Source organism: Talpa europaea, assembly GCF_964194135.1.
Source record: "Talpa europaea genome assembly, chromosome: 4".
NCBI classification, from domain to species: Eukaryota; Metazoa; Chordata; class Mammalia; order Eulipotyphla; family Talpidae; genus Talpa; species Talpa europaea.
In genome coordinates this window covers 63,505,695-63,577,783 of record NC_140070.1, presented here as the reverse complement: position 1 = coordinate 63,577,783, position 72,089 = coordinate 63,505,695, and the positions used below count along the sequence as shown (strand labels likewise).

The 72,089-nt window shown below is 38.1% G+C and overlaps 1 protein-coding gene across 1 annotated transcript; it reads right to left on the bottom strand.

The window, feature by feature from the left end:
- Positions 1-17,982: 17,982 nt before the first annotated feature.
- On the bottom strand, positions 17,983-57,518 carry NMD3 (NMD3 ribosome export adaptor; the record flags this gene model as incomplete). Its single annotated transcript, XM_084231181.1, has 15 exons — positions 17,983-18,116; positions 18,483-18,553; positions 19,355-19,461; positions 20,945-21,017; positions 21,981-22,093; positions 30,024-30,169; positions 31,292-31,409; positions 32,945-33,041; positions 33,663-33,741; positions 46,751-46,841; positions 47,086-47,214; positions 47,696-47,776; positions 52,071-52,167; positions 54,073-54,207; positions 57,475-57,518. 15 exons carry the CDS (start codon positions 57,516-57,518, stop codon positions 17,983-17,985), a joined length of 1,515 nt encoding a protein of 504 aa, XP_084087307.1.
- Between the last annotated feature and the right edge of the window lie 14,571 nt (positions 57,519-72,089).

The following is a 72,089-nucleotide window of genomic DNA, read 5'->3' as shown; positions in this document are numbered from 1 at the left end:
CTGAGTGAAGCCTTCATTTACAGCTCTTCCAAAATGGATCTATTCTTGCTTTTCCCTACCTCAATGCATACATATTTTTTCTAAAAATTGATTCTTCAACTAATCCACATTCTCCCCAACAAGCTCCTATCAAAATCCCCCATCTCAGTCCTACTGATAAATGATCCCACCCAATTATGTAAGCCAAAAACCTTAGTCTTGATTGCTTTCATTTGACCTTATATTCTCCTCCAACTTGCCCAGAGTCCTACTATTTTAGTTTTGCCTCCAAGATACACCCTAGATCCATTCACTTTTCTCTCACCTTTGCTACCACTGTATTCTAGGTTATACCCTTCTTTCCTAGCCTGATTTCACTGCTAGTCTCCTTATTTTGGTTGCCTCTCTACTGTTCCACATCACACTTACAATATTTTTAAAATATATATAAGAAACTTGCAACTCCTCTATTTAAAACATCAACAGCCTCAATGCTTTTCCTTAGAACCACAGATTAGAGTCCCAGCTGTCACACTCTCCATCTAATCTGGGATTGGCGTTTCTATTCTACTGTTGGGGGTAATCGTCAACCCTCAGGATTTCTGTCTGCTGTCGCTCCAACATTCGGCCTTCATAGCCACCAATGCGACTCGCAGACCCCTGCACTCAGGCCACTGCACAAGCACATGGGTTGGGGATCCAAACTCTACATTTGGCTTGGGCTCCACCCCAAGCCACATTCCTCACCTGTCCCCCAAGGACGGGTTCCTCAGCTCCTCACCCTCACTCGACAATGAGCAGGGCATCACCCACAGGTGATTTTACGAGACTCACTGGCCTTCCTCAGCTTACTTAGTGCTTAGCAGCCACTCAGGGTTTCCCAAACTTAGCATCAGCACCAGCCTTTGCCTTCTCAGTTGGCTTTTCTCCTCTGCCCAGCTGCTGGGTGGCGCCCAACGTGGGGCCCCGACATTTCATTTCATTTCATTGAGTCTTCCACCCAAAGAAGAGGTGAGTAACTAAGAGATCGTGTTGGGTAAGCTATCTCCCTTCTTGTGTGTGAGTGTGAATGTGATTCCCTTAAAATACCCTCTTTTAAACAGTCAGGGATAGGATCCTCACTGGAGCGTCCGGAGCTCGCTGATAAAGGATGATCAGTTTGAGATAGTGAGAAGTTTTTCTAAGAGTGAATGCTCGTGGTGCTGTGTGTGTGTGAGAGTGTATGATTACGGCTCCACGGCCTCGTGTCTACGGAGTCTGAGTGGGCTGCACCCGCGATTCCCGAGGAGGAACGTCATATGGCATAATGGTCATCTGCTCTTCGGAGTAGCCTGGTCCGGGACTTATACGGACAGACCTTAGCTAAGATGCCTCCGCAAGTTCCCGCGAGGGACACGGGCCGGACAGCACAGTTGAAAGAAATCTTTGCTTGAGTGAACAAAAGCACCACGAGACCAAAAACAAAAATCTTTTTCTATCTATATTAAAAAATATGATTGAAACACGAGGTATTAAAGTAAATAAGAAAGCTCTACTGTAACTTTATAAATTTATATTACGGGTATGCCTGTGGTTTCCAGAAGAAGGTAGTTTGTCACTGGAAACTTGGAAGAAAGTAGTTAAAGAAGTGAAAGAGTTTTATGCCCTTCATGGACCATCTCAGGTTCCGAGACAGGCTCTGTCCTTGTAGGTACAAATTAGAGATTTGTTGGTTATGCCACTGAGGCAGAATTGTGGGAAGGCCAACAGGATGAAGTTCAGGATAATCCTAAAAACAATAATGATCTACTCAAGCCTCTGCTCCCGTATCAAAGGAATCCCTTTCCCAGTCAGAGGATGAGTTTAATGATCATGTATATACTGAAATGCTAGATAAATTAACTTTCAAAAATGATAAACCCTCCCGCCCACCCGCTAACCTTTTTCCAGTTGTTACCAAACCTAAAATTGCATTACATAATAATCCTAATCATATCAAAGCCCATCAAGGGCCCCTAGGTGACATTTTAAGATTAGCAAAAAAGGCCAGTAAGGAGATTTTTCATTTACTTTTCCCATTGCCGGACATCCGGCTTTGTCTAGCGCTGATTAAGGCCCTACATGGGCCTTAAAGTTAAATGCTCTGGAAGAAATTGTTATTGCTATTGGCAATGAGGTTCAACTTCTCAAACAACAACTGTCTACTTGTTGCCATGTTCAGTTTCGTTTCATTTGTGTTACGCCTTTACATTATAACTCTTCCTTACATTGGAATCTTACCAAACATCACCTATTGGGCATCTGGCAAGACAATGACCTTTCTCATGACCTTTCGTCTCTCCAAGCTGAAATTTCTGCTGTCAGTATGTCTCATCTGCACACTTCACTCTCTTCCTTTGCTCATTCTCTAGCTTCCACTCTCCAATCTTTGACTCCTACTCACTGTTATCATCTCATTCTCTCCTTTATTGTTCTTTCCCTACTTGTCCTACTCCTTTGTTTACTCCTTCCCCTCTGTGTCCACTTACTTCACAGGTCCATTCATCATCTTCAAGGAGATATGTACGCCTTCAAGCTCCATTCTAAAAACAAAGGGGGACCTGCTGCACCTCCCCCTGCAGTGACCTTTAGGGCTAACCGTCCCTAGGTCCGGCTGGGCAACCAGCGTGCAGGGGGAGAACAGCAAAACCCTACCTGCTGCACCTCCCCCCGCAGTGATCTTTAGGAATGGCTTTCGCCACGGTCCCTAGATCCGGCTGGGCAACCAGCGCACGGGGGGGGGGGGGGGGGGGTGGGGGGTGGGGAGAACAGCCTGAAGCAGAGGAAGTGCAGCAGAAGTTCCCTGAAAAGGCAGAAGCTTATCAAAAGATAAGACCACCAAGAACCACTACAAGAATGCTAAAAACCTTATCCCCTCTTTCTAGAACTACTAACTTTAACCCCTTATCTGTCTTTCTAAACTTCCTTCTTTCTTCTATAATGGTCATTGTTTGTTATGTAGATCACCTCCCTGATGGTGACAGACTGAGCCCATGGGCAAGCTAATTTCTTTGATATTCATTCCTGTGCTTTTGGAAAACATATATATACTGGTCACAAACTCAAAGAAAATTACACTCAGATTTTCACTCTTGAAGTGTGTCTGTTTGTCATTTCTTTCGCCGACGCCCTGACCACCCTGCACGCTTCTCTCAACCCTGAGGTGGCCTCATCGTCTATTGCTGTGCTGGTCCGCGGCAGCTGGGCATACACAGGCTGCTTTTGGCCATCAAGGCCCACTGGCCACCCCCAGATTCTCAAAAAAACATAACCTGCCAAGGTCTTCTGCCTTCTGGCAGGATTGTCAGTCTAAGTCCATTAGTCCAAGTCTGTTGGCCTCTCCCTGCATCAGCACTGGTGAGCTCCGAATCGTGGTTCTCTCTTCCAACGATTCTTGCTTCCTCAGGGTGGTTGGCTGGTCCTATCGGGCGTCTCCTACTCCTCCTCTGGGTGAGGTCTTATCCCGTAGCTCCCAGAACTTGTCCACATCTGTGCCACCATGACGCCTCCAGTGTGGTCACCAGGCTCAGTCTGCTACTCCTTAGTCCCTCGAGGTCTTTGGAGAGCTCCATACCCATCTGCATGATCATCCTGCCTACTACGCCAATTATAAGGAGCAGGAATGGACATTGAGCAGATTTTCTAGGATCCCATGCAGACCGGGTAAAGGAGGAGTTCTGGAGCCCTTAGGGGATTTGCAGGTCTTTTATTGGGGTTCACCAGGCATATGGCAGGCAGGCCTCCCAGCCCTCAGCAGGTCTTCACTCTGTGGGCTCTCCGGCTTTCTCTCAGCTTCTGCATCTCTTGCTTCTCGCTCGCCTTCTGCTCAGCTTCTATTGGCATCCCCGTGATGCTGCCCTTAAAAGCCCAGTCTTATCCCAGGTGAATCCCATCTACCTATGCCCACACCCTACTCCAGATGCCTGCCATCACGCACGCATTCAGGACCACAAGGATCCATCATCTATCCTGATGGCAGGAGGACAGAAAAGCCTGACATTTTTTCCTGACCCTACAAAAAGGCACCCACACCATAAGCTCTTCCCATCCTTTCTGAGTTCCACTCTTGGCACTTCTTTTCTTTTCAGCTCTTATTATTGTAATGGCAGTACATCTGTTTACTTTTTAATTATCGGATCCCTAACATACTTGTATAAGGTTCTTGGGAGCAAGGTCCCTATGTGCCCAACACCCAGAACAATATCTGACTGATAGATGATCAGAAAGCATGGAATGAAGAAATGAATAAATGATCAAATTGAAAATATTCTTTTTAAGAAGGATCATTTTTTTCAGATCTCAATTTCCGGCTGAGACTTATGAAAAAGGTGATATTTCAGAACTCCTTTCAGTCAAATGTCTAGGGTTCTTTCTGTAATTGCAAGTGTACTCTAAATTTGGTTCAGCAAGGGCATCTTTTCTCCACATATAGCCTAAAAGGCTATTTCCAACTTCCTCTAAAGTGTGATTAGTGTCTGCCAAGAAAGAGTAAATCTTCATTAGGTAAATAATCCAATTACCACTTGCCAATAAGGTAAGCAGGGCCAACTAAAATGTAAGTCTCTCTTTACAACAAGTAAAAAATAAATGGCCTCTCTATTTAAATCTAGCACTTAGCTTTCCTTTGGAATTTAGCTCTTTGAATTGGTGCCCAAATTTAAGTAAAGGCAAGAAAATAAAAGAATCAAGACTCTATTAAATGCAAGTGGTTGTGTCCCTCCCTGAGGCAATATTATTTATTATCAGCAGAACTTGATTTTCAATTTCAACTCATGTTTCATGTTCTTCCAGATTAAAACAAAACTATGAGGATGGAAGACATATTCTCTTATTTTTTTGCAGTGTTTCCTGGTATACTTCATCTGTTTGTGCTAATATTATCATCAACCTGGTTTGGAGCATACCAGACACTTCTTACATCAAGGTGTCTGTACTCACAGCTCCCTCTGCCTGTCACACTCTTTCCCTCATTATGCACAAGGTTCAATCATTACCCTCCTTCAAGTCTTCATTTTACATCACTTTCTATGAGTTTTTTCCAGATAATCTTTAAAACAAACATTTTCTCAATTTGCCACCCCCAAACTAGCAACTTACATCTTCTAGTCCAATTATTTTCTCCTTCTTGTGACTACTTTTCATGCTCAAATAGCAATTACTTCATTTGTTTTATCTTTCTCCACTAAATTAAGGTAGTTTTCTATTTTATACACCTCTCTATCCCTAATACCTAGAACAGATTACAACAGAGTGGACACCTAATAAATATATATTGAATGAATTAATCAGCACATCATTTTATATCCAATTCTAGGGTCTCTTTGAAATACCCATAATGCTATGTCAGTCAGTCACAAAGTAAACCTGTACATTCTCTGTACTTTTCAATACTCTAATAATAATTCAGAAAAGAGTGTGAAAGTGTTAAAAAAAAAGTTTGTAGTGACAAAGCAAATTACAATGAAATTTTAGATACTGTGTATTGTTTTATATTATTGAAATGAGTTTAGAATTAGTTATTAAGGGTCACTTTCAGCAGGGGCACAGTTAGAACAATCAAAATGCAAAACAAGAATAAACCATTACAGGAATCAAATCATCTCTCTGTCAGTTCTGAATGAATTCAGTCCCAATAAATCATTTTTTATCATCCAGTTTTTTCCTGGCAAAAAGACGGGAAAGCCAATTGTTGAAACATTATTTCATGTCTGGGAGAATCCCTAAACTTCATGCTTCCCAATACAAAATTAGAACTAAATATGCAGGACCTGTGGAGAAAGCCTAGGCCATGTGGTGCTTCCACTTGGCATTAAGAAGTTCATGACTATGCAGGCCTAAGTGGTGAATGGCTGTCTTTTCAACCAGTAAAAGGCAAACTAGCAGAACAGAAAACATGCCACAAAAACAGCCAGAGGCCAAATAAGGTGAGTCAGACTCCAGGTGGAGCTGGGAAATTCTGCCAGTCCCAAAAACAGATTGAATCAAGTCTGTACACGACTGTTTTGTAATACAAAAGTACTTGAGAACAAAAACATTCTTAGATACAGAGACTAGACTGTGGTTACCACAAGAGAAGGTGGAGAGGGATGGGGAATGGGGTCAATTGTATGGTGATGGATGAAAATTAGACCTTTGTTGGTGACCATATTTTAAATGTATACATATGTCAAAACATAAAGTTATAGATCTGAAATTTATGTAAGTTAATGTTACCTCAATAAAAATTTATCACGTGTCTTTCCCATGGCTGAAGTATAAGAGCCAGGAATATTTCCATGAGAAATGAAATTGAATTTACTAAGGCTGCTGTTGTTCTTACCACCTTTCATATAAATAATGGCTTTATGGAGTTTCCCAACATGGAAGAGAGTGGTGTGGCTTGGATTGATCTTGTACGTAAATGGGTTTCTGAAGTTTTGTGAGACCTTCTAGCAAATTAAATGAACTTGGAGAGGGGATTCTGGGAACCTCCAATGTATAGCCAGATGATCAAATTTGATCAGATCTTTTTTTCTTAACATAGGCATTAATCAATATAACCTTCCCACTTAGAACATTTAGAACTTCCCACTTAAGAGGTTTTTGTTGCATTTTATAGTTTTGGTATGTTGCATTACCATTGTCATTTATTTCAAGATTTTTTTTTTACTTCTTTTTGTCTCTTCTTTGACCAGTTCAGGAGTGTGTTGTTTAATTTCCACATATGTGAATTTTCAGCTTTTCTCCTATTACTGATTTATAGTTTCATATAATTTCAATCTTCTTAAATTCTCTAACACTTGTTTTGTGACCTATTAATATGACCTATACTGGAAAGTGTTTTGGGTGTGCTTCTGAAGAATGTGTACTCTTTGTTGTTGGATAGAATGTTCTACAAATGTTAGCCAGGGCCTCCCTGGTGGCACAGGTGGTTGAGCACTGCACTGTGAAGCTGTCCGTAGCCTCTGCAGTGCAGGTTCAATCCCAGCCGGCCTGCAAGAATCCCACATGGCATAGTAGACCTCTCCTGTCTCACCCGCTGCTCCCCTCAGCAGTGTATTTCATCAGTTTACCTGTTCTGTTCCCCACTCTGTCTCTGGTGAATCCTCTCACCCTCCCACGCATCTGGCCTGTACCCTGGTTCTTGTATAAATAAACAAATCTTTTTTAAAAAAAAGTTAAACATATGTAACATTTCGTTTGAAGTGCAGTTCAAATTTAACCTTTCTTACTCATTTTCTCTCTTGCACTAGCCATTGTTGAAAGTGGAATATTAGGACCTCCCCCAGTGTCGCAGCAGTTGAGCGCTGGGCTGTGAAGCTGCCTGCAGCCTCTGCAGCGCCCGTTGGATCACCTCCTGCCACCAAGGGTCCCACATTGCAAGACATACCTCTCCTGCCGTGCCCGCTGCTCCCCTGAGCAGTGTATTTCATTGGTCTGCCTGTTCTGTTCCCTGCTCTGGCTCTGGTGAATTCTCTCACCCTCCCAAACTTCTGACTGTACCCAGTGCTTGTATAAATAAATCTTAAAAAAAAAACAAGTGGAATATTAAAGTCCCTATTATTATTTCACTGATGTCTGTATTTCTCTTCAGTTATGTCAATATTTGCTTAATATCCTTAGGTGCTTCAATATTAGGTTCAGATCACTTTATCGACTGGATTAATTAACCCCCTTATCATTGACTATGTAATGACCTCCAGTTATGACTTAACATTTTTGGTTTAAAGACTATTTTGTCTGATATAAATTTAGTTCCTCTGCTCTCTCTTGATTTCCACTGCATGGAATATTTTTCCCCACTTCTTTGCTTTGACCCTATGAGTGTTGTTAAGACTATTTTGCAAGCAGCGTATAGTTGGGTTGTGTTGTTGTTTTTTTTAATGTAGTCATCCACTCTATGCATTTTGATTGGAGATTGCAATCCATTTACATTTAAAGTGATTATTGATGGGTAAAGATTTATTAATGTCAAGATTTATTAATGTCATTTTGTTTTCTAGCTGTTTTTTATTTCCCTTGTTCATTTCTTTTTCTCTTGCCTTCTTTTGTAAATTGGTCATTTTTCATAAATCGCTCTTATTTCTCTTTCTCAAGTCTACTTTGCTTTTTGCTTTGCATTGTGTTTACCAAACATCAACCATCAAATACAACACATATGTAATTATATTATATATGTGTGTATATATAGTCTATTTTATAGACAACTTTGATCTAATATGAAAATTTTTAAAGTCACAATGTACTCCTTTCTTGTATTGCATATTCATTAAAGTATTGTAGCCAAATTATTTTAATACTTTTGTCCTTTAACTTTTATGCCACATTAAATGGTTAACACTTCATATTACAGTATTAAAATATTCTGAATTTGACTTTATACTTACCTTTTCAACATACTGTATATTTTCATGCTACTAATTAACATTCTTTCATTTCAGTTTGAATTCATCTCAGCATTTTCAAATTGTTTATATTAACTGACATATAGGATTGTATTAGTCCAAGGAGTACATGAGCTGATATATATATATATTATATATTATATATATTATATATTATAATATATAATATATATAATATATATTATATTGTTATGTATTATATAATATATATTTTATATTATAAATCAGCTCATTATATATATATACACACACTGCAAAATGATTACAAGAAATGATTACAAAATGATTACAAGAAATTCAGCTAACATCAATCATCTTACATAGTTACAAATTTTTATTTTCTTAAGATGATGGGGTGTCTAGTGATGAATCTTGTGATTAGTTCCTTCAGCTGTTTTGTTAGGGGAGGCAGTCTTTACCTCTCTCATTTCTTAAGTATATAACGTTGATAAACTCTTCTTTGTAGGCAGTTTTTTTCTTTCAGCACTTTGAATGAAATGCTCTTTTCTGACGTATAAGGTTTCTCTGGAGAAACATTAATAGTCTTATGGGAGTCTCCTGTAAAATTCTTTTCTCTTTCTGACTTTAAAACTTGCTAGTCTTTCTGGAGCTCAATTAATTCAAAAATTCATTTTTTTCCTTTGCTCTCCTTTAAATGAATAATTTTAAGTTTCCTGTCTTCTGACTCACAGATATTTCTCTTCTACTTTTTCTATTGTTTGTTTTCTCTTGCATTTTTTTTTTCATTTGTTGTATTCTTCAGCTCCAAAATCACTTTTTTTTTTTTTTTTAAATTTGTTAAGCTTCTCATTCTGGTCTTGTTTTCCAAACTTATTTACATTGTCTGTGTGTTTTCTCATAGCTCATTGAGTTTCCCGAAATAGTTGTTTTATAAATTCATTTCCAGGAAAACTGCAGATCTCCATGTTTTAGGAATTAGTTACTGGAAGCTTATTGTGATCCTTTAGTTTCATGCTTCATTGAATTTTCATATTCCTTCAAGTCCTGTTTCTGTATTTGCATTTGAAGTAGTAGTTACCTCTTATAGTCTTTACAAACTTCCATCAGGAGAGAATTACCTTTCATCAGTTCTGCTAGAGGTTTTGACACTTTCTCAGATTACTGATGGATACAACTGCTCCATACTTCTTACTCCTTCTTGCGGAAGAATTAAGCTTCTCTCATTTCTCTAATGCATCAGACTAACTGTATCCCTTTTGTTTTTCCAAAGATGACACTAACTCAAGTTTATGGTGTCTCTCTGGTCTGTAGGTTCAGATTAGAATTGTGTGTGTGCTCACTTGCCAAAGTAAGAGTCACACAGGAGACACCATTGGCTTGGGGTGTGTTTAGGTGAGACATGCAAAGTGCTGAGGGTACACATGGAGCAATTGGGTGATATGCTAGGAGGGTGTCTCTAGCAACTGTGAATATGTTTATTGATTATCTGCATCCATTTAAAGCCCTCCAAGAATTCTGTATGCTGCATTCCCATCCTCTTCTTATCTCCCAGTCATGCTGCTCACAGTTCAGTACTCTGGATGAGGCAAGATAGAAATGAATCTCTTTTGGCAATGTATTACCTGTGCTTGCTCCCCTTTCTGTCTCCGGCAAATTCTTTCAGCCCCTCATCTCTGGCCTATGCTCCAGTTCTTCTATGCATAAATAAATCTTTAAAAAATGAAATGCTCCAAGAATTAACCGACTCCATGAAGAAATGCAATATAAGTAATGGGTATACCAGGGGGAAAGAGATAAAGGAACAAAAATTGTATTTAAAAAAATAGAGGACTACTTCCTAAACCAAGAGACTAAACACACAAATCAAGAAAGAACACAAGTTCCTAAACAAAACAGACCTACACTAAAACATATAGTAGTGAAATTTATAAGATTTCAAGACAAAGAATATTGAAGCTGACAAGGAAACATAATTTAGTCTGCACTCTTTGATCTCATCTCTCACTTCAGATGGCAGAGAAGAGGGTAGTTTCAAGAGGTTCTGGTTTTCTTTTTACAATGGAAGGCTATAATGCCTGGAATTCCTCAAAACTATTTGGGACAATAAATTTTTCTAGTCCACCTAGAGAAGAAAAAAGATCACCATTCACTAATTACACTTTGAAAAATACTGGTATTGATCGTTTCTGAGAAGTGGATTCAATAGTGTGAGCATACTTAATTACTGCAAGTGAGCAATGTTAACGGGAATAAAAGTTTCAATGATAGTTTATTAGATAAAGTGATGATCTGAATGCAGATGAGGCTTTGGGAAGGGGCCTCCCAGCCAGCTGCTTCTTCAGCCTTCCCCCAAATAGGATTTGGTTTTATAAAATGTTAAGATAGGCAGCATTTTCTCACAAAAAAAAGTAGTTTTATTTGAGACAAGCCAAGGCAAAGAATCCATTTTTGCGGCATTGTTTTCAAGGGCATACCTTAAACTTTATTATCTCTGATAGGCCATCTGCATGTGGGAAAGGCAGGAATTAAGGAGATGAAAGATCTCATCATGAGGAAATTCAGAGTTAGTTGGACATCTATGGATGGCTCCAGGGAGCAGGCTTACAGACTGGATTCCTGCTGACAGATGACTGATATTGATGACAGGGCTGATTGCAGGGGTTTTTATCACAGGTGTCTTTGATCTGTTGACTGCCTCTGCAGGTCTTTTTCTTGGTCCCAAACTTGATTTTCTTCCACACAGTAATTTAAGTTTCTGGAGATATTATTTCCAGGGATGGAATATCTAATGCTTGGCTGGCCCTCTCAATTTATAGAAAAGATATTGTTAGCATGTGACTGAGGGGTATCCACAAACCCCAAATTTTTAAGGGGTGTGCAGTCTAAAAGGGTGTGCACATGCACAAAAGGAAAGATCCTTAATGTGAAAGATCTTTCGTGTGCATAGAGATACAAGAAAAACTATTTAAAACTCAATCACCCATCCCTTGTGGGCAAATGCCCAAACAGGTTCAGCCTGAAACCGAGTGGATGATGCCCAAAAGCTTCTTCATAAATCTAATGTACTTCCTGGCAAGGAACCACAAGAAAAGTGTTAGGCAGGTCCCTGCGAGCTGGGACAGGAGAGACTCAAAATTTACAATGTACCACGTAATCCAAGATGAAGTCAAGATAATGACTTTCACTGTTTCTGCCAAGAAGCAGCAGTTACCCCTAATCTTTCACCTGCTTCTCTTCCACGAGTCTCTACATGCATCTCCTCCAAGTCCCCCTTTATGTGTTATCCCCCCCCTTTTATGTATCTACTTTGCTTCTTCCCAACTGACCCCCTCACATACACAGAAGTCCAGTTCATGGCACAATAATCCAAGGCGGCTACAAGTAAATGGGGCTACAGAAAACTGCACCAGTTCATTGCACTATAATGCTTCTCCTCTTTTATGGGCATGCATAGGCTGTTCCTAGGAAGTCACTTTTCTTTTTTTCTCTTTAAATATTTATTTATGCAAGCACTGGGTACAGTCAGAAGCACGGGAGGGTGAAAGAATTCACCAGAGCCAGAGCGGGGAACAGAACAGGCAGACTGACGAAATACACTGCTGAGGGGAGCAGCGGGCGAGGCAGGAGAGGTCTGTTGCGCCATGTGGGACCCTCGCTGGTGGCCAGGGATCAAACCGGCACCGCAGAGGCTACGGGCAGCTTCGCAGCCCAGCGCTCAACTGCTGCGCCACCAAGGGAAGTCACTTTTAAGATCCATGGCTATATTCATTTATAATCTTACTTTTCCAGTGCTGTGAATTTCTCTATGCCTATTTTCCAAAAGAAAGTAGAATGTGTAGAACTGGATGAGTAAATGAGGTGGATAATTTTATAAAATTAAAGCAATGAAATGTTCATTTCCATCATTTACCCAACTCTGCAGAGGCATTAGGTATGCTTAAATTCAAAAGCCTGTGTTTTAAATCTTACTTCTTCTGAACCTGGCTCCAACTGGTAACTTGACTATTACAGGAAAATAAATAAAAGCTCCAATGTCCAGGGTCCAACGAGGATAAAAAACATATTCCTGTATCTCAAGTGGAAGAAACAGACTGGTAAATAATTGTAGAGCAATCAGGTTGAATGCTGTTAGCTCCAGAACTAAAAAAGAAAGTTACCTCACCCAACATTGGAGTCTCAGAAAGGTTTTCTTGAAGACTAATTAGGAAGTATCTCTTTAACCCTTTGCACTCCGAACCATTTTACGATATTTTGTTTTAATTTCTTGTGCCATTTCAAGATAAAACTTCAGGGAAACATGCATGTCTCAAAAAGTTGCATCGAAACAACCTCAATTCCCCGTAATCACTAATAAATTGCAATGTCCCCTGAGAGGGGACAGCATGTTTAGTCAGTGGGTAGTGCCAAATCAGGTACCGATATTATCAGACCTAAACCTATGTTATTGTTTTTGAATTAAAAACCTCTTTTTAAGTAAAAGAAGTACTAAGTTAAGCCATATCACAACCTTAAAAATTCTCTTTTAAAAGATGTATTTCTAGTCTTGCTATAGAACAAAGAGGGGGGGGGGAAGTATAGGACATAGATGAGATGTTGGGTTAGGTTAGAATCTAAAGCTAGCTGTTAATATAGGATCCCCAAAACCAGTAAGCCTCCACCCAACTCGAGAGTTTCAGTTTATCCCCAAATATCGGAGCGCAAAGGACCACTGTTATTTGACTATTCATAGCTCTAAACAAAAATTCCCTTAATTCTGAAATAATTATAAATTCATAGGAAGTAACAAAAGCAAAACCAAAAATGTACAGAGAGGTCATACATATTCTTAGTCTTCTACAATGTCTTCCCTCTTATATAACTGCAGTAGTACAGGACGAAAATCAGAAAATGACACCAACTCAACCCACAGAATTTATTCATTTTATCAGTTTTACAAGCATTCGTTGTGGGCATGTGTATACAATCTTATTACCTACTCTTGTGCAATCTTTAGCATAATCAAGACACAGAACTGTCCCATCACCAAAAAACACCCTTGTTGCTACCTGATGGTTATACCATTCCCTAGCACATACCATCCCTAATTCTTAGCAATCATTGAGCTGTTCTCAATCTATAAATGTTTCAAGAATGTTATATAAAAATAGCATGTCTGTCTGTGTTTATGATGTAGCTTCATGATTCCCTAATTCACAGGATGACTCAACTAAGGATGCCCTATTTTTAAATAAATTAGTGTAATTTTCGGTAAATTGCTCCCTATCATGAAAATAAGCAAAGACAAGACTGAACAAGGTAAACTGAAAACTGCCAAAAGAGTTAAGTTCTAATCTTAGCATCACAAATAAGATCAAATACAGAGAAGCCTCTGTCCAAAAGGCACAGAAACCATAATTTGATGGGGTATCCACTGGCCAATTCTGGAACAAGGTGAGCTTCAGAATAAAAAGTTAGAGTCTCCTTAGTGGTACAAGGGGTTAAGCACAGCACTCTGAAGCTATCCACAGCCTCTGCAGCACGAGTTAGATCCTCTGCCAGGGAGGTGACTGACACAGGTGCAGCATACCTTTCCTGCCTCACCCACTGCTCCTCTCAGCAGTGTACTTCAGTCAGTCTGCCTGTTCTGTTGCCCACTTTGGTGAATTCTCTCTCTCTCTCTCTCTCACACACACACACACACACACACACACACACACACACACACCGCACTGCTGGTCTGTACCGCAGTTCTTGTATGCATAAATAAATCAGTCTTTAAAAAAAATAAAAAATTAACAACCTAATTTAAAAAAATAGACAAAAGATTTGAACAGTCATACCAATGAAGACACATGTATAACAAACATACAAAAAGATGTTCAACATAATTAGCCATTAGGGAAATGCAAAACTGCGTAAGATACCACTATTTCAATTTAAATTAAAAAAAAAAAAACTGACAGCAAGTTGCGGTGGTGATGCAAAATTAACAGAAATATTCATACCTCACTAGTGGTAGGAAAGCAAAATGGCACTTTATATATAAAGCATATAAAATTTACACTTGGTATAGGATCCAACAATCCCCTTCCTTTTCATTAGTTTTGCTCCTAATCATGAAATCCTAAAAATTCAAATATGCCTCAACAGGACAATGTATAAACCGTGGTATGTTTTTTCCCCTTTTATAAATAAGTCTATTAGTTTACAACACTGTATAGATTTCTTGAGTAAGGTTTCTTACCTCAGCAATTACACCCACCATCAAATTAAAAAGGAACAAACTCCTGATATTTATAGGACCTTGGATCCTTGGGTGAATCTCAAGTTCACCATGTTTAAAAAAAAAAGAAGACTCAAAGGTTTACAGATTATATGATTTCACTTACATTATAGAAAAAGCAAACTATAAGGTCAAAGAAGAAACGAGCAGTTGCCAGAGTTAAGGACTGGCAAAGGTTTGAAAACAACGAGGGGTAATATGAAGAATTTAGGGGTGAGAAGAGATTGTTCCGTATTTTGACTGCAATGATAACGTAACTCTATACATGTTAAAATTCATAGAATTGTGCATCAACAGTAAATTTCAATTGTCTATAAAAATGAAGAGTTTAGAAAGAAAAATCAAGTGAAAGTAACAATTACAAAGTAATGATTAAATCTTACTGAATTAAAATCTATGTGTCCACACTAACATGAAAAAACCAACAGGATACATAAATACATGAGGAAAAAGAGAAAGTACTTCCCTAAATCAGAAAACCAACTAGCAACCCAAGAAAGTTTGAGAACATCTGGACAAATCCACATGTCTCCTGATGCAATACATTGAATCTGGCATTATTTCTGGGGCAGTACTACAGAAAGAGCATAACTCAAATCTAACCATGACAAAACATCAGGAAAGTCCAAATGGAAATTATTCTACAAAATTACTGGCTTGGACTCTTAAAAAATGTCAGTTGTTGGCTCTGGTGAATTCTCTCACCCTCCCGCACTTCTGACTGTACCCAGTGCATGTATAAACAAAACAAACAAACAAATAAATAAATAAAACATGCCTCTATAAAAAAAAAAAAAAAAAATGTCAGTTGCATACAACAAAAATTCACAACTGGGCCAACTAAGAGTAAGATAAAGTAAGTGTAAAGAGATATGAGAATTCAATGTAACACATAATCTTAGAATTTTTTTCCTATAAAAAACTTTATTGGGATAACTGACAAAATCTCAACATGGTCCATGAATTAAGTAACAGTTTGTATCAAAGTTAATTTTCTAATTTTGATCATTACACTGATATTTTTTTTTTGGAGGGGGAACACTAAGAGTATAGTAGGGCATAACAAATAGTTCAGGAATAAATAATTGGAAAAAGAAAGCAAATGAGGTAAAAAGCTTACATTTGGCAAATCTGAGTGAAGGATTTTTTGTACTATTCATACAACTTTTACCTGAAAGTGTCAAAACTAAAAATAAATTACTAAGAAAATTAAATATTCCCTGGTCTAAATATAAGCGATTAGGTAGCTCTCCTGCCTACCTGTGACTATGCAGATGTCTCTTTTTCTTTTCCTAATAAACCTGTCCTTTAAAAATGTAAAATAAATTACAAAAACTAAGTAACAGGTGAAATAATCTAACAGGTGGAATCAACATAAGCACACTAACTAAAATTAAGAGTCTAGGGAAAACTTTGGCACTGACTCAGCACTGGCCAGAGAGGCATGTTGTAGCATATACTGTGGCAAGTAACTGGCCTGATAATGAAAACATCTGAAGTACATAAGCAACTCTCCCTCAATTGTTTGTCAAGTAACTTTTGCTATTAAGCAACAGCTTCAAGTACAAATCTGGCTACAAAAGAAAATTGATCATACTGTTACTTATGTTACAAATTCTTATTAATCTAATTAATACCAGCCTTTCTAAACCATGTCAACTCTAGAATAGTAACAACAATGTTCATTTTTGGACCACAGCCTGAAAACTACATTCCAAAACATCAGATTTATCATGGCTGTATACCATGCAAGCTCTTGGCTAATATCTTTTCCCTTAGCTACATTTGTTTGCCTGGTCTTCTGTCAACCAACAGGTTTCAATACTCAAAGACATAACGTCAAGAACAATAAGACTAATTTAAGCCTAGTGTGAAACTATTTTTCAGTAGGAAAATCAAGTACTTAAATAACATAATTACACTTTGGAAAACTGCACACAATATACCATCACTCAAATGATACTGACGCAATCACTTCAAGAACACATAAAAGGAAAAGAATGTTTTTATTTTCATGTTGTTTAAAGTCTTGACATAAAAGTTAAATACAATCATCAATGAAAACCCTAACCAAGTATGCAAACATAAAGGAGGCAATATAGAAAGTTCAGGTCTTTATTCATAACTTCAGAACTAGTGAGTCTAATCTTTAAAAAGTGAAAATGTTCCATTCACCATTTGCTCAATTTCTCTATCTACTGATATACTTAAAATTTATGAATTAACTCTTAGTTCTGGCATACTTAGTTAAGTTTGATCTTTCTTACAGAAACAGGACCTGAATCATTCTGAGAACACTTTAAAACCAGGTAAACAATGTTTGTTTTTCAAGAATGTGGAAGGCATGCATTCCTCTTTCACATTCAAAGCTGTTTCACGGCTTTATAAAGCATGAAGACCATTTTTATTATTTGATATATATGCTGAATTTAACATTTTTTTAAAGATGTATGCATGTATGTATGTATGTATGTATGTATGTATGTAAGTATGTATGTAAGCATGTATGTATTTATTTATACAAGCACTGGGTACAGTCAGAAGCGTGGGAGGGTGAGAGAATCCACCAGAGCCAGAGCGGAGCAGAGCAAGCAGAAGGACTGAAGTACATTGCTGAGGGGAGCAGCAGGCAGCAGGAGAGGTCTGCGCGCCATGCGGGACCCTCCTCCGGTGGCCGGAGAGCAGCCAGGCATCGAACTGGCGCTGCAGAGGCTGTGGGCATCTTCACAACCCAGCCCTCAACCGCTGTGCCACCGGGGAGGCCCAGAATTTAACATTCTTTTTGATGAGATTTTCAATAATAGAAACTGATAAAAGTCCTTCCTTCTTAATTTGTTAATGTTACGGACAAAAAAGAATGACTGTCCTTCAGAATGTCTACGAATACAATGAATGAAACCCACCTTCCCAACCCTAAGGACATAAAAAGTGATCTAAATGGATCAGTATATATATATAACCAAGTTTACATTAACAATGATTTGTCACATGCTCTTTTACTAGGAAATCAATATAAAAAGAAAGTAAAAGGGTGTTTTATGTCAGAAAATTTAGTTAACATCCCAGGAAATCATACATTTAAAGCTTTTAAATCTAGTGCTGATTGTGTGAAAATACTGGCATCTCATAAAAAAGTGAAACAAAAAAATTCCACACATAAAAAGCCCAACACTATCAGTAATAATTACATTCTTTGTTATCTTCTGCTATCTAAAATTTCAAATTCATCAATCTATTTCAAGACTTTGAGTGAGCAAACTCAATCGAAACTAAATTTTTCCACTCTCAAAATGGAAGCACAGATGGGCTAGACAGCGAAGGGTACTTTTTGTCCAACACCTATGCCTAAAGAAGTGGAAAGCTATCTAAAATGCAATCTCACTGTGTCATCATCGATGCACCTTCTTCACCAGTAGCATCTTGGGAAATGTGCAGGTCTTCAAGCATCTCAGCCAGACTAATTTGAGGTGTTCTTTCATCATCTGTGTCACTTTCCACAGGAATAGTTGAATCTATGAAAAAAATGAGGATTTCAAATAAATACAAATATGTAAATACCCATCATTTTACTATTATTTACAGACTGCATCTGCAGCTCTCATATATGTAGAACAAGAATTTAAATATAAGCTGACTGACTGAACTACATAAATGTATATATATCCATGCATCAATAACTTGAGGAATGATATCAAATGTGCTACAGCAAACAACTATTAGTATTACTGTTCTTTTATTTCTTTTTTTAATATTTTTCAAAAGTTTACCATAGTTCTTAAAAATTACAGTAAGTCATACATGGAATTAAAGTTTAAGATACTAACATTCACACTGGGAAAATATATCTACATACAAAACATATAACTTAAAACACCAACCTCTGTAAATGTTGACATTTTTCCTGATTGCCTCGTCTTCTTCAAGATCTTCAAGGAAATCTTGGTATTGCCTATAAGGATAAAGAAACATTTATGAATATTTCATTTTTCTTGGCAAAGTACGAAGTTGTTCCCTGCATTTTCAACATTGTAATTCCAAGTATTAAAATCTTAAAAAAAAAAAATCTGAAAGTCAAATATGGACTTTACACTGACAGTTTTTAAAAAATCTTTTTCTTTCAATATCACACACATAAAAAATATACAACTGAGTATATAAGATGATGTTAAATATGAAGAGACTCCTACTTTATCCTTACCCCAAACAGTCTGATGGCTAAGTTGAAATATATATACTTTTAAAATTATGGATGAAATAGTCAAATATGTACTCATCTAATTTGACATATATTTATATATTTTTAAATTACATTATGAGACTATATTTTAAAAACACAAAGTTTCTCACATTTCATGACACAATTTTATTTGGACTTTTCATACTTTTAGACACCAGTCTTGACCATTAAGACCACTTTTCAAGTCATCCAAAACATTTTTCCTAGAACACAATTACCTTCATTTCTCCTTAGGATGTTTGAAAAAATAGCAAATTTTGTAACAATTTTTTTTCTTTTTATCCTGAGTTTACTCATTGGCTATCTAAGATATTCACAAATAATTTTCAAATGAATTATTTTCAACACATAATTGTGAAGTCATAACCCAAGAAATAACTAAATCTGTTAAAAATACAAAATTAATATAGTGTAAGGATTGTGGGATACCAAATTCTTTACTTAAAAAATCAACAAATACTTATCATAAAGACTTTTTTGAGACAACATAAAAGATTTTTTAAAAATCGGAACCTTTCATCATCTTCATTCATGTTTTCTTTATCTCTTGCAAGTTCTTTCAGTTTCCAATTTCTACGACGCTGACGTTTGGTACGGTCATAACTCTTCTTGACTAATACCTAAAAGTAAGAGAAATATGTTCTAAGTTACACACACACACAAAATGTGAATTAGGTAACGTGGCTCAAAAAGCCAATGAAGTTTAAAAAATGAAAGGTATGGGAATGCCATGAAGTAACTATACTTTAGGGGAAAGAATTAAAAGTACTTTCAATATTTTTCTCCATGTATTTAATATTTTATGAGAATGTATTCAGCAATTATCTGAATAACTCAAAATTTCTTAACTGGAATTTTGCAGTGACTGAGGATGAAATTCTTTTTAATGCCCAAAACTTCAATTTTCTGGGATTTTTTGTTTTTATACCAAAGTTCAGTTTTCAGCTAACTATAAATAATTCTGAAACATTTTACAGTTTTTCTCCCTTTTACTCATATTAATAAACATTATATATATAATATATATCTTTTTTAAAGATTTATTTATTTTTAAAATACTTTTCTACATATTGTAGTTTTTTCCCCCAAGCTACTCACTAGTATTTATTTATTTATTTATAAATAATAAATTTTATTTTTATATTCCTCATACAACTGCAACCCCCCCATTCTGACCCCAATCCCTCCCCTCCCGCCCTCCACCCCCCAAAAAGTGTCTCTGGTTCATAGTTTTTTGTTGATTTTGATTTTCACTTTCTTATAGTTATTCATTTTCCTGGTCCTATAGGGTTATATATATATATATATCTTTCACAACTATATATATGTCTTAGAATAGCTTAAAATGAAAAAAATGATAAATCTTACATATAAAATCTTACAAGACTTATATATCCTCTTATGACCTTTTTGGAATAAACTTACACCTAAAACCATGGGTATATTTCCTAATTAATTAATTAAAGCACAACCGGCTAGTGAGGAGTGGAGTCCTTTTTAATACCATGAGTTTAGTTGTGCCCACAATTAAAATCTATGCTTATCAAGATATCTGTATATTTTAAAAGATTAAACATGCATGAGACCAGGTCTTTCACATTTTACATTCACTGTTCTTCATGAGTCTTTAGAAAACTCATCTAAGAATTTAACAGGTGTTTTTAGACTCTGAAGATTCAATACTGTGAAGATTATTTTCAACTGCAATTTTATTTAAATTTGAGTAACAATTTTAATTCTAAATGCCTTAAGGAAAAAGTACATAAGCTTAAAAGAATGAACCTGAATAAATATGAAGGCCATCATTTTTAGCTACAAATTTAATTTTGCTGTACAGCAGTACCAAGCATTTTCACAAGAATGAATCATTTCACAAGAATGATTATAAAAACAGTCAAAAAAACTCAATAAATATTTGGCTTTTCCTGCCATGAAAAATTATTTAAAATGAAAGCTTTAGTTACTATACGTTAACTGCAATTTCAAAAGAAACCACTAAAGTGGTTTGTTATTTTCAAAACTGTGAATGTGTACATCTTACCCACACAAGTTTCCATGAATTCTCTTTAAAACAGGAGTAAAGGGAAAAATCTAAAGCCTTACCACATCTGGGACTCTATCTGAGTTCATTTTGTTGACATACTCATCATTTAAGTTACAGTTGGCCAAATCAAACCTGAAATGATTAAACAATGAAACACTTGATGAAAAAACATTTACTCATTCCGTGTAACATTTTATATTCTGAATGATCACCTAAACATTCATCCAAGATCAAATCAAATATTTAATATGCTTCCTCACTATGTAAGTTCTGCAAATGTGAAGAGAGTTCTCTAGATCCTTGTAAAGATAATAAACTTTATCTTGGAGTTTCATATAACATCTATTGCTGTCCACCTTACCACATTATTTGTAAAAAAAAAAAACAAACCACAGAATTATATATCATCAGTCTGACATTAGAATTTGGTTAGATAGCTCCATTTAGTTGATTAAAAAAGGGGAAGAAACCTCATAATAAAAAAAACTGAGTAACTCTAAGAGCAAAAGTAATGTCTAAAGCAAACTGAAGCCTGGCAACAGAATGGACTATACCATGCCTGATAAAGAGTCCTTGCATATCCAGCTACCATATTTCAAAAGTATGCGTCATAAAAATTTACCCCTCCCCCAGAGATATTCACAAATAATTTTCAAATGAATTATTAACAACACATAATTGTGAAGTCATAACCCAAGAAATAACTAAATCTGTTAAAAATACAAAATTAATATAGTGTAAGGATTGTGAGATACCAAATTCTTTACTTAAAAAATCAACAAATAATTATCATAAAGATTTTTTATGAGAAACACATGCATCATAAAAATTTACCCCTCCCCCAGAGAAAATAATAAATATGATCTTAGCACACAAATTCAATATTCAATTACTCAGTCTTAGAACAAATGACTCTTTAAGAAGGGGGCAAAATGGAGTAACAAGGGGCTTCTGTCCATTGAGTTATAAGCCTCCTAAGAGTACTTAAAATTCTTTCTGTAATAAGCAATTTTAGTATTTTTGATTGTTTTGTTGGCTCCTAAAGAAAATTTCAATGCTAATGAGCAGCTCAAAGTACTATAAAGTAATACAAACCCCAATACCAGGTCTCCAGGATTTAGAAGATGTCCCAAATGAGTGCGACAAAAATACTGTTTATCTGTATTCATTTCAGATGTTTTCTGCACCCAGACTTCCCCGAGGTTATGCTTAACAGGAAAGAAAATACACTTGTCATTAATCTAAACATAATTCAAAAAGCATCTTATAGAAAAATTACAATATTGACTTTTTACTTTAATGACAGAAATGGTTTATTTTTCAGATCTACAAGGATGTCAAATTAACAAATTACTTGATTATGAGTATAGCTGAGAATCACAAGGAATAAAATATATTTTACTATTCTATTTAAGGCTGACATTAACAAAATCACCTGAAAAAAATGTGTAGAATTAAAAGAAGTTCTTTCACAGGGAGATGGACTAATATAGACTGAGCAAAAAATAACTGAAAATTAAAATAGTAAATCCAGAAAATATCTTAAGCAACCCTTCGTTATAACACAAACTTCAAAAAACCAGGGTTCAGACAAAACAATTTAGCAATCCCAGTGATCTATTTTTTTTTGGATGTCTACTATTTTAAGGTATAGCCCTCCCCCTTTTGTTACTATTTGTTGGGGGAAAAAAATCCCAAGTTTGAAACTTTAAATTAAAAAAAAAAAAAACTGCCTCTCTAATATTTTATAATCAATTGTAACTAACATTTCAAACTTCCAGGCTGAATTATAGTTGACACCTTTGAACTAACAAAAGCAGACATAAGAAAGGAATGAAGGGCCTCCCCTGGTGGCGCAGGTAGTTGAGCGCAGCTCTCTGAAGCTGTCTGCAGCTTCTGCATGGCTGGTTCGATCCTGGCCGGCCAGCAACGGTCCCACATGGCGCAGCAGACCTCTCCTATCGTGCCCGCTTGCTCCCCTCAGCAGTGTATTTCAGTCAGTCTGCCTGTTCTGTTACCGCTCTGTCTCTGGTGAATCCTCTCACCCTCCCACGCATCTGGCCTGTACCCCGGTTCTTATATAAATAAATAAATTAATTAAAAAGCAGATCAAAAACAAAATACTAGGAGCTATAGGTCGAATTAAGGAAACTCGAAGAGATGAAAAGACATGAAGAGATAGAAGAAAATACTAAATAAGGGTCCCAGACTTAGTGAACAACTGAAGGGCAAAAAAGAGAATTGCCAGCGAAGACTAAATTCTACGCAACAAAATTAAATTTCTAACTACTAAACTACCTCTATTTATAATAAGAGAAAATCTATTCTCGCTAAATGTAGTTTTCATTAACCAAGAAAATGCAATAATTGATTTTATGTATACACACACACACACACACACACACACATATATGAGGGTATGCGGTATTTTTCTACATGTATTATAAGTTTGCTCTTAAAGGCATTATTCTTATTTTTAAATAAAAATGTGGAAAGTAATCTGTCTTTCATTTCCATGGATTTCCTCAAATTAATCAAAAGGTATTTTTATCTCCAGACATATTTCCTCAATAATACAGCAACCTTAGTATACAGATTGGGGAGGGGTGTTTCTAAACACTATTTCACAGTAATACTATTTCAAATCCTTAAATGAAATACCTAATTTTGGACATAGAGTAAGAACTACACAGTGTGATTCTGGAACACAAGAATGTCATAGCAGTGCTTTTGCTTTCAACATCTTGAAAAGTCATGTCAACAGAACACATAATAGACATATCTATTAAAGAAACTGAATAATTAAAATCCTTGCAAAACAGAAAGCACCAGTCTATTCTGATTCACTGACAAATTCCACCAAACATTTAAGGAAAAAATGTTGCTAATTCTTTCCAGTCTCTTTCAGAAGATAAAAGCAGAAGGAATGCTTCCTAAAATTATTTGCAAGGTGAACATCACCCTACATTATAAGGTAATCAAACCACAGAACAAAAACCTCTCAAGAACATAGATGCAAAAATCCTTAACAAAGTATCAGCAAATTGAATCCAACAATATATAAAAAGAATTAGTACACTATAACCATATGGAATTTACCCCATGTATGCAAGATACTTTTTCCAACTAATGATGATGGAACAATGGGACACCTGCATGCAAAAAATAAATAAATAAAAATCAACCTAGAAATAACCCATACTATCTACTCAAAATTAACTTAAAATGGGCCACAGGTCTAGATAAAAAACAGGAAGCTATAAAGCTACTAGATGATAACAAGAAAATCTAAATGACTCTGGATCTGGCAATGGCTTTTTAGATACAACACCAAAGGCAAAATTTATGAAAAAAAAAGAATAAGCAAGATTTATGAAAATTAAAAACTTCTGAAAAAAGGCTTGAGACTTGTTGGCAGGGGTTCCAGAAATCTTTCCTCTCAGTCAGCTATATCATAGTTGAGGATTAGATCTGGGAAACAACAGCTTTAGAAAATGCATTTTCATAATAGGAGAAACAGAAATGAAGTAATAAAAATCAGAAAACATAAATGGTAACCATTACAGATATGCTCAGAGTGAACAAAACATAAGAGGCATTATCTGATGGAATCTTTTCAAGAAGATGGCATCGGAGTAAGTCCCCTGCTTTGCTCTGGGGAGAATAAAGTGAGAGGCCCAATTTAGCACCGAACTCAGAAATCACCACAACATGGAGTGAAACCCTAATACTTCACAATCATCAGGGACAGAACACTGACCATGCACCAGAGAAACATGGATGAAGTTCAACTCTCATGAGTAGGTGAAGAGGCAGACTCTGGGCAGAAACTGTGGATCATATCCCTGTCTGGAAAGGAGGGCAAAGCCAATTGCTATGGATCCGCCCAGAGGAGATACAGGTGACTGCTGAATGTGCCAGATAGGCAGTGCCCCTTCTGAAAGGCAGTCATGAACCTCCCCATCCATTCTCCCCAAGATCATCTGGGTACACTGACTGCATTGGACTTGTGGTCCAATGCAGGCTGGAAAGATACGATTCTGAAGCTCAGAGAGAAGAGTAGCAGTGCTGACCCAGAGAAGAGCATAGGCCATACATAGCACTTTCATGAGAAACAGAACCCTCCTGGGGTGTCCCCCATCATAGAAGATCCAGGGCCTCCACTGGTGGCGCAGCGGTTGAGTGCTGGGTTGCGAACCTGCCCACAGCCTCTGCAGTGCAGGTTCGATCCCCGGCCACTGGGCGAGGGTCCCACATGGTGAGCAGACCTCTCCTGCCGCACCCGCTGCTCCCCTCAGCAGTGTACTTCGTCAGTCTGCCTGTTCTGCTCCCCCGCTCTGGCTCTGGTGAATTCTCTCACCCTCCCTTGCTTCTGACTGTACCCAGTGCTTGTATAAATAAATAAATAAATCTTTAAAAAAAATCATAGAGGATCCAGCTACAGAATAGTTCTCCCTGATACAAGTGCCATCTACTGGAAAAGTAGAAGCTCTGCATGCACCCTTAGAATTCAGAAAGTAAGTAATAACAGGAAGACCAAAAAAATGACAAAGGAGAATGGGAATCCTCAGGAGAATACTACATCCCAAAAAGAAAACAAACCACAAACAAACCTCCACAAACCACTTGAAAGGCGTGGAAAAGCTTTTCTTCCTATCAGATACAAATGCAAAATTGGTATGAAAAAGAAATTCAAAGAAATAGAAGAAAATAGAGAAAACCTGATCAAAGATGTACAAAAAACTACAGAAAAAAAAAATCTTCAAAAATAAAATTAACACACATACCTCTAGCTAGTCTCACAAAGAGAATTAGGGCAAAAACTCAAATAAATAGGATCAGATATGAAAAAGAAGTTACAACAGACATCTCAGATATTCAGAGCATTATAAGCAATTACTCTGAACAACTGTATGCCAGTAAGTTAAGTAATTTAGACGGGATGGATGAAGACACAGAAATGTGCAAACATCTGAAACGGAATGGGGAATAAATAGAAAACCTGAACAGACCAATTATATGCAAGAAAATTGATATATTAACTAAAAGTCTCCTAAAAAAACAAAAGCCCAGAAATAGTTTCACATATGAGTTCCACCAAATCTTGAAAGAGTAACTATCCTACTCAAATCTTTCAAAAAAGGGGGGGGGGGGGGGGCGGGGGAATACTTCCAAACACATTACCCCATACCAAAGCAGATAGACAATATAGAAGAAAAAAAGACCAATTTCCTTAATGAACAAAGATGTAAAAAATCATAACAAAATCTTAGCAAACTAAATTAATGCAATAAAAGGATTATATACCATGACTAATCGGGCTTACACCAGAGACACCAGCAAAGTTAACTATCAAAAAATGAACCAACGTATTTCACCAAAAGCAGCAACAAAACATTAAAAATCAAATGATCATATGAACAGATGCTGAGAAAGTATTTGACACTATATAATAAAAACCTTCAGTAATCTGGAGACTGATGGGATATAGTTCAACATAATAAAGGCCATATAGGAAAAAACCATAATTAAAAATATTTTCAATGATGAAAAATAGAAAAAAATTGTTAGCTTTTTCCTAACATTTCATACTAAACAAGGATATCTATTTCTCTACTACTATTCAACACAGTATTAACCAATGGAATAGAATTCATAGCCCATAATGTGTCTGAAAGAATTCCATTTTGGATGTTTGCATATTTCTATGCAGTTAATATAGTTTAACAGTATGGACAGTTAATCTATGGCATAGGAGCCAAAAATATACACTGTACCAAGGAAAACCTCTTCCTTAAATGTTGCTGGGAAAACTGGAGAGCTGCATGCAAAAGAATCAAACTACACCACTATTTCATAACATACACAAAAATCCACTCAAAATGGATAAAAACTTGAAACGATAAAATACATACAAGAAAACATAGGCAAAACACTCCATGATACAAAACTCAGAGACATCTTTGTGGATTTGTTTCCAGCAGCAAGGAAAAAACGAGACTATATAAAACCAAAAGTTTCTGCACATCAAACAGAATTATCACTGAAACAAAAAAGACAACTTACTGAACGGGCAAAAATATTTGCGCGCCACATAACCAACAAGGGGTTAATATCCAAGATCTACAAAGAACGCATACAACTCAACACAAAGAAAATCATTTCTCAAAAATTGGGCACAGAAGCTAAATAGGCACTTCTCCAAAGATAACCTACAAATGGCCAAAGACACATGAAAACAATGGTGATCATCACTTATCATCAGGGAGATGCAAAACAAAACAATAATTATTGCCTCACACCAGTAAGAATCCCATAACAAAAACACCAGAAAGTAGTGCTGGTGAAGATGTGAAGAAAAAGGAACCCTCCTACATTACTGGTAGGAATGTAGACTGGTCTAGCCCCTATAGGAAATCATATAGAGGGTTCTTAAAATATCGAAAACGTATCTACCATATAACCCAGCAATTCACTACCGGGTATCTATACGAAAACTACAAAAACAGTAATTTAAAAGGCTATGTGCACTCCTGTGTTTATTGCAGCACTCCTTACAATATTACTTATAATAGCCATGCTATGGAAACATGCCAAGTGCCCAAATACAGATGACTGGATCAGGAAAACATGGTTTATACACACAATGGAATATAAATAACTAAGCTATCAAATAATAAAAATAAAAACTTGCCATCTATGACACCATGGATGGTACTGAAGGGGATTATGAGAAGTAAAGTCAGAAGGAGAAAGAAAAATACATGTGGAATACATGTCACTTACATGTGGAATACAGAAAACAAGAACAAAGCATCAAATAAAAGCTAAGCTAACAATAAACCTTAGAAATATGACTGCAGAACTGAAGCTACCAAATGAAGAGGGGAGTGGGAAGGGAGAATAAAGAGAAGAGAGCACAATGGACTATGGAGGTGGCCTATGGGTGCTTTGGTGGTGGGTATAGTATAGTAACACCAGCTTAGGGGGAAATCCACTACCTCTAAAGCACAATGTTATAAACCAAAGTTTTCTCAACTGAAAAAAACAATTAAGAAAATTAAAAACCTGTCTGCAAAACACAATGTAAAAAGAGAATAAGTAAATAAGCCACTGACAGGGAGAAAAAATATTTACAAAAGACACATCCGTTAATGAGCTGTTAACCAAAAATATACAAATAACTCTTAAAACTCAACAATAAGAAAATAACCAATTTAAAAATGGGCCAAAGACCTTAACAGACATCTCACCAATGGGAAAGGATGGCAAATAAACAAATAAAAAAGGGTTCTACAACAGTATATCAACAGGTAAAGACAACAAATGAGATACCACTATATACCCTGAAATCCTAAACACTGATAACTCTAAATACAGTGTTTTGGAGCAATACAAACTCTCAGACATTGCTGGTGGTAATGGAAAATGGTACTTTCACAATGAAATAGTTTGGCAGTTTCCTACAAAATTAAAGATACATTGCTAATCATAAATCCAACAGATGTGCTCCTTAATATTAGCCTAAAAGAACTGAAAGTTTATTTCCAGAAAAATATTTATATAGCAACTTTATTCACAATGGCAAAAAGGTGGAAGAAATCAAGACATTCTTCAGTATTGATGAATCTAGAATATGAAATGTTATTTGCCCACAAAACTATCATAACTAGAATATAAAATGTTACTTGCCCACAGAACTATCAACTCATGAAAAGATACAAAGGACTCCTCAATGCTTATTACAAAATGAAATAAGCTAATCTGAAAGGCTGTATGATTTTACTAGAGGACTGGAACAGGCTAAGGATCAGTGGCTTTAGTCATTGGGTTGAGAGGTAGGAAAAGTGAAGAGGGAAAGCAGAGAAAATTTTTAGGCAGTAAAATTAACCTACAGTATACTATAATGATGTATTCATGTCATACATTTGTTCAAACCCAAAGAACATGCAATACCAATAATGAAACATAAACTATGGAATTTGGATGATTACAATGTGTCAATGAAGATTCAGCAATGTACCACTCTGATGGGGGATATTAATAACGAAAGGCAAGCAGTTATGCATGTGTGGAGGCAAGGGTTATATGGGCAATCTCTGTACCTCCTTTTAATTTTGTCGTGAACTGAAACTATTCTTAAAAAATTTAGGAGAAAACACCAACTTTTAAACCATTCTGAAGGGGCTTCTACAAGCTAAATTTGGAGTATTCTGAGAGGAAGGAAAGCAGGAAGGGTAAATGAAAGGAGGGAGGAGAGGAGAGAGGCTAGCAAACAAGGGAAAAAATTGTAAGTTACAATACAATGGCAAGATCTGGCTATGAGTGAGTCAAACATTACTTACTTCTGATATATTATGAAAAGCACTAGCTCTGAACTATTCTGGGCAAAAAATAAACTTAAGCAAGCCTATAAACCTGCTTTCCAGTTTAAAAGAAATTAATAAGCAAATTAAATGACATGAGGAAACAAAGAGATGCACAAGATATATTCCCTAGTTAGGAGGTTGAGATCAAAAATGTAAAAATAAGAAAGGGGTGTTCTTTTTAAATAAAAGATTTAAGATGTATAATACTGACATTCAAGGCATGATCTCCAACTAGATATTAATTTGAACAAACCATAAAAGGTACTTTGAGACAAATGAAGAAGTCTGATTATAAACTAGCTTATATTATAGTATATTATATCTAATCTATGTAGCTCTTAGATAATATATGTTCCTACATTTTAGAAATACATAATAAAATAGTATATATGTAATGATAATGCATCATATTTAGTACAAAATATTTGGAAAAATTTTAAGTCAAAAAAAGGTTAGCTTGTTATTTAGTTACGTAAAAAACTAAAGCAAGGAGGTACTTTTTTCATAAAAATGAACATCTATGAAAGTGTTTTTCTAACATTAAAGAGAAAACTTACCATACAGTGTATCACTACTTCAACCACAGAGACCATATATTAAAAGCAAACAAAATGCTAACAAATAATGCATTTTTAATATGGCCTTAGCTTTATCTGGAAATCTCATTTTGGAATTAGCAACAAACTAAAAACAAAATAAAAGAAACTTAAAGGAAGACCAAAATTAAGTTGGGGATTAAAGAAAATAAAGTGGGCAACATGCAACTTACCTTTTTTGATATCATTCCAGCACCTGCACTACGTTTTAGATCTTGGACAATACTGCATTCCATCACAATAAACTCTTCAAGTTGTTTGGGGTGGCATAAACTATTGAAAGGGTGACTCCAGAAAGTACTCCCATCAATATCTGCAACTACGAAAAAACAGAATTTCAAAAGTTGCCAAATGTGCTAACAAGAAAGAAGTATATAAACAAACTGGGAAGCATCAGGTCAACAGATATAACAGTGCCAACTTACTACCTAAGAAATTAGTCCCAAACAACTTAAGCAGTGGGTACCACTGCCACAGAATTAAGTTGCTTTTAAATAAGTCAGATACAATCAGCAGTCATATAGCTGTTTCACGTGCTAGCATTTAACTTCAGGAACATCATCAGCCGTCTTTGCTGTTTAGTTTACAGCTCAACCTGTCAGATAATGTCCACCCAGGTATTGCCAACAGATCTTTGATGAATTCTAACTCACAAGGACAACCAATGACTTTCTGGGAAAGATCAATAAACTTTTTTTAATAGAATGATCAAGTAGTAGGATATGCAACAATATACTAATATGGGGTCTTTAAAAAAATTTTTAAGTAATGTTAAAAATTTTAATGATGAAATTAGTTCAAATTATTTTTTTTAAAAAGATTTATTTATTTGTACAAGCACTGAGTACAGTCAGAAGTGCGGGAGGGTGAGAGAATTCACCAGAGCCAGAGTAGGGAACAGAACAGGCAGACTTGACAAAGTACACTGCTGAGGGGAGCAGCGGGCGGCAGGAAAGGTCTTTGTGCCATGTGGTACCCTCGCCCCGTGGCCAGGGATCGAACCGGCGCTACAGAGGCTGCGGGCAGCTTCGCAACCCAGTGCTCAACCGCTGCGCCATTAGTTCAAATTCTAATTAAAATTTATGTTCTACTGAATCACAAAAAGCCAAATATTCCAAACTTTAAAATATTTGCTTTACACTAAAATTTGGCAGTGAATTTAATTACAAAAATTACATGAAGTAAATAAGCAGTTTTTAGTAAAAACAAGTAGAATAAAACTAGTAAATTTTTAAAGTTGACAGAATTGTTTCTTCAAATAAAAAACAGAAGGGTAACTTATCAAAGTTCAAAAATCCCAGAATTTGTGAGAATTAAACAATGCTAAAAATTTTTAGTACTTTTTCAAAACAATTATTACTTAGAATGTCTGATAATATTAATATAAATTAGTATTGTTTGATAAATTGAACTATCAAGGTAAATAGTTTCTAAAACCTACCTTGTAGGGTATTTGGATCTATGAGATGGATGGCACTGGTTACATGAACACACACACAAATCTGGTTCATATTTCCCAAGCTTTGTGCAAGTTTTGGAGACAGACAAACAATATTATCCTAGGCATAAGAAGTAACCTTTAGATTGATGCAAATATTAAATAAATCTTCAATAAACAACAATATAAACTTGATCTAAGTGCATTTGCAGAAAAAAAATTGTCATTTTTAATTTTATGTATCAACAAAGGGCCTAAAGAATCAGACATCAAGGAAACAAAAGAAAGTATGCCTTAGGGTGGTGATATTTGTCTTAAGAAGTGCTTAATATTTTTCCAAAGCCTATTCACCAAGCTAATGTGTCTATTTCAATTTAACTAAAATGTGAATGTGTATCACACTGTGTATCCACAAGCAAAATATAAAAAATCAGGAGGAGGGCCTCCCTGGTAGCACAAGGGTTAAGCACTGACTGTGAAGCCACCCACAGCCTCTGCAGACCACTACAATTCCCAACCTGCCAGGGAGCAACCCACATGGCACAGCAGACCTCTCCTGTCTTGCCCGCTGTTTCTATAAGCAGTGTATTTCAGTAGATCTGCCTGTTCTGTTCCCCACTCTACCTCTGGTGAATCCTCTCACCCCCTGCACCTCTGGCCTGTACCGCAGATCTTGTATGCATAAATAAATCTTTAAAAAAAAAAAAATCAGGAGGAGTGATTGTCTAAATCTATTTGAAATAAGTCTATTTCAATCTCCATAAAAAATGAATTTCAGAGGAGCAAACAGCTTTCTACACAGTACTTCATCAATAACAATTTGTCGAATTTTAATTTATTTATATTTTTGTAGCAGAGTTTTTACCTTAATGTTTTTAAATAAAATGATAATCTACATCTTGTGTGATTCAGTTTGTCTTTAAATCACAAAAATGGGGCCTCCCTGGTGGCACAGGGGTTAAAGTCTCAGCCCTATCATGCATGCTATCACCAGGCACTGTACCATGAGTTCAATCCCGGGCCTAGAAGTTAACCCATATGGCATAGCAGACCTCTCCTGTCTTGCCTACTGCTCCCCTCAGCAGTGTATTTCAGTTGATCTGCCTGTTCTGCTCCCTACTCTGTCTCTGGTGAATCCTGACTCCTAGCACCACTGTTTATGCATACAAGAACCAGGGTGTAGGTCAAACAAAAAAATGAATCTTAAAAATAAAAGAAATATAATAAATCACAAAAATGATTCTATAAGCATTTCCAAAACACTATTTAGTATCATCTTGCCAAAATCCAGTTTGCACATATTCAACAAGTGTTTCACTGATAATTTATTTTCATGTCATTTCAATTTCCTACATTATTCTAATGTATTCAAAGTTTCACATAACTGTCATGTGCCCACCAGCAACATAACTTTAAATAACATGGACATTAAAAAACTGCTGTGAGGCCTTTTCAGTGACATATCAAAATGAAAGGTATGCCAATGTGTAAATATTATTACTTTTTAATACAGGTCAATGCGTCACAAATTATTTACCAAGGAAGTTTTTTTATTTTTTAAGCCAACCCTCAAAAAAATTATTACATATAAATATAAACCAATTAATTACTTGCACTCTTTTACAGACGTGAGTTAATTAAATGAGAAAAAAATACCTTGCATATTGGAACGATTTCCACAGAAAAAGTGCTTTTGTAATTGTATGTGTTACTATGGATATCCTGAGAGATCAGTCTCTGTGATGCTTTGCATCTATTAAGAGAAAGAATTAAAGGTCCTTACTTATAGTCTCAGAAGTAACAATTTTCATCAAATCAAATCATCACTATGAAAGGTCTGAAACAAGTTCCTGATACTCACTAAGGTGAAGCTTAATTTTATCTACTTGCCATTTCAGAACCTTCATCAAACTAACTGCACCCTATCTAGTTTCAAATTTATCTATTAATTCTAAAACATGTCTTGGCTCAGACCAATCTAGTTTGCATAGAGCATCCATTAAGCCACACTACTGCCCACTGCCAAGTCTGAGTTTACATAATCTCCTTACCTTTCACTTATCACTTTGAAAATTTTCCATTTTAGCAGCTCTTTGATACAGTTGCTCCCTGAAGTCCTCTACTGCCATCTTTCATTTCTCTCACTTAAATATATTGGCTCTATTGTTCAGCACTACAAAGCTTATTATCACAGAGTGAGTCTACGATTACTAATTAAGGTAGCCAATCCAACAAATGCTTATAAGTAATAGCATTCGTGTTACAATTTAAACTATTTTAACAAAAGAGAAGTTGTTGCTGCCTGAAGAATAAATATGACCTATGTCCAGTTCCAGCTCTTTAGACTTGAATTACACTTAGGTTCAGAACATACCTACAAGGAACTGTACAATGAAGAAATTCTACCATCTTCTGAGCATGCTGTTTTGAAGAATAATAGAAATCCAGACCATCTTAAAGGAAAAAAAAATCTACATGAAAATAATTCTGCAAAATAAGATTTTCCTCTATTGACAGGCCTATATCAATGAAATATGTATTAAACAAATTACTAGAAAAAATTAAAAATATAATATTGAACAGACAATAGATTAGGATTATCACATTACCTTAAGACTTGTTTGACAAAGAACAGACAAATCAGACCGATGCTAACAAAACAAGTTTCACAATTTTTAATTTCATACAAGATAAAATTCAAAGTAAAGTGGAGGAGAGAGAAACACTAAACAGAAGAAAGTATACTTCACGTAATAATGGAAACCAAGAAAACAAAAAGGAATGCATATAAAAATGCAGAAATGAGATGCAGAGAGCAAAAACTGTTACAAAAACAAAAATGTTAACACATTCACAATCACTGTTAATGAAGCAAAACTACCTGATTGCTAAAAGTGTTTAGGGATATTTTTCCAAACAACTAACAAGGAAATGAAAATAACTAGAACAGTTAAAACAATGCTGAAGATGAAAAAAGTTGTAGGGAACACTTCCCAATTTCAAAACTCAATAACTTTAGTAAAGTAACCGAGGTAGTGTGGTGCTAATATAAGGACAGATATACAGATCTATGTAATAAACTTGAAGTTCCACATAAATAAAACTTTATAGTCAATAGGTCTTTTTTTTAATTAATTTAATCATTTATTTGGCTATCTGCAGTAAGTCCTGAAGGTCCAGGGTGTGTGGCGTGTAATTTATTGAAACAAAATCAAATTCTTTGCAGAGGTAGATTGTGAGATACATCATTTTGTGAACGTAACAGACTGACTCCCATCATGTGCCATGGATGTAGGACAAAAGGTATACAGAGCTGAGAATGAAGTCAAGAACTAATAAGGGCATGCAACAATGGGGGACACGCAACAATGGGGAATTATAATAATGTAAATCATGAACATAGCAAACATTAACAACATGGGGGTACTATATTAGAATTGGCATCCAAGTGGAAAAAATTTATGAGCTTTTAAATTACATAAAGAATGAACTGCAGGAGGGGGGCGGATCAACATGGCGGCAAGGGAACGCTGGGAGTAAGATCTCCCGTGAAAATAAGTTAATAGGGAGGAAAAGCGGCAGGTTCCAGTGAGAACTGGGACATGGAAGATAAACGGACAACTACAGCAAACTACCCGAAGAAGAAAGTGGCCATAAAAGAGGACTATAAGGGAGGAAAGCTCAGAACCCTGGTACCCTCCCCCACCCACAAAGTCGGCACCCTCCGACCAACAGAAAGGAGGGAAAAAACAAAACAAAACAAAAACCTAAAACAACCAACAAGAACAAACTAAGCATAAAGCAGGACTGTGAGTGGAAAGGAACTATTTCAGCCACCACACCCCATGAACTGGAGCTGTGAAGAACCCTGCAGGATTCTCCTAGGAGGTGAGCGAACTGCTCCTGGCACCATTAGAGAAAAACAAAGACTCCTGGAGACCTACACACAGCCCCAGGCCAGCTGGTAAAGTTGTGCGGGAAAGCAGCCCGCTTGAAAAGCAAACTCTGATTGCAGCTGCCCAGGTACCCGCGCCTGAGACCTAGGCTTGCGGGGATACACGCAGGGGCCCACACTGAGGAGAATGTCCCTCCCTGAATAATCAGACACCAGGCGCCCAGACACGGGAGCAGGGTGCAAAAGGCGCCATTTCTGCGGACACTGAACTGGGCTACAGCCCGCGTCCTGGACCTGAGGGCTTTGGAACTGAGACCCGGGGCACGAAATTTGGGGCGTGGGTTCCCCACAACGGTGGAGCACAAGGCAGACACAGCACCCCAAACCCGTTGAGGCTTTCCCCACCACTCCCACTGTTTCCTGTCCCACGGGGTGAAAAAACAGCTCCACAAGGACACTAGGAAAGATCTCTAGCGCCACCTAGCGACCAGAAAAAAAAATCACCAACACCAGATACAACAGGGACCTTTCTTCAGAAAAGACTGCTTGAAACCAGCAGAAGGCTCCCAGAGGAGCCAGTGGTAAGCTGGGAAGTTCACCCACTCCAGGCCCCTTCTGACCAGCAGTCCAAGCCCAGAGGAGGAGCGGGCACCCATGGGTGGGACAGACTGGGCACGAAGAAGTGTGTGCCCGACACCGGGTGTGCAAAGAGTGCATCCTGCATCGCCATTTTAGAACAGGGACATTTCTTCACTAAACACTGCCTGAAACCAGCAGAAGGCTCCCTCAGGAGCCAGAAGTGAGCTGGGAAGTTTGCCCACGCCAGGCCCCTTCTAGCCTGCAGTCTGAACCCAGAGAGAGAGCGGGAACCCACTGCCAAGGCAGACCAGGTGCGCAGCGTAGTGTGTACCAGCATCAGCATTTTAGAACTGGGACCTTTCTTCAGTAAAGACTGCTTGAAACCGACAGATGGCTCCCGGAGGAGCCAGAGGGAGCAGAGAAGTTCACCCAAGATGCCGGCCAGTCCCAACAAAACAGTATCCCAATTCATAGGGCAAATTTGAAAACAGACAGTAGGGAGTAGAAGAACTACACACAACCTAGCATCCCCTCAGGAAAAAAGCACATCACAAAAAGAAAACCACCCCTCAGATTGCAACGACAGTAACTTGAAAGAACTTCTGAGCCTTCCAGAAAAAGAATTTAAAATTGCCATGATTAAAAAAATAACAGAAGTCATAAAGGAAAACAATGATAACGGAAAAATAATCAGTGATCAGAAAAATGAAATTGAGTCCCTAAAGAGGGAAGTAAAAGAAATGCAGGAGATCAAAGAATTAATGGAGGCACTAAAGAACTCTGGGAAAAACAATGAAAGTAGAATAGATGAAATGAAAGAACGAATAAGCACTCTTGAAGACACAGAAATAAAAAGAACCAAAACAGAAAAGGAAAGAGAAGTAAGAAGAAAAAGAAAGAAGAAAGACTTCGGGAACTATCTGACTCCATGAGGAAAGGAAATATGAGTTATAGGAATACCAGAAAAAGAGGGAAGAGATGTAGGAATACAAAAAATATTCAAGGAGATAATTGAAGAGAACTTCCCAAACGTGAAGGAGCTGAAAATAGATATACAAGAGCAAGAAGAACACCAAACTTCCACGACGAAAGGAAAAATACAGCAAGACACATAATACTGAAGCTCCCAAGAATCCAGGATAAGAAAAAAAATAATGAAGCTGACAAGAGGGAAGAAACAGATAACATTCAAATGAAAACCAATCAGACTGACATCAGACTTCTCCGAAGGAACACTATGGGCAAGAAGAGAGTGGAGGGACATAGGCAACACACTCCAAGAAAACAGATGCCAACCAAGAATACTCTATCCCAAAAAACTCACCTTCCTCTATGAAGAAAGAATAAGGACCTTCCCAGACAAACAGAAACTCTGGAATTTCATTACGACTAAACCCCCACTCCAAAAAATACAACAAGGAGTCCTAAAGCCAGAACCTCAGAACCTCAGAGGGACGAATAACAATGGAAGAAGGCCCAAAAAAAAAATTTATTAAAAGAATAAATAAATAAAATCAAAGGAAAGACAAACACAATGGCAAATACAGATGCTAACATATCAGTATTAACTTTAAATGTAAATGGACTAAACTCTTCAATAAAAAGACACAGAGTGGCAGACTGGATTAAGAAACAAAACCCAACCTTTTGTTGTCTCCAGGAAACTCATTTCGCTACAAAAGATAAAAATAGACTCAAAGTTAAAGGATGGAAAACAATCCTACAAGCAAATGGACCAAAAAAGAAAGCAAGAACAGATATACTTATATCAGATGAAACAGATTTAAACTCCAAAAGATAAAAACAGACCCCAACGGTCACTGCATTATGATCAAGGGGACAATACTTCAAAAAGAAATAACACTCATTAACATATATTCACCAAATGAAGGAGCACCAAAATATATCAGACAATTATTGTCATCTCTGAAAACAGACATCAGAGAAAACACATACGTAGTGGGAGACTTCAACTATCAATAATGGATAGATCAACGAGACAAAAAATAAGTAAAGACACTAAAGCTCTAAATAAGGACCTAGAGAGCTTGGGCTTAACAGACATCTATAGAATACTAAACCGAAAAAAACCGGAGTACACATTTTTCTCAAGCACACACGGATCATTCTCCAGGATCAATCACATACTGGGACACAAGACAAACATCAACAGATACACCAAGACTGAAATCATACCAACCATCTTTTCTGACCATGAAAGCATCAAACTAGAAATAAACCATAAAGAGAAGGCAAGGAAATCTCCTACCTCATGGAGATTGAAAACCACACTTCTGGAAGACCACTGGATTAACAAGGAGATCAAAGAAAAATTAAAAAATTCTTTAAATTGAATGACAAGGAGGACACCAATTTCCTAAATGTATGGGATGTAGCAAAAGCAGTAATAAGAGGAAAGTATATAGCAATAGAGGCTCACATCAAGAAACAAGAAAGAACTCAAAGAAAAACCTAATCTCAAAGATCTAGAAAAAGAACAACAAAAAACCCCCAAAACCAGTAGAAGAAAAGAAATAATAAAAACCAAAGCAGAAATAAATTAAATCAAAACTAAAAAAACAATCCAAAAGATCAAAGAAACCAAGAGCTAGTTCTTCAAAAAAATCAATAAAATAGACAAACCCTAGCCAGGCTCACAAAGGAAAAAAAGGGAGAAAGCACAAATAAACAGGATCATAAATGAAGGAGGAGAAATCACAACGGACACAGCAGAAATCAAAACAATAATCAGTAACTACTATGAACAGTTATAAGGAAACAAGTTCAACAATCTAGAGGAGATAGACAAATTCCAACAACTCTACAATCACCCAAAGCTAAAGAAGAAATAGAACACCTAAACAGACCAATTAAAAGCAGCGAAACTGAAATGGTAATCAAAAACCACCCCAAAAACAAAAGCCCAGCACCTGATGGATTTACAAATGAATTCTACCAAACATTCAGAAACGAATTAGTGCCTATCCTTCACAAACTCTTCCAAAAAGAAATAGAAAAACCGTATGATAATATCAATAGATGCTGAGAAAGTTTTCGAAAAAGTGCAACATCCATTCATGATAAAAGCCCTTGAAATTCCTGGGATACAAGGAACATACCTCATCATCATAAAGGCCATATATGACAAGCCAACAGCCAGTATTTTTCTCAATGGTGAAAAGCTGAAAGCACTTCCATTAAGATCTGGAACAAGACAAGGATGTCCACTCTCACCACAGCTTTTCAATATAATACTGGAAGTCCTAGCCAGAGCAATAAGACAAGAGAAAGACATACAAGGAATCCAAATAGGAATAGAAGAAGTCAAACTATCACTATTTGCAGATGATATGATAATATACATAGAGAACCCCAAAAACTCCACAGAAAAGCTAATTCAACTCATCAATCAGTTCAGTAAAGTGGCAGGATACAAAATCAACATGCAAATGTCAGTAGCCTTCCTATACACAAACAATAAATCTGAAGAAGAAGAAATCAAAAAAAAAATCATCCCTTTCATTATGGAAACAAAAAAAGTCAAATACTTGGGGATAAATCTAACTAAAGAGGTAAAGGACCTATACAAAGAAAACTACAAAACACTGTTAAAAGAAATAGAAGAAAACACAAAGAAATGGAAAGACATCCCCTGCTCATGGATTGGAAAAATAAACATTATTAAAATGGCCATCCTACCAAAAGCAATATACAGATTCAGTGCTATTCCAATTAAAATTTCAATGTCATTCTTCAAAGAAATAGAACAATTATTGGTGAAATTCATATGGAATCACCAAAAACCCCATATAGCCAAAGCTCTCATGAAAAAAAAAAGAGAAGGGAATGGAGGCATCATACTCCCAGACTTCAAACTATACTACAAAGCCAGAATCATCAAAACTGCATGGTACTGGAACAAGAACAGACACACAGACCAATGGAATCGAATAGAAAATCCAGAAATAAACCCACAGATTTATGGTCAACTCATCTTTGACAAAGGAGCAAAGAATATGCATTGGAGCAAAGAAAGTTTGTTTAATAAATGGTGCTGGGAAAACTGGTCACTACATGCAAAAGAATGAAGCTTGACCAGTACCTCACACCATACACAAAAATCAACTCAAAATGGATTAAAGAACTAGACAGAAGTCCTGAAACCATAAAATACATAGAAGGAAATATAGGCGAAAAGCTACGTGATATGCACATGAAAGGCATCTATACAGACACATCACCCAAAGCAGTGATAGTGAAGGCAAAGATAAACAGCTGGGACTACATCAAAATAAAGAGCTTCTGCACAGCAAAAGAGACAATAACAAAAACAAAGAGAAACCCCACCAACTGGGAGAACACTTTTGCATACAACACTAATGATAAAGGACTGAGCACAAAAATCTGCAAAGAGCTGATGAGACTCAACAACAACAAAGAAAATAATCCAGTCAAAAAATGGGCAGAAGAGCTAAAAAGAAACTTCTCTGAAGAGGAAATGCAAATGGCCAACAGGCATATGAAAAAATGTTCAACATCACTTGCAATCAGGGAAATGCAAATCAAAACTACCATGAGATACCATCTTACACCAGTGAGAATGGCACATATTAAAAAAACTAGCAACAACAAATGTTGGTGAGGTTGTGGAGAAAAGGATCTCTCCTGCACTGCTGGTGGGAGTACACACTGGTCCAACCACTATGGAGAGCTGTGTGGAGATTCCTCAACCTACTAAACATAGAGCTTCCATATGATCCAGCAATTCCACTCCTAGGTATTTACCCAAAGGACACAGAAACATTAATTCCAAAAGAGCACCTGCACCCCTATATTTATAGCAGCACTGTTTACAATAGCTAAGCTTTGGAAACAACCCAAATGCCCAAAAATAGATGACTGGATCAAGAAGATGTGGTACATACACACCATGGAATATTACTCAGCATTCAAAAAAGATAAACACATGCAATTTGCAGCAACGTGGATGGCGCTGAAAGGGATCATGCTGAGCGAAATAAGCCAAAAAGAAAAAGAAAAATACCAGATGGTCTCACTCATAGCAGGAATCCAGAAAACTTAAATAAGGGACCAGGAAAATGAATAACTATAAGAAAGTGAAAATCAAAATCAACAAAAACTATGAACCAGAGACACTCTATGGAGGGTGGGGGGCGGGGAGGGATTGGGGTCAAAATAAGGGGTTGCAATTGTATGGGGAATATAAAAATAAAATTTATTTTAAAAAAAGAATGTATTGCATTTGGAATATATAATTACAAAGTAAATTCTAAATTATTTGCATCTTTTGGTTAACATAATTTATAGTCAATAGGTCTTTGATAGGCTCTTAGATTGCACTGAAGAAAAAATAGTCTTTTCACTGGGACAACAAAATATTCACACGGAAAAGATGAATTTAGATCTTTTTCTCACACCGTGCATAAAAACTAACTTCAACAGTTAGACCTAAATATAAGAGTTAGAACTACAAAAACATTTGAAAGAAACCAGAGAAAATCTTTGTGGCATTGATTAAAGAGAACTCTTAAATGCAACATCAAAGCCTAAAAAGTTTTAAAAAATGAGGAACTGGACTTGAATTTTTAAAAACTTTTAATTTAAAAGACACACAAAAGCGTATTATACTACATGATTTCAAAATACATTACTAAGCTGTAGTAATCAAACAGTATAGAATTAGCATAAAGACATGGAATAAAATAAAGAACTCAGAATCAATCCATACATATACAATCAATTTATCTTCAACAAGGGTGCCAGGAAAACAATGTGAAAAGGATAGTTTCTTCAACAAATAGTGTTGGAAAAACTGGATATTCACCAGCAAAAGAATGAAAATGGACTCTTCTCTTACAGCACACACAAAAATTTACTCATGGATTAAAACTGAAATTTAGGAATTGAAACTGTAAAAGCCCTATAAGTAACATAGGAGAAAAAAAAAACCTTATGACATTTATATTGGCAATGATATTATGAATAGAGCAACAAAAACAAAGGCAAAAGTACCACGATAAATAATTGGGACTACATCAAACTAAACTTCTACAGTGAAAAGGTAATCTGAAGAATAGAAGAAAATATTTACACACCACATGATTATGGGATTAATCATCAAAATATACAGAAAACTTCCGCAACTCAAGAGCAAAAAATAAAAATCTGATTAAAAATTGGGGAGAAGAAATGAACAGACATTTCTCTAAGTAAGAATTACAATGGCCAACAGCTATAAGAAAAATGCCCAATCACTGATCATTAAGGAACTGAAAATCAAAGCCACACAAAATACTACCTCAAACCTATCAGTATGCCTATTATCAAAACAAACAAGGATATGGAGAAATTGGACCCTGCATATACTGCTAGTAGAATGTTTGGCTCTTCCTTATTAGGAACCAGAATTAATTAGACTATTTAGATTTATCCCCAAAAGCATTATTCAAAGGTATATTTTTGTCTGGGGGACAAAATACCCAGGACCCAGGTATTTGTCTGAGACAAATACCCAGGACTAGGTGCCATACCCACAAAAAGTATTAACTAAACTGTATTACTGCTTTAGACTATTAACTTTACGTCTACTAGTAATGCACTTAGGTCACAAAGACAATTTAAAAGAATGTGTGGACAGTTCTTGGCCTTAGGACTACCCACCCGTGTTTATGTGGGCAGCTCTCTTTCCTTTCGTCAATAAACTTGCAGGTACTGATGAATGGGAACGCCTGCTGAATTCTTTCTCAGAGGGACCCAAAAGCCCCACACACCAAAACCCATCATAAAAAGTTATAATAGATGCTGTGGAGATAACATATCTGATATTCATATATATACCCCATTTAAGGATCCAAGACCACACTTAAAGGACTTTTCTTAGGCCATGCAAGACATGTCATTCATGTAAACGAAAACAAATCAGAAGGAAAAGTGGAACTTAAAGTTCTTTTTAAAATAAGGAATACAATTTAAAATTCAGTCATGCACTAAGCAAAGGAATACCAAAATAGACTAGGCAACTGTCAACTCAGAAAACAAAAATTGGAAGACATGTTTGTGGTAGGTGACTTTAAGAATGCACTCTTATCAATTGACAAATCAATGAAACAAAAAATGAACAGGGACATTAAATCTTTACATAAAGAATTAGGCATATGCCTAACAGGACGCAGGACCCAAAAACACCCATTTGTGATGAAACTCCTCAAAAACTGGGAAAAAATGGAATATTTCTTAACATAATGAAAGCTATATATGACAAACCTGCAGCTAGCATCATTCTCAATGATGAAAAAAAATAAGGCTTTCCATTATGGTCTAGTAGAAGACAAGGATTTCCACTCGCAACACATTGGAAATCCTATTTAGAGCATTAGGCAATAATAAGATATAAAAGGAACTCAAATTGGAAAAGAAGAGTAAAAACTACCTTTATTTGCAGATTACATAATACATAAAAAATCCTAAAAATGCCACAGAAAAAATAATTAGAATAAACACGCTCAGCAAAGTGAAAGGCTACCAAATCAATAAACAAAAATCCATTGCCTTCCTACACACAAACAACAAACTAGAAGAACTTAAGTAAAGCATGCCATTTGCAATTAAAAAAAAAAAAATTAAATACCTAGGAATACCCCAAAAAGAAGGGGAAGGACCTATAAAAAGAAAACTGTAAAAGACACAGTAAAAATAGTGTTAAAAGAAATACAAAAGCTACCAGATGGCTTCATTCATCAATGGAATATAAATACCCTCCCCCACCCCAAAAAAATTCATACATGAAGAATAGTGAGAGTAAATCTTATACTAAACAAGACTATAATGGTTACCAGAGTTCAACAGGAGGGAGGGAGGAGTGAATGGGGAATGGAAGCAGATGGGGTATGGGCACAAATTGGTTTGGTGGAGGATGAAAGCAATACCAATAAAAATTTCAATGGCATTCTTCAAAGAAACAACAGGTATTATTAAATTCATATGAAACCACAAAAGACACCAAATAGCCAAAGCTAGCCTAAAAAGGGTAAAAATGGTGTTTTACATTTCCAGACTTCTAACTATATTATAAAGCCATAATAATTAAAACATGGTACTAGAAGAAACACTGACACACAGATCAATGAAATAAAATTGAGAGCTCAGAGATATATACCCACACACATAGTAATAGTTAATCTACGACAAAGGAGAAAAGAATATGTCCTGGAAAAAGGAAAGATTTCAAATAAAGGCTACTGGGAAAATTGGACTACCACATAAAAAAGAATGAAATGAGAATATTCTCATACCATATGCTAAATTAACTCAAAATGGGTAAAAAAAACTTAGATATAAGACCTGAAACCATAAAATACAGAAAAGAAAATACAGGCAAAGTAGTCAATAACATAAGCTTCAGAGATATTTTTGCATATTCGTTCCCAGGAGAAAGAAGAGAACAAAAAACAATTGGGATCATGTAAAACTAAAAAGCATCTGTACAAGAAAGGAGACCAGAGCTAAATCAGGTATTTTCTCCAATTAGACACCAATAGGAACTAGTCAAAAAGGGACTGATTAAAAATCTACAAAGAGGGGGCTCCCCAATGGCGCAGTGGTTGAGCGCTGGGTTGCGAAGCTGCCCACAGCCTCTGCAGCGCCGGTTAGATCCCCAGCTGCTCCCTGGCCACCAGAGGAGGGTCCCGCATGGCGCGCAGACCTCTCTCCTGCTGCCCGCTGCTCCCCTCAACAGTGTACTTCGGTCCTTCTGCCTGCTCTGCTCCCTGCTCTGGCTCTGGTGAATTCTCTCACCCTCCCACGCTTCTGACTGTACCCAGTGCTTGCATAAATAAATAAAAATAAATCTTTAAAAAAAAAATCTACAAAGAGCTCATATAAGTGATCAAGACCAAAACAAATAACGCAATGAAAAAATGGACAAAAGAGACAAAGAGGCACTTCTTAAAGATTACATACAGATAGCTAACAGGTAGAGGGAAAAATGTGAATCTTTACTTATAACCAAGGAAATGTAAATCAAAACCACGAAATGCCCCCTTACACCAGTAAGAATAGCCCACATCAAAAAAAACAGTAATAACAAGTCCTGGACGGGGCCTCCCTGTGTGTACCAGGGTTAAAGACTGAGTGCTATCAAGCTACCTCCAGCCATTGCAACATGAGTTCGATCCCCAGCCAGAGACCTGATGCACATGGAACAGTAGACCTCGCCTGTCTCACCCACTGCTCCTGTCAGCACTGTTATTTCAGAAGATCTGCCTGTTCTGTTCCCCACTCTGACTCTGGTGAATCCTCTCACCCCCCATACCTTGGGCCTATACCCCAGCTTTTGTATGCACAAATAAATAAATCTTTAAAAAAAAAAAGTGCTGGAGAAGGAGAAAAAGGAATCCTCTTACACTACTGGTGGGGGTACACAATGGTCCAGAGTACCTATGAAAACCCATGTGAAGGTTTCTCAAGACTAAAATAGGATCTGCCATTCACTTCAGCAATCCCACTCACAGATCTCTACCTAAAGAACAGGAAAACACTAATTTGGAACTTCAACTTCTATATTTAATGCAATACTATTTAATAGCCAAGATATGGAAACAACCTAAATACCCAAAATAAGAGTGAATTAAGAAGATGTGGTTTATAGACATAATGGAATACTACTTAGGTGATCAAAAAAAGATAATATGTCATTTGCAATCACATGGATAGAGCAGGAAGGGATTATGCAAGAGTAACAAGGCAGAAGAAGCAGCATAAATGTCATTTCTATGTGGAATACAGAGAAACCAAACAAAGAGTCAGAAAAAGGCAAACAATAAAACCAACCCTTGAAAGCTGACTATAGATCTGAGGCATCCAGAAGGGCAGGGGTAGGGAAGAGCGCACTGGACTATGGTGGAGGACTATGAGTGCTTTGATGATAGCAGTGTTATGGTGACTACAGATCAGAGGGGATATCCTTTACTGCTAAAATACTAACAAGGATATAAAACAATGGTGCTTTAATAAAAAAAGTATATAAAAATATTAAAATGTTAACCTTTAAGAAAGCCCCAGAGTTTATTAAAGAATATTCAGGTTTTCTACTAATCATCCATCACCTATTATGTATAAGTATTTACACCAATAACAAGTGCAGGAGAGAACATGCTTGTATAAGCCATTATGATATTACACAAAAAATTTACAAATTCCATATTCAAGAATATATCGTATAGACTATTTATTATTACAGAATTGTAGATTTCTGAATTAACACCTATTACAAATTCCTCTACCCATAAAAAATAAAAATATTCTAAAAAAACTTAGAGTTCTCATAAATAATTATCTTCTAAGAAACTGATCGCTACTTAAGTTTTCAATAAATTTTCTATTACTGTACTTTATATTCTATTAATATAGTCACTGGCTTAATTATCTAGCAACTATATAAATTTAAAATTAAAATAGAAAAACATTAAAATTGAGTTACTTGGTTGAACTAACCAAAATTCAAGTATTTAATGTGATCAAGTAGCTACCATATTGGATAGTGCACATAAAGAAATAAGCACTTTTATGGGGGGAAAAAAAAACTTTTTTTTTTTAAAGATTTATTTATTTATTTATACAAGCACTGGGTACAGTCAGAAGCGCGGGAGGGTGAGAGGATTCACCAGAGCCAGAGCGGGGAACAGAACAGGCAGAATGATGAAATACACTGCTGAGGGGAGCAGTGGGCGCAACAGGAGAGGTCTGCGCACCATGTGGGACCCTCACCAGTGGCTGGGGATCGAACCGGCGCTGCAGAGGCTGCAGGCAGCTTCACAGCCCAGCGCTCAACCACTGCGCCACCAGGGGAGGCCCCTTTTTTTTCCTTAACAGAAGTTCTTTTGGAGCGTACTTCTCCAGATTTTATCAGTAAAGATAAAAGACTAGGTTACTTAGAATAAAATTTGACATTGTTTCAAATTTTAACTCACCATGAATCTCTCTGATACGGAGTGTATTCTGATGCATTCCATATTTCAAAATTAACTGTTCCAGATAGTAGAAAGTTTTTTTATGCAAAGTCTATAAACATAAATGCACTAGTTTAATAAAGTGCAAAAAACAAACAAAAATCTAGTTATCGCACAATGATTTTTAAAACAATCTTTAAAGATTATCTAAAATGTGACAGCGAATTATTTCTAAATGTGAATTCTCCAGGAATCCAGACTATCCCTGTTGCATGAAGCACTTGAAAATGAGGTTTTCTTACTAGCTGTTCATAACTGATAGAGATTAAACACCGGATGGAGAATTCTCTCATTACCTTTTGCCTCACTTGAACCACAGCCTTCCAGAAATCCTTAGCTTCCACTCTATGACAATCTCCACACATCTGGGGCTGAACAACATAATCCACCACAAATACTTGCTGAAGGATAGCACCATTCATCACCTGAAAAGGAAAACAATCACATTCCTTAATTCTTACCTTTCTAAACATTTAATAAATTATTTTTCTTATAAGCTTTAATATTTAACTAAAAATCTTTCCTGATTCTTGTTTCCAATCATAGCCAATGATCAGAAATCACCTACGAAGCTTGTCAGTTTCTTGAGCATACAATCAGATGAATCCAATTTGATTCTGTTACTGAGAGTCATTATGATCAGTTAAGTTTAACAATCAGTACTTTAGCTCAAATTTTTACATCTCTTTCCTAGTAAAAACAACTTTAAAAAGATAATCTTAACCCACAAATGAAGATCAATGGCTGCACTTGCTAATTATGCAATTCAGAAGAAAACAAAGAAGAGTAAAAGGGTTGTTCTTTTCCTTGTAAGCTGGTCAAGTCATAAAATAATTTACAAGTAGTCCCTCCTTTTCACTACCTACATTTTAACCACGTAGAGAAAAGTATGTATGTACAGCTTACCTCTTTCTGAATAGTCAATTTAATTTTAAGTCTCTTAGAATGGGGCTCAGTCCAAACAAAGCCTGCATCTACAAGCCGTACCTTCAATAAACACACACACAAAAAAAACTTAAGTTCCCATCTGAAGAGAAAAAGATGAATGAACAATTCATTAAATAAAAAGACTTCATACAATGCTGAAGAAACCTGTGCTTAGCACAGGTTATCACCACTGAAAATGAGATCTCCCAACAAAAAGTTTTGTTGTAAGGCAACAAAGATTAAGTCAAAGAATAATCCAGTGATGGTATTAATGCACCTGGTAAGATTGAGATTCAAGCAAAATTAAAATATTCGTAAAGAAAAATTCTTTTCCCCCTTAAAGTATAATGCATTTTTTAGGAGAAACAAACATTAATTATAGATGATAGAGTTCTAGATAATGAAAATCCTACAGAGTCCCTCCAAGGCAATTAGAAACAATAAATACAGAAAGCACCAGGTTATAAAATGTATTGCATTTTTATATACAAAATGAACAAGCAATAAATTAAGATAATTCCATTCACAACCATACCAAAAAGAATCATACTTATGAATTAACCAGAAAAGAAATATAGGATTATACAATGAAAATGAGAGACAGAAAGATATACATGGTCATGGATAGGGAAAATCAATCAAGTCAAAAATGACTCTCCTAAAGGCATTTAACACAACTGCATTCAACACAACGGCATTCCTCAAAGAAACAGAACAAACATTACTGAAATTTACACGGAAACACAAAAGTCCACAAATAGCTAAAGTAATCCTGACAAGAGGAAAATAGGTATGATGCTCCCCAACTTCAAATTATACCATAAAGCTACAGAAACAGAATGGTATTGGGAGTAAAAGTAGACACAAACAACAATGAATAGAATTGAGATCACAGAAATAAACCCATACTTATATGGACAGTTAATCTACAACAAAGGAGCCAAGAGTATATGATGAAAAATGTCTCTTCAACAAATGGTGTTGCAGAAAATTAAACTAGTTCACTCTCACACCATATACAAATGTTCAGAATGGATTACAGACCTGAATTTAAGCTCTGAAACTATAAATTACAAAGAAGAAAAGAGGTAACATTTCACAACACTGGCTTGAGTAATTTTTTGGGGGACTCACAGCAAGGAAAACAAAAGCAAAACAAACAAATAGGACTTACCAAACTAAAGAGCTTCTGCAGAGTGAAAAGAAATATTAAAATGAAAATACTTAACTGACTGGGAAAAAAAAATATTTGCACATATTCCATCTGTCCAGGGGCTAATGTACAAGATTAACAAAGAACTCATACAACTCAGCAAAAAAAAAAAAATAATGCAACCAAAAATGGGCAGAAGAGCTAAACAGACACTTCTCCAAAGATATACAGATGGCCATCATGAATGATGAAAGAATATTTATTATTAGTGATCATCAAGGAAATACAAATCGAAATCACAATGTGATACCAACTCATACCTGTGAAAATGGCCTATACCAAAAATACCAGGAACAAAAAGTGTTGACAAAGGAGCAAAGAATATGCGATGGAGCAAAGAAAGTTCGTTCAATAAATGGTGCTGGGAAAACTGGGTCACTACATGCAAAAGAATGAAGCTTGACTACTACCTCAAACCATGCACAAACACTAACTCAAAATGGATTAAAGAACTAGACGTAAACTGAAACCATAAAATATAGAGAAGGAAATATAGGCAACACACTACATGACATACACCTCAGCAACATCTTTAAAGATTCATCACCCAAAGCAGTGATAATGAAGGCAAAGATAAACAGCTGGGACTACAACAAATTAAAGAGTTTCTGTACAGCAAGAGAGACAGTAACCAAAACAAACAGACACCCCACGGATTGGGAGAAAAAATTTTTGCATGCAACACTAATGATAAAGGACTGATCACAAAAATCTACAAAGAGCTGATGAGACTCACAAAAACAAAGTAAATAATCCAGTCAAAAAATGGGCAGAAGAGCTAAAAAACTTCTCCAAAGAGGAAATGCAAATGACCCACAGGCATATGAAAAATGTTCAACATCACTTGTAATCAAAACTACAATGAGATACCATCTTACACCAGTGAGAATGGCATATATTAAAAAAAACTATCAATAACATATGTTGGCGAGGATCTGGAGAAAAAGGAACTCTCCTGCACTGCTGGTGGAAGTGCAAACTGGTCCAACCACTATGAAGACCTATGTGGAGATTTCTCAGCCTGCTAAAGTTGGAGCTTCCATATGATCCAGCAATTCCAATCATAGGTATTTACCCAAAAGAGACAGAAACATTAATTCAAAAGGGCACCTGAACCCCTATGTTTATCGCAGCACTATTTACAATAGCTAAGCTTTGGAAACAACCCAAATGCCCAAAAACAGATAACGGGATCAAGACGATGTGGTACATATATACAATGGAATATTACTCAGCAATCAAAAATGATAAACTCATGTAATTTGCAGCAACATGAATGGAGCTGCAAGGGATCATGCTCAGTGAAATAAGCCATAAAGAGAAAGAAAAATACCGGATGGTCTCACTCATAGCAGGAATTTAGAAAACCTAAATAAGGGGCCAGGAAAAAGACTAATTATAATAAACCAGAGACACACTGGGGGGGGGGGTGGCGGGGGACGGGGCAGGCAGGTGTGGCAGAGAAGTAGGATCAAAAAAAGGTGGGTGGGAATTGTATGGGGACTATAACCAAGATGAAAATGCATACATTGCACAAAAATGAAAAATGATGTAGAAAACATATAAAATTAAAAAAAAAATGAATAAACAGTATGGAAGTTCTTAAAATACTAAATAATGGATCTACCATATGATCCAGCAATTCCATTCCTAGGTATTGACCCAAGTAATACCAAAACACTAATTTGAAGAGCTATATTCACTGTATGTTCATTGCAACACTATGTCTAATAGCTTAGTTATGACAACAATCAAGGACAGATGAGTGAATTAAGATGGTGTACATGTACAATGGAATACTAAGCTATTACAAAATAAAGATGCATTCTTGTCATTTGTTTTTGACAACATGAATAGAACTGCAGGGAGTTAGTGAAACAAACCAGGACAAAGGAAAATACCAAATGGCTTAACCATTTGTGGAATATAAAGAAACTAAACAAAGGATCAGACAAAAGCAAACAAAAAACAAAACCTAGACATCTGAATTGAGGCTGTTGGAGGGGGTGGGAGCCCAATGGACCATGGTGGACTATGGATGTCTTTCTTGGTGGTGAATACATTTGAAGTGGTATGAACCTACATCTCTGAATCATATATAGTGTTATAAGCCAATGCTACCTCAATTTAAACAAATGGATTGAAGACATATAAAATCTGCAATAATTGGCAGTACATTTCATGTCACCATGACAAAGATATTTTGGAGACTGAACCCTTACAAGGACAGGGAATAAAAACAAAAATAAACAATTTGAATTACTTGAAATTAAAAAGCCTTTACACAGCAAAAGAAATCAAGTAGGTTAAAGACACCCTACTGAATGGAGAAAATATTCATAAATCATACTAGGGGAAACAGTTAATAGATTCAACTAACAAGTGTTTAATATCCAAGATATATACAAAATTTATTCAACTTAACACTTAAACAACTTAATTAACAAATGAGCAATACATCTGAAGACAATTTGCCAAAGAGGATATCTACAAGATCGATACATACATAGGAAAGTACTTATCACATTTAATAAAGATGCAGGTCAAAACCAAAATGAGATATCACCTCACATCCAAGAGAACAGTACATATTAAAAAAATCCAGCAACAAGTACTGGAGAGGATACAGAAAAAATGTAACTCTGTTATACTGTCAATAAGAATATAAACCATTCCAGGATTATGGAAAGTGATTGGGATTTACCTTAAACAACTAAAAATGAAGATACCATGACTCAGAAATCCCACTCTTCTGCATCTCTTTGAAGAATATGAAACAGTCACCTCAAAAATTATGTATTCCCTAATGTTTATTGCAGCATTATTTACAATAGCAAGGGAATAACCTAAGTGCCCCTGATAAAGGACTGCATCAAGATGTGGAATAGTCACAAAATGGAAAACTATTCAGATAGAAGAAAGATGAATGGTTGCCATTCACAATAAAATGGAAAGAATAGGAGGAAATTAAGTGCAGTAACTTTAAAAATAAAAACAGGCTTTGTAGTATGGTGATTACCAATAATATTTAATAGCTGTATTTAAAAAAAAAAAAACCCTACTCATACAAAGATTTTCTCTAAATGAGAGCTTAATTAAAAAAAAAAAACTATAAAACCTGATTTTAACTATTTGACCTACCTTACTCAGAGGGGCTTTTATTTTTTTCAAACACAAAGCAAGAAGTTCCCTGGATTCTAATGCACATTGTATCCAAGTTCCAGGTGGCTGGAAATATCTAACAGAGAAGATAATACACTGAAATCCCAACATCTCTCAGGAAAAACAAAAATTTCCATCTAAATATACAGATATAACATTGATCATTAGCCAGTTATAATACCACCTCAGTTGATCTGAGGCACATAAACCAAATAATTTTATTAATTTCAGAAAACTTTCAATTAAACATGTAATAAGCTAAAAAGGTAAAATTCTCAGTATTGAGAAATCTAATCCAAAGTAATCTATCAAAGAGGTCTCATTACTTTAAGCACCACTAAGAATCCAGTGAGATGATATTCACTTGAAGCCATGCTCTGAAACACAGGTAAAAATCATCCCAAAAATGCATGAAAAAGGCTTATAATGTATGCAAAAAGGTAAACTAGTATCCCATATTATAAGAATAGTTCAGACTGTTTATCTATTTTAAGTGCCTTTTCTATTTTTAAATTATAAAGCTCAAGTTTTAAAATATTACATAAAACCTGACTGAATTAAGACTTGAATCTCTTTATCATTTGCTTTAAAATTTTTTAGTCCACCCCACCCAGGATTTAAGACCTTGCCCAGCACACAGTGCTCAATAAATATGTGTTAAATACCTAATACTTCCCAGGCCTGTTGAGCGCTGGGCTGCAAAGCTGCCCGCAGCCTCTGCAGCGCCGGTTCAATCCCTGGCCGCCAGCGAGGGTCCCACATGGCGCGCAGACCTCTCCTGCCGCCTGCTGCTCCCCTCAGCAGTGTATTTCATCAGTCTGCCTGTTCTATTCCCCGCTCTGGCTCTGGTGAATCCTCTGGCCCTACAGCATGTCTGACTGTACCCAGTGCTTGCATAAATAAATAAACAAATCTTTAAAAAAAAAAAAACCTAATACTTCCCAATGTGTTATGGGTGAGCCTTTTTTTTTTTTTGGAAGTGTTGGGGGGGGGAGAGAACTTACTATGTGAATGTTTAGGTTTTCACTTCCATTCATAAACCTTATTAACAAGTCCCTTTAAACATGCTTGTCAAGTTACAAAGGGCTTCATGTATCATCTAATAAAGCCCTTTCATTCTGATGAGGAAATTAATATTTAAAGGTTAATTGGCCCAATTTCAAAATCTAAGATAAACTAGGTATCTCGATTCTTTGTTCAGTGTTCTTCCCCTCTACCATGCTTTTCAGCATTAAAAAACAAGTCTCACACTTGCCAAGTTCCTAAACTGTGAACTTCCAAACTGTAAACGCCTTAATAAGTACACAAATCTTTCATATGTTCGTACTAATACATATTTTAAGTCTTTTTCTTGGGAGAAAGTTTTCAAATTCTCAAAGGATTCACAAACTCCCCTCTCCACCCCCTGAAAGAGTTAAGAATCGCTCTAGTGTTAACCCACTTGGCATTTCACAGACATATAATTTCAGAATTCTTCTGCCTTAAACCCAGTCTTGTTTTCAGCCCATCCTAGATTTGGTTTACTGAGTTTTTTCCCCATCAAATCTATTTTAGTTACATGAAAATATTAATATTGTGTGTAAAGCGTACTGCTAATTTAAATATTAAGGTGCTTTTTATACCTAGCTTCTAGTGACTACAAAAGGGGTTTAAAAAAATGGGAATAACAGCAATACATCCTTAATAAAATACTCTCATCCTTACAAACATCAACTTGTATTTACTGTATACATCAAGCCCATTAATCCCTTAACATAAAAAAATTCAAACACATTTACAGTTTCTTTACCAAATTAGCAAAACAAACTAGAAAAAGAAACCAGAAGATTACAAATATTAAAGTCTTTAGCTACAACAGCAAAAATAAAAATTAAATCTCAATTACATTACTTTATGTACTTTGATAATCTCAGCATATCCTGGTGGCTCTTCTACTTATAAACCTCAACATTAAATAGAATAAAACAGTACTGTACCATACCTTTGGCATTGTTTGCAGAAAGAAATAGAGACTTGTTTTGGAATGCCTTGGCTGATGTCTACTTTACTTCGCAAACAGGCCACACAAATATTGGCAGGATTTGGACTAATTGGGACACCACATTCGCAGCACAAGCTTGAGTAAACACAGCACAAGTTTTTCAAGTTAGATTTTATAAATGCATTGGTTAAATTTAAATTTAAACACTACCATGACTCATACTGGGACAATCAGTATCCCCTTTGGGAAAGTGAGAGGTGGTTACCTACCCAACAAACAAAAGCCTTCAAATTAGGTCCTATTTGTCCTTTTAAAAAAATTCCTTACAGCAATCTGCATTGGTGAAGCAGATAAACCAATCTTGGAATGCTGGGACAAGAAAAACAAGTTGGCTAAAATTCCAAAAGTCCTCAAAATATTTTTAATGTCCACTGAGTGGAGAGTCAGCGCTATCCAACAAAACTTCATGCAAAGCCATGCAAAGTGTGAAATAGTTGGAAAATTCTTGGTTCCTAACACAGGTTCTTAAAACCCTTGTAAATTCCTAAGTGGTTGGAGTTATTATTAGGAGTATTATTTTGTTCTACTGTGGCAACTCTGGGTGAGCTCCTAGGTGATTTCTGGCCATCAGAAAGACCAAGAAATGATTACAATTTTGGAATTTTCAGGGCCACCCCTTGTCCTCCAGGAAGGGTAGGAGGATTAGAAATAGAGTTCATCACTGACCGTGACTATGTGAGAGGCCTTCATAAAGCCAATATTAGAAGGTTTGCAGAGCTTCTGGGTGGTTAAACACATCCACACCTAGAGTGACAAACTTCAAACCCGAGGCTGACAGAAGTTCCTATGATAACCAATCCCTACATTATCTCATCTGGCTGTTCCTCTGTATCCTTTTCATATTCTTTAGTAAACTGGTAAATGTATAACAATGTGTTCCCCTGAGTTCCATGAGCCATTCTAACAAATTAGTAGGACTTAAGGTAGGGGCCATGAGACATTCTAATCTGTAGACAAACTGGACAGAAGTTGTAGGTAACCTAGGACCTACTCTAGCAAAGGAACCTGAGATTAGGTACAACAATCCTTAATTGCAATACACTGTAGGATATCCAGCTGGTTAGTTGTTTGGGAAAACTCTTCGTACATTTGATAACAGAAGTGTCAGAAATGTTCTGAGTGAGTAGTAAAAGGAGAGGAAAACAGAAAGAAGGGCTGGCTTCTTTGAATACATGATGCAAATGCTCAATTTCTATGCTGTCCAAGAAGGCCATTTGCAGTGATTCAAGTGGCCTAGATTCTAGTGATTCAATTATTTACTGTATTTTTAATTTTAATGTTAATTTATATTTAAATAGCTTGCATAGAATTCAACAAGTCTTTCCCATTAAAAACAAAGAAATATATTGTTTCATTGGAATTAATGGAACTATACTAATGAATACAAAAACTTGAATGAACTTAAATTTCAAGGACAATAAAAATATTAAGGCAAACTTTACCAACCAGAGGTAACTGGCATGTATTCTTCTAGGCATTTTCACACAGCCACAAACATTCAAATTAATTTTTACCAATAAATAAGAAAGTAATTTCACAAATGCAAACCTGGAGAAACAGTAAACTTGGGGAAAGTTTGAGAAGCACTATTACTAATCTTCCTTTCTTAAAACTGGAAAATTAAGGGGAAAAGTTTAGCAGTGTTCTATCAATGATGAAAAACAAAGAATTGTCCCAAACAAATTTGTGGGTGCCTGCTTAATCCAGTTGATACTTCCTCTGATTTAACAACAGATATTTGTCAAAACTGATATACATTTTTAATAGTAACCATTAGGCTGCTTTACAGCCCACAGGCATTTTTTTAAAGCCTCAGTACAGTCAAGGGACTGCCTGCCAAAACGTAAACATTTACCCAGAGCAGAAAAATTTTTTAAGAATTTCTACAGTATATTATCTAGTGATGCAGGACAACTGATGGGAGTGTCATAATTCTAGGTATATTAAGGGCAGGAAAAGTTTAAAGATCATGGATGTTATCCAATGGAAATGTTCTGTATAATGTAATGGCCAATATGGACCAGACACATGAGGATACTGAGGATTTGAACTGTGGCTGATAAAAATGAGCTGAATATTTAATTTTATTACTTTTAGTTACATTTAAATAGCTGCTTGTGTATGGTGGTTATTTGTATTAGACAATGTCAATATAAAAGGAGGTACAGTAGTTTAGCACTTTTTTTTTTTTTTAAAGATTTATTTATACAAGCACTGGGTACAATCAGAGGCACGGGAGGGTGAGAGAATTCACCAGAGCCAGAGTAGAGAGTAGAACAGGCAGAGTGACGAAGCACACTGCTGAGGGGGAGCAGCGGGCAGCAGTAGAGGTCTGTGTGCCATGTTGGACAACTGGCACTGCAGAGACTGCGGGCAGCTTGACAACCCAGCGCTCAATCGCTGCGCCACCGGGGAGGCCCTATTTTAGCACTCTTAAAGGAAATACTTACTAAAAAAACTTTCCTGCTAAAAACAAATTCCATTTATTGAAAATAAGGCTTTTTGGGGGCCTCCCTGGTGGCGCAAGGGTTTAAGCAGCACACTGTGAAGCAATCCTCAGCCGCTGCAGCACTACTTGGATCCCTGGCCAGGGAGCAACCCACACGGTGCAGCAGACCTCTCCTGTAGTGCCCGCTGCTCCCCTCAGCAGTGTATTTCAGTCAGGCTGCCTGTTCTATTCCCTGCTCTATCTCTGGTGAATCCTCTCACCTCCTGCATCTCTGTCCTGTACCCCAGCTCTTGTATGCATAAATAAATAAATCTTAAAAAAAATAAAATAGAGCCTCCCTGTGGCGCAAGGGGTTAAGCACCACACTATGAAGCAATCCACAGCCTCTGCAGCTCAAGATCAATCCCTGGACCGCCAGGGAGAAACCCACATGGCACAGCAGACCTCTCCTGTCTCACCCACTGCTCCCCTCAGCAGTGTATTTCAGTCAGTCTGCCTGTTCTATTCCCTGCTCTGTCTCTGGTGGATCCTCCCCCCTTCACACACACACACACACACACACACACACACACACCCGCATCTCTGGCCTGTACCCCAGCTCTTGTATGTATATATAAATCTTTAAAAAAAAAAAAAAGCTTTATTATTTATTCCCACCTTCAAGATTCCTCCTGCTTTAAGAAAGCAAGTTAGAAAGTGTCACAGACTGACCTGAGCGTTCACCTTCACATTTGAGACTTTAGAAAAAATTACTGAACTTTGCATTACCCAAGCTTAAGGTGACAATTTAAGCCTATATACATTAAGTTCACCTCAAAGTCCAAACCTATCCTTCACATACTATCAACTATACAAAAATGTAAAGGGGATGGGGGGACAGAGAGGACACTCACATGTGCGCTGGGGTGCGTTCCACGGATTCCGTCCTATACTCCATCGTTCCTATCTTGCTGACAGAGGATGAGGGGAGAGAAATATCGCGATAAAAAGTCTTTGTGGTTCTGTGGTTAAAATAAAACAAACCTCCTAAGGCAGCATTAAGAAAAACTAATCCTATTTGGTAACGTTGAAAGAAATAATTTAATAGCAGCGAATTCCGGAGTTTCCCATCTGTCTGACTACGGGCCCACTCACGGCCGCCGAGGCGCCAGCTGGGCGTCGGCCACGGAGGGCCCGGCAGGGCAGCGCGGGCCGAGCCCCCCTCCGCTCCCGCACCCCCGGCGGCGGCGCCGGCGTCCCGCGAGAGCGGAGTTCCGGGGGCACCGGCGCGGCCGACCGCCCACCCTGTCCCCACACACGCGCTCTGGGCGGCAGGCGGCCGACCCCAGGAACGCGCGCCACGGTCTCCCAAGACACCCCCAGGGTCGGCTGCACGGTTCTCGGTGCCCCCACACCTACCAAACGCCTCTAGGCCCAAACCGGATTTAAAGAAAAGCGGCCACAGAACTCGACACCCACGCGCCTCGGGCCACTACCGTCAGCGCCAGTGCGGTGGAAACCTCGCGAGAAAAGACCTCGAAATCCCGCGGCCGGAGGGAGACCGTGAAGGGGGCGGGCAGAGGCGGAGCCCGAGGAGAACAGAAGAGAGAGGCGGGGTTGGGGGCGGGGCGAGAGCCGTGGCTGCGAGGGAGGAGCTGCGCGAGCGCTGGGCTACAGTGCTGAGATTTCGAGGTGAATTATTTTCATTCCCGACTTTAGCCCTCCATAGGGCACTCCAAGCCAACACCGCCCATGCACATAAATCACTTTCCGCACAGCCCTATTGGAAGTTTGCTTTGTTGTTAAATAATGTTATTAGTTATCTATGAACTTTGTATATCACATTGCACTAAGAGTAAACACCTCAAAGGCTTAATGCCTGGCATAAGTGACTATTTGTTTACTAGGTAAAAGAAAGCAATGTAAGGTGTAATTATTTGTGGAAACCTTATTACTCTTATTATTACAGTGTTACTTTTAACCATTCTTATTATTAAAATGTGCTTCTGTAACCAGTGGGTGAAGCCAGTCTTTATAGGTGGTGGCCCCTGGAAGGGGTGCTGGTGAGGATGGATAGCCCCAGGGAAAATGGGAACAAAGTATCCATGGGGGTGGAGACTGGTAAGAAATAAAAGGGGCTGCAGCCACAACCTCCGGTGTTCAGCTTTTGGGATTGCAGCGTTTTCGGATCTTCAGCGATTTCTTTCTTTCTTTTTTTTTTTTTTAAGATTTATTTATTTATTTATACAAGAACCGGGTTACAGGCCAGATGGGCAGGAGGGTGAGAGGATTCACCAGAGACAGAGCAGGGAACGGAACAGGCAGACTGACAAAATACACTGCTGAGGGGAGCAGCAGGGTGAGACAGGAGAGGTCTGCTGCACCATGTGGGACCCTCATTGGCCAGCCGGGATCAAACCGCCACTGCACAGGCTGCGGACAGCTTCACAGCATGGCGTTCAACCACCTGCGCCACCAGGGGAGGCCTCACAGTCAGCGATTTCTGCACCCACCATATTGATCTTCCAGAAGGCTGTTGTGGGCCTCTGAAGGGTGTGGAGAGGCTTCCAGCAGACAACCTCAGTGGAGAAATGTTGGGAGTCTTTGCAGGTAGCAGAGTGACTGAAACTGTTTCCAGCTTTGCAGCTCTTAGAGCCTGACAGGGAAGGCAAAGACCCAGAGCCTGGCGCCTTACTGAGCTGTAAGGGTGGCATTTGTTGGGTGGTTTGGCTGCTGCAGCTGCTCTTTGGAGTGTCACTTGTCTGGTGCTGTGCTGGCTCATCTCAGCAGCTCCAGCAACCATCTCCTGTTGTGTATTCTGCTATCTTCTTGAGTTGGATCCCAGCCTATAGTCTGGCTGCCACATGCTCCAGGTCCTCAGTGGCAGGAAGACACCATCTTGGGAGCATGACTTATTGTAGGGGACAAGCGCTCCCATCCACAGTGAAGGGAAGATGCCATTTTGGGAGCATTTGTGTTTAGGACTTTAAGACACTGGACACTGCTTCTGGTCAAGTGAACGGCCATTTTTGGCCTCAGTAACTATTTTCCCTGGTTTGTTAACTTAATCCCATTATTCTTGTTTTTTGAATCTGAGTAGTCTTGCATTTGTGTACGCTTGTGAAGAACTCTGATAGTGACTGGGAAACTATTTGGGCAGTGTACCTGTCCAGTTTTAGTGCCCCTTGCTGTATTGATAATGTAATTTCAGGTTTTCATGTCTAGTCTCCTCCCAGCCAGGAATGGATCCCAGGCTGCAGTGGCAGCACTGAGCCACAACCATGTGTTGGGGGTCACATGAAGCCACAGCAAAAACTTTCCTGACTCTCAGGCAAGCAAAAGAAAAGAGGCAAATTTGTTTAGAGAAAGTGTAACAAATATAAAAGATGCTCAAACATGTTTACGAGTGTACTAGACTGATAAGACTAAAGTACACCTATAACCGGAAGACTGGAGTTTGGGCTACCTGTCACCATTAAATGCCAATAAAGTAGAGACAGGAATTGAATCTTTAAAGTGCGCTTTAATCAGACAGCCCACAATCTGGAATACTGAGGGGTAGGTGATTAACACCCTAAAGAAACCGTCTTAACATTTCATTTCCAGCCTCCTTTTTATAGTGAGTTGAACAAGAGAGTTCAGTAGTGAGCAGGCTTTCACCGCTGCCAGGAGATTGTGATGTCCAGCCCCCGGAGCTCCTTATCACCCTCCTGGTCTCTGGTTTGTCCCAGTGTGCTGATCTGGTCTTCAGATAGCACTTCTGCACTCCTCCAGACGTGTCCTTGGGCTGGAAAATTAAGTTGGAGCAGACAGGCCCCATAAGCAATTAATGTGTGCAGATTTCCTACTATACTAGCTCAGCATCTCACCTGATGACCCCCTGCCTAGCCACCATCATGCCACTAAGAAACTGCAACTTCCGATAGACTGGTAAAGCTGAAAGCGGACTATATAGTTTGTCCTGCACACAAGTGATAAGGACTCAAAAAAAAACATATAAGGACCAGCATTTTGAGGCCAAGAGAGAGCACTTCCAAGAGACTGGTTCTAGCATAACATTCGGAGACTACTCTTCTGGAGGCTAGCTCACAGCTCCCTTTGGACTTCACCTGCTCTCCAACCTCTTTTGCCTCACAATTTGGCACACCGCAAATCATCCTGGAATTCTGCATGTTCATCACTCCATGAGTCCTTGCCATAATCTCCATGGCTTTTCCCCTGGCTTCTGCTGATGATTTGGCTAAGATACACGTTGTGCAGCAATTTTGGTCGGAAGGTACTTTGGGTACTTTGGCTTGGTTTTCTCTGTTTGATTTGAGTGTTAGAGTGACAGCATAAATAAAATCTCTTCTTGAGAATCAACCTCCAACTGAGATTAGCTTACCGCTCGTGGCAGAAAAAAAAAGTTTATTAAGGAGAAAAGGATCAGAAATAAAGTGGGAATCTCAGGCTGGTGGAACCAGGCCAGGGAGGGACAAGGAAGCCCAAGCCTCAGGGAACATAAACCTTCTTCCCTAATTATTCGAAAAACCCAACATTCTCTTTGTGCTTGGTTAGTTCTTGGTGGTCTCACTCACTCTGCCTTAATGTCTCCATGCCCAGAAGTAAGACTCTGTGTCCTAGTCCTTATTTTAGAGTCCTTTTTCTTTATTGTCCTTGTTCCGAATGTCCTGTTGCCCCTAGACCTGGGGTGTTTGATTAGTCCCCTGTGGAATTTTTTGCCCCATCTCTGGAGACTTTCTTATTCCTCCAAGGCGTTTCCTATTCTATTCTAAACCTAGGAGCTCTCTGCTTGCCCTATGGCTCAGTTTCACATCCTGATAGTGTTACAGGGCAAAGCCGGATATAAAAACGGGGTTGCCTGACGACTGTGGGTCCTTACCCGTGCACTTAAAGGGGACTTATTAATGTTCAACTGCAGATATACACAAAAGGTTGATAAAAAGGTTTATTTACAAGGGAAGGGAAATGGGGACATGAATAACTCAGGGAGAAAAAGAGGGAGATAAGTTCATAAATGCATCCTACCCATTCTGCTGACCTGGAATCCCAATGACCCACCGAGCTGGTGAAAAACCAGCACACTGCATAGCCAAGAGGGTGACCTGCAGTCACATGGCCAGTTAAATACTCAAACTGAGAGCCTAGTTGCTTAACTCCGCCCTCAGGTCCTGGCAACCTTCCCTTTGGTGATCACGGGATTTGTAGTTCCCGGTGTCGGTGTCGGTGTCGGGGGTGTGGAGTCCACAAAGCCTGTATGGAGTTTGCTCAGGACATCATTTCCCCCTAACAATAGTGTACTTAATATTTCCTTATTATGTTATACCGTGATCTTAGAGTAGCACAGACTATGTTTAATCATCTTTTCTCATGACAGAATGTCAAATATTTAAAGAGCACAACTGTATTTTAAGTCTCTACATCACTAGTAAAGTAAATTTTTTAATACAATAATCAAAAAAGGACACCCATCTTTTCTTGCCCAAGGTACTAAACTAGTCTCTTATTCCTTCTCCTTATGTCCAGAACTCAATCAATCACATTAAAGTGCAAATCTTATTTTTTTATAGTCCTCTGCATCTAATCCTTCTGTAGTCTCTGAGCACCTTCCAGATTATTTTCAATTTCTTACATAGCGAGAAAAGCTTTCAGGTTCTGACTCTGACATACCATGTCACATTTGTGAGGACACAGTTAAACAGACTAACAGGCAGTTCCTGGCTGAAATTACTCCACCCCAATGCCTGGGATATTGTTGTGCATCCATCCCAGGCAGGGTAGGTACATTGTCAGTTCTCACAGATGGAAAGAGAATTTGGAGACTTTGGTGAATTTTGCCAGCCTTTAATGCTGAGATGGAGGGCAATATATACACAGGCAATAGAGAGTACATCACTGAAAGAGGCAGTACAGCAAATCCACTGACTGCCCCCTTTACAATGTTAAGTGCCCATAGCCACACAACTGGTAGACCCATTTGTTGTTTACTAAGTCTCCGAATGGTGGAAAACACCGCATTTCAAGGTATGGGCTGTCTGTTGTTTGGAAGACAAAAAAAAAATCCTGGTTTTAACTCATGGACACTAACTTAAAGATTAAAGCCAAGCAATTTGTATTAGTTTCCTATTGCTGCTGTAACAAGTTATCACAAATTACGTGTGTTGAAACAACCCAAATTTATTATCTTACAAATCTTGAGGATTGGAGTCAAAACAGATGCTTCTTCTCTATATATGATGTAGGGTAAGTGATTTCCAGGCTTTTCTGCCCTCCCACCATTGATACAGTTAACAAGTTTGTCTTTCCCCATTTCTTGCAATTCCCCTTATCTAGCATTGGCAGGATTGATGGCTTGTCTTTCCCATTTGTTGCAGCTTCCCCTCCCCTTGGGAAGAAAAACAAGCTGGCGCCACCGGTTTCCCTGCAGACCCTTCCCCCTCGCCCTAAGAAAAACCAGCTGGCAATCACCCGTCTCTGTGCCTTGACACCTTCCCCTTCCCTTAAGATGAATGAGCTGACACCCATCCATCTCCCTGTTGAGCTGGTGCCCACTTGTCTCTGTGCAGACCCCTTCCCCCTCCCTTTCGCAGACCCCTACCCATCTCCCCCTGTATAAATACCCCTGCCCGCTGCCAAAGAGGAGGACGGTGGTTTTTCGGACATGAGTCTGCCGCCCTCCTCATTTGTCGACAAATAAAACTGCTTTCCTTTTCCTCAAACTCAGTTTCCTTTTATTGGCTGAGGGAAACTGAGGCCGAAGTTCGGTAACACCATTAGGATTGTATGCATTTGTTACATTTTTATAGTTGTGTTTACTTCTGTGGGCCATGCCTGTAGTATTGAGATATATTCACCAAAAGAAGCAGAAGCAGAGAGAGGCAGGAGAGACAAGAGGAAAGAGAAGGGAGAGAGAATCCCAGAATAAAAACTTGCCTATTGTCTTACAAATCTAGAGGATTGGAGTCTAAAAATAGATGCTGCTTCTCTATATGTGATCACAGGAGCATATATACCTTATAGGAAATATGTGTCTAAGAACATTAAATTGGGTCATATATTTTGTACTCTGCATGCTTCACAGGTTCTGACTCCTGGAGAACAGCCTGGTCCTTACTGTTCTCAATATTCCCTGAACCTAGCACAAAGCAGACCTTCATTATATCTTGGTAAATTAATTTTCATATTATACCCACAACTTTGAAGAGACAGTTCTCATGTTGTAGAAATTCTGGCCTTTTACCCAGGCAAGGGAAGAACAAGCAGTACTTCAGGAATGGAGAAGTCAGGAAAAGTTTTATAACTCACGCATGAAGTACCAGACCTGAAGAGCCCCACATGCTCTGAGCACCTGTTTAAAGACAAAGGTTCCTTTTATACATAACTGTCTTCACATTTGTTCCACTGATAGCATCTTCTGCAGGCACAAACTGGACACCCCACTCTTTTGAAATGCAACTTTGTTTAGATAGTAGTGGTGAGGTCCCTACCATGAATCTTTAAAGGGAAATTGCTGTAAGTAAGCAAACTTGTTAATTATGCCTGCATTGGAGTGTTCATTGCACCTGGGCTGGAAGTTCTGCTGGAATCTGTATTATATTCATTTGCTCAATAATATATTTTCTCATCTCTTATAGCCCCATTTTTCTATTCGTATCATTGTTTCCCTTAAGCCAAATGCCACTAGGAATATAGTTTTAGTTTAATACATTATGTTTATTATTTATAGAAATGAGTGTAAACACACAATAAGAAATCATAAAGTATTTCAGAGAAAGGGTGTTAGTATGGTATTTGGGTTTTGGCTGGGTGCCTTGAGGGATGGTATTGTTAGGGGGAAACGATGTCCTGAGCAAATTCCATACAGGCTTTAAGGATGCCACTCCCACTCCATCAAGACACTGGGAACTACAAATCCCATGATCCCCAAACGGATGTTGTGAGGACCTAAGGCCGGAGTTAAGCAGCCATTTTCTCTGTTTGTACATAAAACCCAGCCATGTTAATGGGGTCTGGGGCACTTGGCTCTGCTCTTGGCCATGCAGGTTTGGTCTTGGTGGGTCATTTGGAATTCCAGATAGGCAGAACAGGTAGGACGCATTTAAGAATTTATCTCCCTCTTTTCTCCCTGAGATGTACATTTCCTCATTTCCCTTTCCCTTGTAAATAAACCTTTGTTAACCTTTAGTGTGTGCCTGCAGTTTAAGTCCCCTTTAAGTGAGTGGTTTAGGACCCACAGTCAGGGAACCCATTTTAGAGCGGGGTTGCCCTATAACAGTATAAGAAAGCAAGAACTTTCTTGCTCTAAATTGGATGCTATCAGAAAGCAGGAGCAATTCTACTTTTGGATATGTCAATAAATCTTATGTATAGGAAAAGAGGCAGGAGGATAAAGCTACAATTAGTAAGGAAGTAGTAGTCACTCATTTTTCCAAAAGAGGGAAGTTTTGTCTATTGTGAGTACACAGCAACTTTGTGTTTACATATCTATGCTTAGATAAAATTATGCAGTGGCCTTGATTTTTCTCATTTTATTAGTCTCAGAGTAACATCTGAGGTTGGTGTTCTGTGAAATTTTACCTAATAGGAGGAGAATATGGCTTTCTTGTGAGTGATAGGTGAAATTCTGAATGTTGGAGGCTACCCTTTTGTTTTTCTTGATACTCTCCTTCAAAACCCTATGATTTGGTGTGATTTGGTGCCACAATACCAGACACTGTGAGCAACACTGAGCAGCACAGAATGGCCCCTGACCTTACAAAGCATATGATTTGCAGATGAGATGGCTATTTCAAAAGTTTTAGATAATCTGCTTAAATTTCTGTAGCAAATAAGTGTCAGAACAAGAACCTAAAACTACGGTTTGTCTAACTCTGTACCCATGGCCTCCCCACCGAACCAAGTTAGCTTCCTTTCTTATCCAGGTATTTATTTATGTTTTTTAAAGAAACAATTTTCCATTAACTTTATTTCCTTTTTCTGTTTAATAGTCTGTGGAAGAATGACTTAAGAACACTCCGTGATGCTCCTTCCCATTCAGTAACCTAAGCAGTGAGAAGTACAGTCCAGTCTTCAAGGGAAAGCTGTGCGTTCCAGTTTTGAGTAGGGAATGCTGGGTGGGAACAAAAGTCACCTGTATGCCTTCAGACCTGCTTGCAACCTCTCAGACTGAGTAGCAAATTCAGGAGCTGGAATGGTCCATTCACCCTGAAATTTGTCCTAGGTTGCAGCAATTGTAGCAACAGCTTGCTCTTGCTTTTCAGTCTCTTCAGCATAGCAGAGATCAGGCATGACTCCTTTGGGTACTCATGGGAGGTAACCACATGCTACACATAAACATAACTTTCCAAGCCAGCATCCACATAAGACCTGCTTAATGACTTCCTTTATTGTTCCATGACATGGCAACATCCATATAGCAGAGAGGAGAGTCTGTATTACACAGGCAAGTTAACAAGATGCCTCTCTAAGAAGATGGTAGTGAGCTCTGGGATCCATAACCACTAGAACTCGTGACTCCCAGAAAGCTGCCTAGATTTAGATAGTGCAGTTTCTAGGAATGAAGTAGCCAGGAACTGGAGATGCTCCAGTGGAAGCAGCAGACTCCAGAACAGTTTGCTGGCCAGTATCCCTGGATGACAGAACACTGACATCAGCTATGTTTTTAGTAGAAACAATGGCAAGAGCGGCCACAGGAGTTTCTCCTGGGTTCTCTTCAAATGTTACAACTTTTCCTTTGATAGATGTACATTCCATTTGAAAGTCAATGTCCGGGGCCTCCCTGGTGACCTAGCGGTTAAGTCTCAATGCTATCACCACGATGGCCTGAGTTCAATCTCCAGCCAGGGAGCTAACCCATGTACAGTGCAGCAGACCTCTCCTGTCTCCCCTGCTGCTCCCCTTAGCAGTGTATTTCAGTAAATCTACCTGTTCTGCTCCTCACTCTGTCTCTGGTGAATCCTCTCACCCCCAGTATCTCTGGCCTACACAACCCAGACATCCTCCTCATTAAATTGCAGCACTTATAGCTTTCCATACTGTGAAGTTTCCTTTTTAGTTACTGCAGAAACCCAGAATAAAGCCATATGGATGCTTCTGTGGTTAGCATGAAAACGTGATAAGTTTTTGATAAATGGAATCCTTTTTGTGGTAGAAAGTACCTGTATTCCTCTCACTTCCTATCCCTCAATGCTAACTTATTCAGATGGCTAATGGGCTTGGTGTCAAATACCTGCAGTTTGATGGAGGAGGGCTCAGTCAAACCTAAGTTGAACTCTGAAGATGAGATGACCTTCAGAGTTGCCCCAAGGGGTTGGAACTTTGTTCATTAATAAGTCACTGGATATGACTGCCCTGGGAAGTAAATATGATCCAGGGAGATTTTTCTTCGGCCAAAGCAGAACTGGGTGAAACTGGGTGTTTCCTGCCAGCAGCATTCCTAGTTTCCTGCAGTGGACTTGTCAATGCTAAAAAGTGAGCTGGGAAGCACCTCATAACTTGCCCCTCATAAAGCTGTATGACCACTAGGACTGGTGAAAGATCAGTACTCTAAGAGCATTTGCTTCATGTCCAAGAACTGAGATTTATAGACCTCAATAGGCCCTAGTGAGTTGCTCTACCTCAGTTCCCTCCTTTCCAAACTATATAAAAGGGGGCCTCCCTGGTGGTGTAGGGGGTTGAGCACATCGCTGTGAAACTGTCCATGGCCTTTCCAGTGCGAGTTCTATCCCCAGCTGGAACAACTCACGTGGTGTGGCAGACCTCTCCTGTCTCGCCCACTGTTCCCCTCAGCAGTGTATTTGGTGAGTTCTGGTGAGTCTTCTCACCCCCTGATATGCTGGTCTTTTCCCCACTTCTAAATAAATAAATAAATAAAACTATTTAATAATCCCTACCTTATATTATTATGAGAATTGACTGAAATTAGGTAGGTAGGGGCCTCTCTGGTGGTGCAAGGGGTTAAGATGCAAACTATGAGACTGTCTGCAGCCACTGCAGCACGAGTGAGTTCGTTCTCCCACCAGGGCTACCTACATGGCATAGCAGACCTCTCCTGACTTGTCCGCTGCTCCCCTCAGCAGTGTATTTCAGTCAATCTGCCTGTTCTGTTTCCCACTCTGTCTCTGGTGAATCCTCTCACCCTCCCACACCTCTGGCCTGTACCCAGTTCTTATATGCATAAATAAATCTTCAAAAAAAAAAAAAGAAATTAGCTAGGTAGAAGGACTTAGTAAACTGTAAAGAGTTATTGTTGATGTAGGCATGTTATCGGGAAACTCCTTACATGTGGTAGCTGGGATGAAAAAAGAGTACACAGAGTCCATGTGCCGAACAACGAGAAGCCTAGAGGGACTACACTACAAAAGTGCAGACCATCTCCAAGTGTTTGTTTATAATTTTTTACATTACAAATATAATTCCTTCATACTATAAGTAAACTGTGGAAGTCTGGGTTATTTTGTGCCTCAACCATTCTGTGTCTTTTCTTTGATTATTCTTTGCTTTGACTATTCGGTGCATCAAAGTTTGAGATAAGGAAACTCTCAGGGTAAAAGTCCTGGTGTGAGCATCTATACATGCTGAAAATAGCATGTGCTGAAAATAGCATGTGCAGAAACAGCAATAGATACTATGGTTATAGTAGCAAAAACACAAAGGATACCCTTGACTTTCTCCCTGATTTCCCAACCTTGGATGGGGCCAGCTGGTTAAGCATCCCCACACACTTTTGCATTCCCTGTTTGCCTGCTTCCTTCTTTGATTTTTTTTTTTAAGATTTATTTATTTATGCATACAAGAACTGGGGTTTAAGCCAGAGGTGCATCAGGTGAGAGGATTCAGCAGAGACAGAGTGGGGAACAGAACGGGTGGACTGACTGAAATACATGGGTTAGGGGAGCAGTGGGCCAGATAGGAGAGATCTGTGCCATGTGGGTAAGCTCCCTGGCTGGGGATCGAACTTGTGCTGTAGTGGCTGGTGATAGCTTGCTAGCACAGTCTTTAACCCCTGCGCCACCAGGGAGGCCACTGTCTTGATCCTTCTTCTCTGTAATTGCTAGGCAATGTCAGTGCCTCATTAAAGCTGAAATCCTCTTACCACTTCTCAGACTATCTCAAAGATGCTTGGTGTTCTGTTTTATTATGTGAATACTGTAGAAATGATGGACAAGACATGGAAATCACACTTGTAACTACCAGCCAGCATGCAGATAGTGGAAAGAATTTGCCTTCCAAGGATTTTTATTAATGACCTGATTTTAACTCTGTTGGCATTTTATTTTATCTGAAGTTGAGTTCAAAGAAGATTCCCAGGGTATACAGGCAATGTAAGTAAACAAATTTGGATGTCAGGGGGAAAGGAGGAGAAGAATGGGTACCAATTACTTCATTCTTCTGTTTTCAGGAAGAGATTATGTAGACTTAATTCTTTAAACATTTGTTAGAATTCTCAAGTAAAATATCCAAAACCTTACCTTTTTTGGGAGATGGGGAGCAGGGAGAGGCAGGCTTTTAAAATTACAAATCAACTTCCTTAGTACGTATTGGGATCTTCAAATTATGTTTTTCCTTTTGGGTGAGTTTGTGCTTTTATGAGGAATTGGTATTCTCTTATCAATATCCAACCCTTTGCTGGTTGTCTAAATCTTCAAGCTATTCAGAAGCACTGTATACATCATCTTTTTTAGTACCTTGTAGAAAACTCTCTGAGCCATCTGATCACTACAATATGGTGTGAAGTGCCTTCTGTGTAGCATGCAGGGGTCATCTTGAGATCTTGTTTAACTTCTTTCTTATTTCCTGGATCCTGTATCTCCCTTTTTCTTGGTTTATATCCTTCATAAACTTCCTCAGAAAAGTGAAAGTGAGAATATTTTATTCTACATTTAGAGTGTATTCATAATTTGCTCTAGAATACAATTTCAGGTTGGAAGTCATTTTCAAAATGTCTCCCCATTGCCATATCCAACTAAGGGCAAGTATCTTGACTATATGAAGAATTCTCAAAACTTTAAAGTGAAAAAGCAACCCAATTAGAAAATAGGCAAACGACATAAAGAAATATTTCACTGAAGAGGATATGCATAAATCAAATGAGAAGATATGAAGATTTTTAAACATCGTTAAATATTAAGGGTATGCATCTCAAAAACACAATGACATAACACTACCTAATTGTCAGAATAAATAAAAAGTAATGATAATACCACATGCTAGCAAGGATATAAAGAAACTAGATTGTTCATGTGAAACATGAATATGAACAAAGTGCTATAGCTGGAGTTATAGCAAGACAGTACAGTGCCAAGGTAGAGGAGGGTTCTCACCCACACACACAATTCTAAGACCACTCAGGCTCAAGGAACAATAATAGTGGAGTTTGTTTAACAAACAGTGGAAAGAAAAAATTTCCAAAGCCACAAGTGGCTATCTCACCCGAGATAATTTCCACAAGTCCCAAACAAAAGGCTGCTTGTTCAAGATGGCTGCTTGTTCAAGATGGCCTAGAGCTCCTGGCACACTGGTAAGCAGTGAGCCAGAATCCAACTCATAGTCGCAGCTGGAGGTGCTCACAGGTGGAGTTGCTGAGATGACACCACAACAGTCTGAAGATCAGACTGCACTGCACTGTACACTAAAGCAGACAGTAATAGAGGCGATAGCACTGGGAGGTGGTGCCAGATGATCAGAAGTGGTGGGAAACTCTCAAAGGGCAGGGCCCCCGTCAACAGTGCTGGACACACTGGCCAGTAGTGCTGGTCATCACTGTTCACCTGGAGGTGCTGTCAGAGACACCAGTATTCACAGCTCTTTGTGAGTTGTTGGCTTACACCAACAAAATGAAGCTCTGAGACACCAGGCCTGGAGACTTTGGTGCTCTTTTCAGAAGATTGAGGGCTGGAGGCAGTTGCAGCAGCCAGATCTCTGCAAAGCTCTTGGTTTCTCTCTTTAGAGGTTGGCTGTGGATGCTTCTTCTTTCTTCAGATGTCAGCTGCTAATCCTTCTTTCTTTGGAGGCCAAGAACAGAATGATTCTGCCCTGCCTTTTATCCTCTTTCAGGGTCCCCTATCCTATAAGCCTGATTGGACCATTTTCAATCCTAAGTAAATGATTAGACCATTTATTGATAGCACCAATCAGTTCATTATTGATTTTCAATCCAAATAATTACCTAATGAGATGATTGAACCTAGTTAGTTCATTTAGTTCACACCTAATTGGTCCATTCTATAATCCAGGTGCCAAGTATAAAAGAAAAACTTGCTGTTTGCATAGTGTCAACTTCCCTGACCTTAGCACAGTCACATGTGCTGGTGGGCTTTCAGGTGCCACAACCAGAGCCAGACTTAGTGGGGCCAGAGGCACTCTGCATCCAGTAACTCTTCAGTGGGATTGGGTGTAACAACATAAAGCAGGTGGGAGGGCTGCAGCAGTACTTCAGGATGGGCACTGCTGAGTACCTGCCACAGACCTCTCTTCTGCCTGTGACTCCAGAGAGCCACAGTGTTGGGACTGGTCCAGTGGATCTTTACTCTCCTCCCTGTAGCCCTCAACCAGGGACTGCAGGGCTAGCTGTTGCCCCTATGCTGGAGCTTACTGGAGCAACCAGCACAGGGCAGCCTTAGCTCTCTAGCTTCAATAGGGCAGCATGCCCTGGACTGGCATGGTAGGGGAAACACTGCTACCTGCCATCACTGCCAGCCTCTACTGACAGCCTAAGCCCCAATGGAGCCACTGGTGGTGAGCAGCAAAGTGCCCACCACCTGCTGCCACTTGCATTGCCTGCTAGCAACTTCTGGAGCCTGGCATCTGAGCCCCAAGGGGGTGGGAGGGTAGAAGGCTTTGGCACTCAAACCCACCTAATACAGGGCAACAATCAAATCAGTCCCACTGAAGTGGGCCTCCATGTAGCAGTCAGGCAGCCTCTCGATGCAGGGTGGCCTAGGAATTAGTGCTCTGGCAGCTGCTACCACTGCTACAGGAACATTTGGGGCTCCCTACTCAAACACTGATGGTACTGGGAAAGGGGCTGATGGTAGGCAGCATGCTCTGGGCAGCTGGTGGGAACTCCCGGCGCCTGCCCTCATCCTTACTTTTAGAGCTGAACGCTGACAGGCCTGGAGGAGCAGGGCAGGGACAGGGAAACTACTCAGCCTCCAGGTGGTGCTGCCCAGGCCACTGGCTGTGGCTGCAGATGCAGCTTGTGCCCGGGGTTCCAGTATTATATGCAATATAAAATGGTGTGTGTGTGTGTGTGTGTTGTGTGTGTAAAATATATATATATATATATATATATATATATACACATATCTATAAAATGGTATAGCCATTCTCAAAAAAAAATTGACAATTTCTTTAAAATCATGCAGCTACTACACAACCTAGCATTTATACTCCTATACCCTTACCCTGATAAAAGGAAAACTAAGTTCACATAAAACATGTACATAAATATTTATAGTCATTTTATTTGTAATAGCCTCACCAAAAATCACATTCAGTAACAAGTAGAAACAAACTATTGATACAAACA